Consider the following 72089-nt stretch of genomic DNA (forward strand, 5'->3'; position numbering starts at 1 on the left):
TTTTTATTGTAATAAATCCAGAAAAATTTGACCAAAACTACTCTTCTAAGAAGCTTTCACTCTGAACATTCATGCAGGAGCATTCATGCAAGAGAAAAACCATTGTAATTAAGTAGACATATGGGGTCATGTGGCTTTAGAGAAGTAGTTTCCTAAGTCTCAAGCTAATGCAATATTTAGGCCTTTAAGTGTGAATTAATTAGATAATGGGGGAAGTTGTTAAAGCTCTCAAATAAATGAGAACTGAGTGATGAATAAATGACAAGATTCAGAAGTCAAATAGGACTCTTAAATAGTTGCATGATTCGAGGAACTAAGGAGAGACTTTAGGACTTAATTGAATGTAGAAGTGGACATAGAGGATCGAGAGGATTTAGGATTCGGTTCAGTAGATATAAGAGTCAAACCAGGACAGTTCAATAGAACTCCTGGCATATATGTAACCCTACGGGCAGAGTCAAAGGGGAGAGGCCACTGATAGTTGAAAATCAGGCCTGTGCGAGACTGAGGAGTCTCGAATGTAATCTTTGCTTTTACATTAATATATGTAGAGTTTGTTCCTGATTGTGTCAATGCATTGGGGAGTATTTCATGAATGGTTTACTATGAATTTGTAGGCTCTGTAATAGGTTGCAGGGAAAATTCTGAAGGACGCAGAGGAACGGAGTGATTCAGAGGTATCACAATGGAACATTGAATCTAATTGAAGAAGCGGAGTAAAACTCTGGAGAGAAATAGCGAAGGGAGATTTCACATAAAAGCAAGCTTTGAGGAAGTTGAGCAGTGGAAGCAGACAACAGCATTCTGAAGAACTATACAGAGCAGAAGAACGAGACAGAGGGTTATAATGGATCTTTGAATCCATTCAAAGGAACAAGTAAAGTCCAAAAGGATAGTGATCAAAGGAGTACATAGAGTTAAGCTCAAATGAGAATGAATTGAGCAGCAAAAGAGCATAAGGCGGAACCTTGTGAAAAACCCAAAAACCACAGGAAACATTGAAAATGGCAAAAAAATTCTAAGTAAAAGGAATGAGCGGAGGAGCGAAAATTGATGCTCAGGAACCATTAGATCTCTTAAGATCAATGGTCTAGATCGTATCGCATTGGTGGAAACCATTGCAACGAGGACTGGAATGGGCCTTTGTAATAGAGCGATTGCGATTGTGCGATTAATCGTCAACCGTCACATTGTGAATCTGATCAACGGTCACGATTAAATTGGCCATCGCATATCGGGGAAGCAGATATCAGAGATATCGGGTGATCGGAGGTCGGGCCTTAATATAGTGCAGCACTATGGAGTGACAGAAGGAAGCGGACCCAATGATAAATATAGTCGCGGCTTATAAATTTGAAGTCCGCCTTATATGGTTGGGGGTGGAAGTTAATGTATCTCCTTTGTATTATGTTAAAGAGTTGCAGCAAGTCTTTTAAGGCTTAAGCGGTGTTTAACGATTCCGATAGTCATATATCGGAATCAGAGGGGTGATGAGGCACATGTGTAATGTGGCCTGTGAAAGTTCCGATAGCCGATAGCGATTGCGATGGAGGTAGCCTCAGGGTCTGTGCAGAGACCGTATAAAGTTGTAAAAGGTATGGTTTGTGTGTATTTTCCTTTGTAAGGGAAAATGCCGATAGAGCATTTTATGTGATAAACATATGTTAGCCAAGGTGTAAAAGGAGAAGGCTGTATACATGTGGCCTAAGAGCTTAAGCTAAGTATTTTGGGAGTAAATGAGTCCCGATAGGAGATTTGGTGGGGTGATTGGGTTCCGATATAAAGGAACCAAGATAAAAGGGCCTTAACCATTCATGGTTTGTAGTTTTAACTCCATTGGAGAGTTAAACACCTGGGACAGAAGTGTGGATGCATATTTATGCATACTGTGGGTATGTGCGAGTTTTACCCTGCACCAAAAATTCCTTCTACTATATTCAAATTAAATAAATAACAGAATTTTCATATTAATATACGATATATAATATTAAAAATATCAAAATGTTTATATATATATATATATATATATTCATTTTTCCAATTTAATTTGAAAAACATAAATGAAAAATATTGATAACTTAATTAACTATATATATAGTTTTAAAAATTATATATATATTCAAAGATAGATAGCTTAGCCTTAAATAAAATGGAAATGAAAGAGTTAAATCTTAAATTCGTTGTATCTCCATTTTAGTTATTTGCTCGTTGGGTCATGTTATGTATATTTAGTGATTTATCGAAAAACACTTGATATATAATAGGACAAATTATATATACTTATAGGAATGAATTTTGATGATAATATATAGGAGTAGTCTACCGAGGCAAAAGAATGGCCCGGTTTCCGGCGCTGCCCGGAAAAACTTCCGGCTCCGGCCACCGCCAATTCTTCCGCCCAGCTCCGCCACCCTCGTCGACCTCCGCCCAGCGCCGCCGCGAGCTCCGCCCAGCTCGATTCTGTGAACTTCCAAAGATTAAGGAAACAAGGATCCGTGGCGTAATGGTAGCGCGTCTGCTTCCAGCTCCGAAGGTTGCATGTTCGATTCACCACGTCGGGTTAATTTTGCGAGTTCGTTCGTTTATTTTGCGTGTTCGATTCAACAGTGTTGAAGCATAGAGAAACCGGGCCATTCTCCTTTCTTACCTTCTCAAAATTCTAATGCAATCAATCTTCGTCTTGCAACTCCCGTCTCTGCTTCTGCTCACTGAAATATATTCTATATTCTACGTAAATAGTTTTAGTTCAGTTAATATACCGTTTGTTTATATAAAAATATTTGATAGGCCTCGAACATCAGCCATGGCTACGGCCTGTAGGAATATCCAACATCTGCTGGAAATATGATAACAATTCCGAAGATTGATCCTTGTCTCCAAGACGGGAGTTGCAAGACGAAGATTGAGTGGAGACAAGGATACGGGAGTTGCAAGACGAAGATTGATTGCATTAGAATTTTTGAGAAGGATCCGTGGCGGAGCTCGCGGCGGCGCTGGGCGGAGGTCGACGAGGGTGGCGGAGCTGAGCGGAAGAATTGGCGGTGGCCGGAGCCGGAAGTTTTTCCGGGCAGCGCCGGAAACCGGGCCATTCTTTTGCCTCGGTAGACTACTCCTAATATATATATATATATATATATTAATGAAACTTATTATGTTAGTTTTGTTTTTGATTGGATATTAGTTTGTCTTTGACAAAAAAATTATGATTTTTATCCTTAGTTTAACATTAGGAATTCAATTTTTGTTATATTTTATTATTATTTAAATTTATTTATTTGTAAGGTGATTGGTTGAGATCTTATTATGAGTTGTTTAGTAACTTTTATTTCTATTAGTTACTATTTTTTGTTTTATGTTTTATTTCCATTTTATTTAACTTTTTTGTTTTTGTTTTTTGTTTTTTCTATTATTTCTATTTTCATGAAATATAATTTTTTCACAATATTTTCAATTTAAGGTGACTTATTATTATATTAAAGACATATTTTAATAAATTCAATTATAGACAATTATATATTAATAAAAATAAAATACACACATAGATATTTGTATCTTAATATAAACAATATTATTTAATTATACTTCTTAATTTTTGGTGATACATTCAACAACATGATATTTTATTAGTTATTTTATTTTTGTGATGAAATATTTGTCTTTGTTATTTTTTTGTTTCATTAAACTATATTTAAACCAAGCCACATATACTAGCAACAATATAGCCCTTATTATATTTTTTTTATCATTATTTTGTCAAATATAAATATATTCTTTATAATTTAAAATAAAATTTACTTAAAACTAATAAATTATTATTAATTTATAAACAAAAAATCATTTTTATCTCCATTATATAAAATTAAATAATAAAAATTTAAAAATAAATAATATCAATATAAATATTAAAAAAATTGATATAATAATAATAATAATTTGAAACAACTAAAGATAAAGATAAAGTAAAATTATTATGGATTAAAAACTCCAATGCTGTCACTGCTTGTGAAAAAATAAGACGAGTAATGCACTGATAGGTTGCTTTTTCTGCGCAAAAAACTGTGCATCACCTTTCACTCGGCGCGCTTACATACCTTCTTCGGGTTTCACCTTCCGAACTGTGTCCCTCCATTCACCCAGATTACCATCCGCCCTGTCTTTTGTGTACGTCGAAAAATACGCAGTGAGTATTTGATATTGTGTCAAATAACAATTTCAAATTTGCCATTTAATTAGTTAATAATATCTGTGATTTTTATATTCTATTAAGTTGTTTATTTGTGTAGTTTAGTTTAGTACGAAAGATATGTGGTATTGTAATGTTTTTGATTTTAATTTAATTAAAATAATATAAAATTAAAAGAAATAAATGAAAAATATATATATAATTTATAGATATTTTAATGTGTTGGGTTAAAATTAAAATAATTTAATAATTATAATTAAATAAAATTAATAATTAAATTATTTTAATTCATTTTAATTTTTATCTATGAAGCATTGAGAGGGATCAAATTTGTTGAGATGCAAACTTTTTTAAATGATAAGAGATTTGATCTGTTATGTTTAGTAGATCTACAGTTAAAAAAATGTAAGTTATAAGTTTAAACCAATATTATAATTATTATATAGTAGTTTAGATATAGTTCTTAAAAATAAAATAGTTGTAGTTGAGCATGGGGAGCATTGTTTATCTAGCTGTTAATATTAAAAAATAAACCTTTATATAAGCTCTATTATTGAACTACTTTTTGTTTTAGTTGAATGAGAAGGATAACTAAGTTAGATATAGACAATTTATTAATATTAAATATTAGTAAATGATTTTATTTGTTATATATCAAAATTTTATGTTTAAATACTTTATTGTTGATAAAGTTGAAATATTCTACATAAAATAGAAGAACTATATAAAATTGCCAAAAAAACACCACCTCCATCCAATCAATCAATTACACAACCATGAATAATTTTCAAACTAATAATAATAATAATAATATTAAATTATGTAAAATTGTATTATGATATATAAAATATTTAATTAAAGCACTAACTATTGCAAAAACAAAAACAAAGGGATTAAACATATTTTTAAAACTAATATAATATAATATAATAAATAAAATTTATATTTATATTTATATTTATCAAATATTAAAATTATAATTTTTATAATTATAATTATATTTATTAGTGTATATTTATATATTTACTATTGTTAATATAAATGTATTATGAAATGGTTATTTTTTATTATTTAAAATAATCTATTTTTTAATTTAAAATTGAGTAAAAATAATTTTAGATCAATCAACCTGTAAATATAAAAACTAATATTCTATAATATTATTTCAAATTCATTTAAAAATAAAAATTAAATTTATAATTTTTATAAAATTATTTAAGAAATACTAAGATATAAAATTGTTTAATTTTTTTGGATAATAAACTAATATATATTTAAAAGTTATGTGTATTATTTGATATGAAATTAACAAAAATTTATATCTAATTTGGGATAGTGAAGATTGAGAACTTAACACTTCAATGTTAAAGATAATTTTGACAATTATAAACAAGTATTTAAAATTATTCCTGGTCATTAATAAAAATAGAATAAGTTAACTATATTTTAAATGTTCATGCTGATCAAATAAATTGAATAAGTAAGAAAAAAAATTATGATATAAAAAAATAATTACATGAGAAAATCTATATCACTCTTTATAAATTAATTTATAATTTGTTATATTATTATAATTTTGGTCTTTTTAATTATAATTAATCATGAAAATTAATTATGAGTAATCACATCCAACATTATCTTATAACTTAAATTATTTTATAATTTAAATAATCATAATAAAAATTGATTCATCAAAATTAATCCTATTGGACTAGATTTTCAGAATCTACGTATTATGATAGGCTTTCCTATTTAGATTTTGAAAACCTAAACACACTGGAGTAGAATCAGTAAAAACTTTTCGGCGACAATTTTGATTTGAAGTGCATAAACAAAGATTCCCCGAGTTATTTTAGGACTTCTCATGCACCGATCCTTCATTCCGAAACGACTACAGCGATCATATCTTGCTATTAGAATTCCAAAGTAAAAACAAATATTTTAGGATTCCAATGTTAAAGACAGGGAAATGGTGAAGAGAAATTATTAAAATAACCTGAACAAAGGCACGCTAAGGGATGCGGCATTAACCTAACATGGGATTATTGAGTTGCTAGCTGCCCATTTGTTTCTTTTTGGGATTTGCTGAACTTCCGGCAGCTAAGTGATCGAAGAATGATTTAATAGGAACAAAATCCATGGAATTTGCAGTGGAGAAACCTTTGCAAGTCGTCAACGCCCCATCGATCACCAGATTCTGGCCGCTGCTGATGTAGCGGGCGTCATTGCTGCACAGAAAGAGGGCGGAGTTGGCAACGTCAATGGCTTCCAGAGTGACACCCTTAAGCTCCATCGTCTTCTCCAGCATATCTTCCGCGGATCGTTTGTCGAAAGAGGGGAAACTTTTCTTCATGGCGTCGATCAACATGGGTGTTGGCACGCCCGCCGGAGAAACGCAGTTCACCCGGATACCGTGCTGCGCCAGATCGATGGCCGCCGACTTCATAATCCCCAACACGGCGTGCTTAGACGCCGTGTAAGAAGGCCCGTTGGGTATCGCCATCACCGACGCCATGCTGCATGTCATAACCACGGAGCCTCTCGTTTTGGCGCCGATCATCGCCCGAGCCGCGTGCTTTGTGCACAGATACGCCCCCCTAACGTTCACCGACATGACCCTCTCAAAATCGAAGAGTCACGTCTGCCATGAACGAGAATAGCCCTCACGGGATTCCGAGGTCCTGAATGTCTGCAATTACTCCAAGAATAACTTGGCGCTTTCAAAGTTGAAATCGCCATAAAAGTTAATGGTTTTTATTTTGATGGTTCATTCAAAGTTGTTTAATGTAACATCCCAAAATAACTCAAGGTAAAATAAATTAGTTACGTATCGTAATTTCAAGAGTTACATATCAGTTACAAAACTGATTCTTGATATGTGTAAAAACTCGAGCAATGGAGGGAAGCCTCTAACAACTTATTCCTCCAACTACCGCACCTTTCAATAAAATGTATAACTATGCTTCGGGGTATACGTTACACCACATTAATGACTGCGAAGTTTTGGGAAAGATGGCAACAAGAAAGCTTTCTGCTAGATGTATTTGTTGTCATCTGGCAACTTTGGATGCCTGAGCATGCATTTCAAAGATCAGGCGCTGAGTTTGTGTTGGCGGCCATAAAGAAATCTCTGATGGAAGATGGAAGGAGGTTTTGCGTGGGAATGAACCATACACCAGGCGTTGGGTGGATTGTTCTTGGTAACTTGGTTTATTTAGAGATTACGCACAGAATTGCAATTCTCTGTTGATTATATTGATATGCGCAGACTTCTCTCGATTCTATGAATACGCTTCTATTCTAGACTTATTCAGTATAGATTGTCTAGATTTCGTTTTGCCGTAAAATTCTGTGTTCTGGTAAGCAAGTGAATCGTTCGTTCATGATATTGAGTTCACTATTTTAAAGGTTAATTTTCCTTTCTACGGTTGGGTTTATAAGTTAATAAGAAATTAGCATTTCACCTATTAGTGCTCGGATTTATATAGCGAGCAGATTTATTTAGCAAGCTTAATGGATTGGGTCCATGTTAGAGTTTCCCTCCCCAAGGGAGGTTATTTTTCCGTGTTGCAAGTGATGGAAGCATGCAGTGGAAGCATGGAGAGAGCCACTAATGAGATAAGTATTTATGACAATCTTGGAAAATATAAGAGTTTATGTTAGTACGTGAAATGAGTATATGTTATTTTGCTTATAGAAATAGCTATTTTGGGTAAGAAAAACACATATTCAAACAATAGCTATTGCATTTTTGGCATATTAAAAAAAAATAATAATAAAAGTAAATATTGCATTCTTGGAGAAGAGAATGCGTATTAAAGAAATAGAAGTAAATATTGCATTTTTGGAAAAGAGAATGCATATTAAAGAAATAGAAGTTAATATTGCATTTATGGAAAGAAAGAATGCATATAAAAGAAGTAGAAGTTAAGTTGGATTTTATTGGAAGGGATATATGCTTTATTGCATTGGGATACTAGTTAATTTAGAAGTTTCTTGTGAGAAATTTATGCATTGCATGCATGATAGAAATTGCGATATGATATGCTTTCTTGGCACATCGATAATCATTCTAACCTGCTTAAAGAAGAATGTATGTTTTATATACACAAATATAGTGTCTTTTTAGGAAAAGAGAGCATTCTTCATGCACGGAAATAATAACTTTATAAGAGACCTTTTGAAAAACAAAGATAGAGATTCTTTCCTTAAAAGACACACATGAATAGTGTCCATGCAAGAACCAGAATCCATACTTGTTTCATGACAAGAACATGGGTGGTGTGCTTAAGCATGGAAACAATTGTCGATTACATGTATGAAGATATAATGAATGTGTTATACATGTTAGTAGAACCAATGAGTTAGAACTCCTAAAGGGAATTATGCATTAATGTAAATAAACATTGTGGAGGTCAAGCAATATTTACTTGGGTGCATGTACTAGTTAAATAGTATGTCATGCGTGCTCATGCATATGAGTAGATGTTAAAAGATCTCTTTTAGAAGTTGCTTATTGATTGATTAATATGACATCTAATCTTGTTGCCAAGCTTGTTGACAACTACATTGACAGGAAACGATGGCAGATGATGGTGCCAAAGGAAAGTGATGTTTAACATTATGGCAGGAAAAGGATTATTGGTCCATGCAGATGAGTTCGAGTTGCAGGAACATACATTGTTAGAACAATCATGCCACAAGGATTATTGTATGTGGCGGTATGTAAGTGAAAGATTTACATGGAAATTGTATTAGCTTTTAGCTAGTTATGTGATAACTTAATGATAACTTATTGTAATGATTTTATAACAATGGTTAAGGGATGGAATCCCTTATAAGCCATTGAGTGAGGGGTGAAATCCCTCACGAGCGTTTAATAATAAGATTAAACGTTTGCTGGTTTTCACCCTACGGGGTTTCCAGGGTAAATTGGTGTTCAAATGGTGTGATTGCCTTTTGTGTCCATTGATAATGATGAGTCCTTGATGATGATGGTTCTTTATTTGATGTGACAACTATAATGTCTTAGTACATGATTATCTAATATGTTTAAGGATATCAAGAAATGGATGCAAGGATTCATGAGACAGTTTATGTTATTACAGTGGTGGCGAAAGGTTATGCAATGGTTATGAAACTTACTGTCTTTGATGGCAATTTACTTGATGTAATAATGAATAGTATATCTACGGTTAATGATGATTTGTGGAGTGTGAGTTGATTAATTACTTGTGGTAATTGTATAAAAACTTCTAACTCCCTACTTTTACATGCGAGGTTATCGGGGTATATGACATTTAAACATTAATTATGGTTTTGTTTGATGTTAATATAAGAATTTCTAAATTAGTTGGTTATTAGTATTTCTTACTTAGTAATGGAAGTGTTTTTGTGATACCCCAGAACTTCATGTTACTTTTACTTGTATGTTTTTACTTTACAATAAGGAAATAACTCTTGTTTTTACTTTTGGGAAATGGACAGTGATAATAATAGTTTTATTAAATAAATAAATAATTATTGCAGATGTGGTATTCTATGGGAGTTCTAAAAAAAAAGAATCACTGATGAACTTTAATAACTCTTTTCCACCCAACATTTATCAGTTATCAGTTATCAGTTAAGAGAAAACAAAGTGATAAAAGGAACCAGAATAAAAGCATATTAGAATTCTTCATTGTATTAATAGAAAAACTTTACAAAACAGTTAATAACAATGGTTCGCTTAAAATGATTACAAACCAGAATCTAGGGATAAAATTACATTTATGTGCCATGCAATCCCAAGAACAAGGAGCTGTCACCATTCAAAAAACAAAGGCCGTGTATAGCACAGCTCATAATTTAATCAGAAACCAAAACTAGGAAACCCTGTTTAGAGAAAAACCCTCATACAAGGTAAGAGGAGCCAGCAACAATCAAGGAAGACAAAACCCGTATACCCGGAGGCCCCGTGTTGGTTGGCCCATGACTATGAGTAGGTCTGGATGCCCTACACTAGAATCTCATGGTTAATACCTTTTACAGTCATCTAACCACCAAAGCTATGTAAACAAGACCTGCACCAATAATGCATGCAAAACCCTCATCACTTACCCGAAACCGCGAAGGTGAAGCAAGGGCGTTTCAACAACAGAGACTCCAGACACCATGTTGGAGGCGACACCTGTAGGAATTGAAACCTCATTGGCTTGACACCATAATAGGGTTAAATAACCAGTGAAAACAAGACTGAATTTAGAAACCGTGAACAGAATTCAAACCCGGATTCAAACTGTTAACTTGGTCTTACCTGATTCAAGTGGCAACATACAACTTCTATACAAGCTTGTCTATAGGTAGGTATTCCCGATGAACCCTCTTCCATGTACAACAGGAAGAAATTAATGAGTTGCAAAGAAAAAGTCATGAAAGGAGCCAGAACACAACCCCCGGAGCCATGCCCAGCATATGAATAAGGAAACCATGTGAACGTTGGGTCGAAAGGGTTTACCCTCGAAGCTTGACACAGCCTCAAATCCATCGCCAATCCCGCGTTGTGCACCAGCCCATAGATGGTAAGCGATTAGGACGAGTTCTAGCAGCTAGCAGCCATCCACCCAAGGGCTGCTCGGATGAGTCAGGGAAAGTCAACACAAGCCATGATGTGAGATACGGAGAATCGCTCGTAATTAATCAAATATGTACATACCATCAGGTCAGATTTAATAACTGTATGATTGCAGCAGTTAAGTAAGGTTGATCCAAGCTACATCGAAGTTTGGATACGTTAATGCCAAGCGTTATTGTAGGGTAACAATAGTTTAGGATTTTTATTAAATTTTGTATTTTAATTTTATTACGTATATCTATGTGTTTTATGTTATAGATGGATGTGGGTGTTACAATTGGTATCAGAGCCTCAAGTTACTACACCGAGGACAGGTTGAATGATTTGGAAAATAACAAAATGATTTTGATGCACATAGGAGCACTGGACGTAACCTAGAAGTATGGGTTCAATTGGGAGAAAACAAATGTTGGCACCAATGCTGCCTGACTTGAACTAGTTCAGCAGCTAAGAACATAAATGTAAAACCTACGAGCGGACAATGAGAGACTCCGTTTGAAACAAGTGAAAATCATGAAAAGTTTATTAGATAGATATAACCAGAGAAATCCAGACCCTAGTCAAGGAGAAGAAAATGGAACAGAAACACACCGACAACAAGAACAACATCAGGAATCAGAAGGGGGACAAACTAGTAACGAGGAGGAATCAGATAATGGTTCCAGCAAAAAGGGATTAAAAAGACAAAAAACAAAACTTCAAGGAGAATTCAAGAAGATCAAGCCACCAAACTATAACAGTGAAACAAAGGAAGCAACAAAGGCATGGCTTATTAACATGAACAAATATTTTCAAATATATGAATATGATGAAAATTTGAGAGCAAGGCTAAAAATTTATCAGTTGCAAGGCAAGGCCACCTTGTGGTGGGAGGAGATTAAAACAGTCAAGGAGATCAATGAGCCAGAGGTTACCTGGGAGCAATTCCAAAAGCATTTTAAGGATAGATATCTGACGGAGCGATTTTATGACGACAAAGAAAAAGAGTTTCATGATTTAAAACTAGGGCAGCAAACAATGGATGAATTTATAACAAAATTCACATCACTACTAAGATACGTCCCTTATATCCGAGAAGAAAAGGCTAAAGTCCAACGTTTTGTTAACAGCTTGCCTGCTTTCATGAAGGAAAGACTGGAATTTGACAATCCGAAAACAATGGATGAAGCAGTCCGAAAAGCTCGGATCTGTTATCAGCAAATGAGACAGAAAGGTGAAGTGCAGAAGAGTTGGCCAAGTAAGAAGGGACAGAAAAACTTTACAAATAACAAGAATATGAGGAACCTAGGAACCAAATTCTCAGGACGTAAAGCACCAAATGGACTTGTTAATCGAAATCAACAAAAGTATAGACCCCCAAGTGATGTAAGACAATGTGAGGCATCAAGTAAATTGGAAACCAGTCAGGTGCCCTGACCGCCGTTACAGTGCTGGGTTGCGAGGAACCCCATTGCTACAAGAACTGTCCTCATAGAGGGAGAGTAAAACCTGTTGCAACTATTCATGAAGATTCTATTGTGGGTGATGTAGCACAAAACGTACCTCAAATCAATGCAGATCTGGAAGATCGTTAGGCGGATTATCAACCTTCAATGGTGGAACTTGAAGGTAAAATATCCGATCATCTTGTTTCCATTTTAAAAGATCCAGGTGCTAGTTTGAGCTATGTTAGTCCCAGAATAGTAGATGAATGTCATCTAAAAAGTTCAAAATTTAAGAACACTTGGTTGGTTCAATTAGCTACCGGTGCAAAGAGAAAAGTTTGTGCAAAAGTTGAAGGTTGTGAAATAAAATTAGCAGAACATAAAATTAGCACAGATTTAAATATATTACCATTAGGCTCTTACGATGTCTTGATAGGCATGGACTGGCTGGAGCGGCAGTGGGCCTTAGTAAACTGTAAAGATAAGACCATTAATTTTCTGTCTGAAAATGGTGCTAGGGTAGAGGTTTAGGGGGTTAAGAGAGAAGTGAAGTTGTGATCTGTTACAACCCATCAACTGGCTAGATGTATGTGTAAGGGTTGTCAGATCTATGCAGTTCAAGTAGGATTTACAAACTCCAAATATAAAGTGTCAGCTCTAGAGGAAATTCCTGTAGTACAAGAGTTTAAGGATGTATTTCCAGAGGATATTCCCGGACTACCACCCAAGAGAAGTCTCGACTTTACCATAGAACTGGTCCCTGGAGCCACCCTAGTATCAAAGGCACCATACAGAATGAGTATTCCTAAGCTAACTGAATTAAAAATCCAGCTGCAAGAGCTGTTGGATAAAGGATATATCCGACCCAGTGTATCTCCTTGGGGAGCTCCAGTTCTGTTCATAAGGAAGAAGGATGGTACCCTGTGGCTGTGTATAGATTTCAGACAATTGAACAAGTTGACCATGAAAAATAAGTACCCCTTACCCCAGATCGATGACCTCTTCGATCAGGTTAAGGGAGCAGTGGTGTTTTCAAAGATTGATTTAAGATCTGGATATCACCAAATTCAGATTAAAGACATAGATATCTTTAAGACTTCTTTTAGAACACGCTATGGCCACTATCAGTTTGTAGGCTTGCCATTTGGTCTTACTAATGCTCCAACAACCTTCATGAGCATGATGAATGGGGTTTTCCATTCTTATCTGGATAAATTCATCCTTATATTCATTGATGACATTCTCATATACTCTAGAAGCATCGATGAGCATAAAGAGCACCTTCGCATAGTACTGCAAACCTTAAGGGAAAATCAGCTTTATGCTAAATTCAGCAAGTGTGATTTCTATAAAGATCAGATTCAGTACCTAGGACACATCATATCTTCTGAGGGTATAGTGGTCGATCCAGAGAAAATAAAAACCATTATGAATTGGCCTATTCTAGCCAATGTGACGGATGTACGCTCTTTCATGGGACTTGTTGGTTATTATAGAAGATTCATAAGGGGATTCTCCAAGGTTGCTTATCCAATTACTTCCCTACAAAAGAAAGGGACAACCTTCAAATGGTCAAAAGACTGTCAAGAAAGTTTTGATAGGTTGAAACAATTGCTCACAACAGCTCCGGTGTTAAAAATTGCAGATCCTGAAGAGGATTTTATAGTTTGTACAAACACATGCAAGGAGGGTGTGGGTGGCATTTTAATGTAGAATGACATGGTCATCGCTTACGAATCCTGTAAACTCAAGGAGCATGAACATAAATATTCTGCTTACGATTTGGAGCTAACTGTAGTAGTGCATGCCTTAAAAGTATGGCGGCACTATTTATTGGGGAAAATATTTCTGCTTAAAACAGACCACAACAGCTTAACCAGTTTTTTTAATCAGCCTACCTTAAACACATGCCAAGCTCGATGGACTACATTTTTAAGTGAATTTGACTTTGAAATTAAACACTTAAAGGGAAGAGAGAATAGGGTGGCAGATGTGTTAAGTAGAAAGCTGCACCACCTCTACGAAATCTCTTTTAGTCAAATTGAACTTAATTTTGTGGATCAATTAAAGGAGGCAGCCAAGAAGGATCCTGAATATAGCTATCTATGGCAACAAGTCAAGCTCGATGGACTACATTTTTAAGTGAATTTAACTTTGAAATTAAACACTTAAAGGGAAGAGAGAATTGGGTGGCAGTTGTGTTAAGTAGAAAGCTGCACCACCTCTACGAAATCTCTTTTAGTCAAATTGAACTTAATTTTGTGGATCAATTAAAGGAGGCAGCCAAGAAGGATCCTGAATATAGCTATCTATGGCAACAAGTAAAATTTGCGCAAGGTTCGGCGAAGCAAGGGGAGTATAGTACCTAACCAATTGTCTCTGAAACAAAGTATGTTAGATGAATTTCATAGAAGCCCCTATGTTGCTCACCTGGGCTATCAAAAACTTTTGATGGCTGTCAGGAAAGCCTACTACTGGCCTGGAATGAGGAAAGATATTGCCGAGTACCTAGCTAAATGTCTAGAGTGTCAGCAAGTCAAGACAGAACACCAACACCCTGCTGGATTATTGTAGCCGCTACCTATCCTAAATGGAAATGGGATACTATAACTTTAGATTTTATAACGGGGTTGCCATGGTCTAAAAGGCAGAATGACTCAATTATGGTAGTAGTAGATAAGTTGAGCAAGACAGCTCATTTCACACCTGTCAAATCCACATACCAAACATCCCAGATAGCTGATGTATTCACGAGGGAAATTTTCAGGCTACATGGTATGCCGAAAGTCATAATATCTGATAGGGATTTTAAGTTCACTTCTGCCTTTTGGAAAGTGTTGTTCACCGAGTTAGGTACACAGGTCCACTTCAGCACTGCCTATCACCCCCAGACTGATGGACAAACCGAGCGAGTGAATCAAGTGGTAGAGGATATGTTGTTCATGTATGTGATGTAGCAACCCAAGAAATGGGAAGAATATCTACATCTGGTAGAATTCGTGTATAATAACGGTTATCATGAGTCACTTAAGATGAGTCCCTTTGAGGTACTTTATGGAAGGAAATGCACCATACCTACAAACTAGAATAGTCCGGAGGATAAAGTGATATTAGGACCAGATATGCTGGAGGAAATGGATAAAACTGTGAAGAGGGTTCAGCAAAATTTGAAGGCTACCCAAGACCGATAGAAAATGTATGCTAACAAAAAGAGAACTTACCGAGAATTTCAGGTGGGAGATCATGTGTATGTGCGGATTAAACCAAAGCGGAGTATGTTGAAGTGGGGGAAGTGCGCTAAGTTGGCCCTCAGTTCTGTGGCCCATTCCAAATTTTGGACAAAATCAGGTCGGTGGCCTACCAACTAGCCTTGCCCAGCCACATTTGGGTCCATAATGTGTTCCATGTTTCCCTTTTAAAGAAGTATGTATATGACCCCAGACATATCATAAATTGGCAAGAGCTTCAGGTAAAAGATATTATATATAAATACATGAATGTACATACATGAGAATACATATATATATATATATATATATATATATATATATATATATATATATATATATATATTATATATATATATATATATATATATAACTCAAAAGTTACTTACTTTAGAGTGTGGTGATTATGTACACATCAATTATATAACAATGATATTTGTGGCAGGTCAACCGGAAGGAGAATTTCTTTTCAAACCCCTACAAATACTCGATCAAAGAGAAGTAACATTGCAGAAATGAGCTATCATCCAAGTTAAAGTGCAGTGGAAGCACTTTAGCCCGGAGGAAGCCACTTGGGAAGATAAAATTTTTATGCAGGAGGCATATCCAAAATTATTCAGGAAATAGCTAGAAAGATGAACACCGAGGACGGTGTTCCGCTAAGAGGGGGAAAATGTGACACCCCAGAACTTCAAGTTACTTTTACTTGTATGTTTTTTCTTTACAGTAAGGAAACAAACTCTTGTTTTTACTTTTGGGAAATGGACATTAAATAGATTCAGTAATAATAATAGTTTTATTAAATAAATAAATAATTATGGCAGATGTGGTATTCTATGGGAATTCTAAAAAGAAAGAATCACTAATGAACCTTAGTAACTCTTTTTCACCCAACAGTTATCAGTTATCAGTTATTAGTTAAAGAAACAATTACCCTCCCTCTACTCTTCCCTTACAAAAGGAGGAGAGAAGGAGGGAGGGGGCTTTTCTTTCTAGAAAAGAAATTCCTTGAGCTGAAGGAGGATTCAATGGGAATGAGTTTTAAAAAAAAAATTCCCTGGAGGAAGTAAGAGTGATTGTTGGTTGGACTTAGAGTCTTGAGGCCAAGCAACAGAAATTGCTACATGCAAATAACTGATTTATTGGGTAAAAGAGGAGCTTGGGGGGAGAACCCTGGACGTGATTGCCAGGTTCTCATAGGAAGGGTGGAAAAAGGTTCATTGATTATGGTTTGGCCTCGCCATGGCAGATAAGTACAATCTGGATAAGTATGTCTTGCTTAATTAATGTGTAAAAGTTTAGGATATAAATATTTTGGAGTTGGATTTATACTATTTTGTTAATCCTGTTTCAAATTGAAAAGTAGTGCTATGAATTAGGGGTAAATTAACTTAGATGTAAGTTAAATTAGATGCAAGTTAATTAAAATGTGCAGATAACAAACTGTTGAAAATGTGCATGTTATAGTACAGATAGAACGAATGCACAGGACCTATATCTTAAACTTGAATGCATTAACCTGTATGCCAAATTTAGCAATCTGGGTAAGATTGTGCAACCCAACCCGAGCATAGAATGATTCTAAGAAAAGAAAAATAAACTTGAACATATAACAGAATGCCCAGAGTTAGCCAAGCATCACTAAAAGAACGAAACTATATGAATCGAGGTGGGTATTCCAACTTATGTTTATGAAAGAAAGAATACATGAAATTACATTCAGATAAGAGTGATATGGGCTAGAAACTGACCAAACTTGTCTATGTGACTGCAATTGTAACCATGACAGATAACCTAGCGTAACAAAACCTTAGGAACAAGATACATTAAACAAATACCCATACAAGAGATAAATAAGTATTTACAGTATTTATACTTTCGTGATTTTAGTTGATGGACCTCTCGCGAGGAATCATGATAGTAAGCGAAAATTCATTACCATAATTTTGTTCCAATGTGATAAGCAGTTAAAAACACAGTGCCTTATACAGAGATAGGAGATCCGGGAAACATGGTTTCCTTTGTAAAAATAATAACATTGTTTTAACAGTCTCGGTCCTTCAGATTTGTTCCGAGGGCAACCTAAGAGGATGCCCTGGAATGACGTTCTGAGGACAAAACAAACTAATGATTCACCAAATCAACGATACAAATTTCAGAGAGCAAACTCAGCGATAAAAGGAACCGGAATAAAAGCATATCATAATTCTTCATTGTATTAATAGAAAAACATTACAAAATAGTTAATAACAATGGTTCCCTTAAAATGATTAGAAACTAGAATCCAGGGATAAAATACCATTTATGTGCCATGCAATCCCAAGAACAAGGAGCCGTCACCATTCAGAAAACAGAGGCCGTGTATAGCACAACTCATAATTTAATCAAAAACCAAAAATGGGAAACCCCGTTCAGAGCAAAACCCTCATACAAGGTAAGAGGAGCCAGCAACAATCAAGGAATACAAAACCACATACCTGGAGGCCCCGTGCTGGTTGGCACATGACTGTGAGTAGGTCTGGATGCCGCACCCACTTTCCATTTGGGCGAACCCTACACCAGAATCCTCTAACCACCCAAGCTATGTAAACAAGACCTGCACCAATGATGCATGCAAAACCCTCATCACTTACCCAAAACCGCGAAGGTGAAGCAAGGGCATTTCAGCGACAAAGACTCCAGACATGATGTTGGAGGTGACACCTGCAAGAATTGAAACCTCATTGGCTTGACACTATAATAGGGTTAAATAAGCAGTGAAAACAAGGCTGAATTTAGAAACCGTGAACAGAATTCAAACCCGGATTCAAACTGTTAACTTGGTCTTACCTGATTCAAGCAGCAGCATACAACTTCTATACAAGCTTGTCTATAGGTAGGTATGCCCAGTGAACCCTCTTCCATGCACAGTAGGTAGAAATCAATGAGTTGCAGAGGAAAGTCATGGAAGGAACTAGAACACAACCCCCAGAGCCATGCCCAGCAAATGAACAAGGAAACCACGTGAACGCCGGGTCGAAAGGGTTTACCCTCGAAGCTTGACACAACCTTGAATCCATCGCCAATCCCGCGTTGTGCACCGGACCACAGGTGGCAAGCGATTAGGATGAGTTCTGGCAGCTGGCAGCCATCCAGCCAAGGGTCGCCCGGATGAGCCAGGGAAAGTCAACACAAGCCATGATGTGAGATACGGAGAATCGCTCATAATTAATCAAATGTGTACATACCATTGGGTCAGATTTAATAACCGTATGATAGCAGGAGTTAAGTAAGGTTGATCCAAGCTACATCGAAGCTTGGATACGTCAATGCCAAGCGTTGTTGTATTGCAGTAGGGTAACAATAGTTTAGGATTTTTATTAAATTTTGTATTTTAATTTTATTACATATATCTATGTGTTTTATGTTATACATGGATGTGGGTGTTACAGTTTTTAAAGTTTTGCGACAGTTAATAATAGTGAATTTTCAATTATAATTTTATTTTTTAATAATGTAAAATATATCATAACTTAAATATTTTGATATTTACTAAAAATTTAATTTAAATATAATAATACTAATTTTTTATATTCATATAACTACCTCTCAGTTGGATTTGTCATGTCATCAAGGAATATCTCCAACTAGTTATATAAAAGGGAGTGGCATTAATAATGCTTCTAGTTCCAATTGTTGAAGGACGTGAATTTCTTTGCCTTGGTGGTTGTATTCATTGCATGTTGGGTTATGGTTAACAACTTGTTCAAACTATTTTAAACATATTAAATTTTATATATATATATATATATATATATATTCAAAGAAGAGAAACATATTAAATTATATATAGTTATTACTTTTATTGAATTGAAAATAAAAGTTTAAAAAATACACAATATATATTTTGAAAAAATATTGAAATAACAAGTTCCACATAACAATGAACTAATTATAACTAACAACTCGTTCAAACTACTTTAAACATATTAAATTAACTAATTAATTAATTATATATATATAGCTATTACTTTTATTGAACTGAAAGTAAAAATTTAAAAAATACACCATATATATTTTAAAAAACAAATTGAAATAGTAAGTTCCACTTGCTAGTGAACTGACCTCAGTGATAATTGCATAATAAAACTAAAACAAAATTAACCAATTAAATTTTAAATAAATAAAATTTAAATATTTTTAAAAATAAAGAAATTTTGTTTTATAAAATTAAACTTATACATTGCTATTTAAATTTGTATTCAAACTTTAATTAGTTAAAAGTCCACGCATTAACACATTGGCATGATAAATAATAAAAAAAACCTAAATTAATTAGAGAGAAAAGTTAAATTAATTTTTTAGTGAAAATAAATTTGATATTTTATAATTGGTAGATTCCGAGTTAAAATAGATTTAGACTATAATTTTAGACTAATATTATAAGTGTTGTATAATAATTTATATATGGTTCTTAAAAATAAAACAATAGTTGCAGAATCCCTGCTTATTTAGCTCTCAATTGAGTAGGAAGGAAATATTCAAAAATAAGTCTTGATATAGATGGTATCATTGAATAGCTTTATGTTTTAGTTGAATACTGATAACTAAATTGGAAATAGAAAAATTGTTAAAAAGTAATTAAATTAGAAAGAGAATTTTTTTTAATATTAAATATAGACAAATGATTGTATTAGTCATATATTAAAATTTTATTTTTAAATATTTTATTGATAAATAGAATCGAAATTTACTTAAAAAAATTACAGTTAGAAAATAGAAAAAATACATAAAAAAACAATTATTTAAATTTGTGTTATAAATATTAATTAAAACACAAACTAATGCAAAAATAAAGACCAACTCATTACCATATCTTGTTAAAACTAATATAATATAATAAATAAAATATATATTCATATTCATCAAATATTAAAATTATATTTCTTGATGATGATGATGATGATGGTTAACGTCCGCTGAGACCAAATAATGATCTATCAGACCTAAAAAGACAAATTATTTATTTTGATTTAAGATTTTATTCCTATGCTCAAAAAGCTTGGAGAGAAGCCTCCAAGCTTTTATAGTTATAAGAAGAGCTTCGGCGTAGATCACATATAGAAAGACCTTTGTCGACGCAGAGACTCCAACGGCTAAATCGAACAACGGCTACTTTTGACCTTAGGACCCAGGTCAAATTATTATTCATTAATTTAATATTATTATTATTTTTAATATTAATACAAAAAATATTTTTAATGGTTAGTTTTTTAAAAAAAATTAATTAATAATTATATATATATATATATATATATATAGATATATATATATATATATATAATAAATAAATAAATAAAAATAATAAATAAATAAATAAAATGCTTTTAGAGGTTAGTTTAAGAAGATAATTTACTTATTTATTTAAATTATTATATAATAATATGTTGTTAAGGACAAGAATAATTTCAAGTAATTTATTAATTAATTTATTTATATATATATAAAGTTAGGGTTAAAAAATATAAATAAATAATTTAAATGGTTAGTTAGAAAAGGTAATTAATTTAATTTAATTTAATTATTTATTATTATATATTAATAATATAGTCTTAATATAGGTAAATTTTTTAATTAAATTATTTATTAAATATAATTAATATTATATTGGTAATATAGTCTTGATATTAATATATTAATAATATTAATAGTCAAATTATTATTTATTAGTTTAATATTATTATTATTATTCTTATTTATGGAAATAAGTTAAATTAGGTAGAAATATATAGGTAAATAAAATAATTTTAATGGTTAGTTTTAAAAACTATAATTTAGTTTATATATATATATATTATATATATATATATATATATATATATATATTTATTTATTTATTTATTTATTTATTTATTAAAGATATAATATTAGGTTATTAAGATAAAAGTTAGGTGGGAATTAGTTAAATTGAGGACCTAACTTTTTTACAAACAAGGTAAATGAAAGAGGTTAGTTAAATCAAATAAATAATAATAATATATCTTCGTTAATAGGAAAGGAAAAAAATAAAAATAAAAATAAAAATAAAAAATAAAAATAAAAATAAAAATAAATAAATAATAATAATAATAATAAGTAAAAGAAATTATTATTTATGATAATAAATACCAATATCAATCAGGGAAAACGGAGCGACACAAAATACACAGGAGAAGGATTGAAAAGAGTCCAGAGCAAGAAGGATGAACCATAGGAGGTAGGAAGGCTCCAGGGGAACGACGAAAGCGAAAAAGATGAAAAGGGGGGGGGGGGGGGGGGGGGGAGACTAAGATGAAAGGGCAGGGATCCAACATCTACTGATCTTCCAGCCGTCATCTCTATTGAGATTGTTAGGCCTTCTTTCGATCTCAATAGCTTCCCTGAGTTTACGATGATGGAACATGGCAACTTTGGCAACAACCTTAGCCTCCTCAATACTAACGTGATGCTTGGTCTTATCCACATGCTCTGCTAGCGCTGAAGACTTGGTTCTCCCATGTCTTAGGTCAGCTGCATGTTCGCTAATCCTCTGATGGATGGAGCGCCCTGTTTCCCCGATGTAGGGGGTCCCACACGAACAAGGGATCAAGTAGACACCCTTCATGTCCTTGGGGTTAACGGGATCTTTAACCGATCGGAGGGAATTACGAATAGTTTTGAGGGGTCTAAATGAAGAGGGAATATCATACCTCTTAAGGATCCGGGCAATCTTGTCCGTGGTTCCTTGGACATATGGAAGGTGGACACCTAGTCGGCGCTCTTTAGGCTCCTTCCTAATAACTGCATTTCTAGATGCTTTAAGGAAAGCCTTCTGACCTAGCCGCCTACTATATCCATTTTCCACAAAGACATCAAGGAGATGGGATTTCTCCTTATCAAAGCTCTCATTATCAGAAATCCTGAGGGCACGAGTAGCGAGGGTGTTAAGGACACCCATCTTCTGAGCAGGGAAATGATGGGAATCAACATGAAGATACTACTCAGTATGCGTTTTCTTCCGGAACACAGAGTGGGAGAGATAGCCGTCCTTATTCCTAGAAATAAGAATATCTAGGAAAGGGAGGCAACCATTGACCTCTTTCTCCATGGTGAACTTAATGGTAGAGGACTGATTGTTGAGGTGATTGAAGAAGTGATCCAACTCCTCTTGGCCATGGGACCAGATGACGTTAGTGTCATCCACATACCTTTTCCAAAGCTTCGGAAGGAGACGAGCCGAGGCTAAAGCTTTGGCTTCGAAATCTTCCATAAAAAGATTCGCAACAATCGGGGAAAGGGGGAGCCCATGGCAACACCACAAGTCTGTTCAAAGAATTCACCCTCGAAACAGAAGAAAGTGGAAGTGAGACAGATCTCAACCAGATGCGCGGTATCGGGATCTGTTAGGCGATAGATCACTTCCAAGGCCTCCTTTATAGGGATGCAAGTATAAGGAGAGACCTAATCAAAGCTGACAAGAATGTCCTCAGGGTCCAGCCTAATATCCTTAAGCTCTTTAATGAAGGAAGCAGAGTCTTTAATGAAGGACTCAGTGCGGCCGACAAGGGGCTTAAGTTTGAGAGCGAGTAACTTAGCAAGAAGGTAGGTTGGACCACCAATGGTGTTGACGATAGGCCTCAGAGGGGCCCCTTCCTTGTGGATCTTAGGTAACCCATAGATCCTAGGAGCAATGGGACTGCTCTCAATGAGTTTGTGGCACAGGGAACTCACCGAGCTACTAGACTTGATGGCGAGAGCCACTGTCCTAGAAATCTTCTTCAGAGGGTTCTTGGGCAGTTTTTTATAACTGCCACTATTGTGAAGATGATCTAACATCTTCTTACGGTAATCATCCTTGTTAAGGATAACCGTAGCTCCTCGTTTATCAGCCTTTAGAATGACAATATCTTCGTTCTGATTTAAGGATTTTAGGGCAGAGAATTCCTCATTGCTGAGGTTCTTCCGAGGGGGCTTAGCCTTTCTAAGGACGACAGCACAATCCTGCCTAATAGTGTCCTTGATATTATCCAGAAGATCCCTAATCCCGTATTCTACGTCGCAAATAATGTCATCCACCGGGATGCTTCTAGGGGCAAGGGAAAAATTTAAACCCTTGCTTAAAAGGCTAAAAACAGAAGGGGAGAAAGAAAAACTAGAAAGGTTAACAACCTTATTATTCCGAGAAGAAGGGGGAGAAATAACCGAGCCCTCATCCTTGATATTGTTAAGAAAATCTTTATCATCATGGAATAAAATATTATTATTATAATCACTAAAACTGTTATTTCTTATATTTATAATTATGTTCATTATGATATAGCATTGTTAATAAAAATGTATTATGAAGTGGTTAGATTTAAATTATTATTTAAAATAATAAGACTTTTTAATTTAAAATTGAGTATAAATATAATATTTATTATATATATATTTCAAATTTATTAAAAAAAATTATCAAATTTAAATTTATTATTTTTGTAAAAATATTTAATAAATTCTAAAATATAGAATTGTTTAATTTTTTGGATAGTAAATTATTATATATTTAAAAATTGAACGTATCATTTAATATAAAAGTAACAAAAGTTTATATATAGTTTGGGATAGTGAGAATAAAGAATTGAAGTCTTCAATGTTAAAGATAGTTTTGATAATTACAAAATAATATTTAAAATTATTGCTAGTTATGAATAAAGGTAAAATAAGCTAAATATGATATTACTGCTTATAATAATAAAATACATTAGGTAAGTAAAATCTTCTTTGATACATGAGCAAATTTGTATCACTGCTTATATATTGATTTATGATTTGTGATATTATTGTAATATTGGATATATTTTTAGTTATAATTAATCAGAATTAATTATATTCCAGCCAAATTAATTATGAGTAATTACATTAATATTATTTTATAATCTAAATAAATATAATAAAAAATAACTTGTCAAAATTAATAATATTAGGCTCTAGATTTTCGGAGCCTATCTTATTTGCCCATAATATTTGTCCTGATATAGCATTTGATAAATTTCAATTTAAAATAAATCTACACAAACTTATAATATTTTAGTTATACATTATATTTACATATAATTATTAACGATGATAATGATAATAATTTCTTTCGCATAAAATTAGTTAAATAAAATAAATAAAAATACTATATTTTATATATATATATATATATATGAAAAATGTAAATCTACTATTATGTATATATGTATGAGAAAGACTTTACATCTGCATAATATGATAGGGTTTCCTATTTTAGATTTGAAGTGCAGATTCCCCGAGTAATTTTAGGACTTGTGATGCACCGATCCTTCATTTGCGAAAAGACTCCACCGATCATATCTTGCTATTAGAATTCCAAAGTAAAAACAAATATTTTAGGATTCCAATGTTAAAGACAGGGAAATGGTGAAGAGCAATTATTAAAATAACCTGAACAAAGGCACGCTAAGGGATACGGCATTAACCTAACATGGGATTATTAAGTTGCTAGCTGCCCATTTCTTTCTTTTTGGGATTTGCTGCAACTTCCGGCAGCTAAGTGATCGAAAAATGATTTAATAGGAACAAAATCCATGGAATTTGCAGTGGAGAAACCTTTGCAAGTGGTGAACGCCCCATCGATGACCAGATTCTGGCCGCTGATGTAGCGGGCGTCATCGCTGCACTGAAAGAGGGCGGAGTTGGCAACGTCAATGGCTTCCAGAGTGACACCCTTCAGCTCCATCGTCTTCTCCAGCATATCTTCCGCGGATCGTTTGTCGAAAGAGGGGAAACTTTTCTTCATGGCGTCGATCAACATGGGCGACGGGACGCCCGCCGGAGAAACACAGTTCACCCGGATGCCGTGCTGCGCCAGATCGATGGCCGCCGACTTCATAATCCCCAACACCGCGTGCTTCGACGCCGTGTAAGAAGGCCCGTTAGGCATCGCCATCACCGACGCCATGCTGCATGTCATAACCACGGAGCCTCTCGTTTTGGCGCCTATCATCGCCCGAGCCGCGTGCTTCGTGCACAGATACGCCCCCCGCACGTTCACCGACATGACCCTCTCAAAATCCTCGAGAGTCACGTCTGCCATGGACGAGAACAGCCCGCCCGGGATCCCGGCGTTGCTGAACATTGTGTCGAGACGCCCGTGCTTCTCCAGCGCGTAGTCCACCAGGGCCGATACATCCGTTTCCTTTGACACATCGCAGTGGAAATAGCAGGCATTCGGAGCGAGGGATTTAGCCAAACGAGTTCCGAGGTCGTCCTGAACGTCTGCAATTACTACTTTTGCTCCATTCTCCACGAATAACTTGGCGCTTTCCTCTCCTATGCCGCTAGCTCCTCCTGTGATCACAGCGACCTTGCCCTCCAGCCTGAAATATCAAATCCAACAAAAGCAGCCATCAGAGTTATTCTTTGTTACCAATAAATAAATATCGCCATGAAATTTCAGTGAAGAATTACCTCATATTGTCTACTGCCTGTGCAAAGCGCAACGGTGGATATACAGAATTTGGACGGGGCAAACAACAAATTTGTAGTGCCTTCATCGCCGTGGCATGCCCATGAGTCTCCCACCAACCCACCTTACTTTTCTGGCTTCTGTAGTAGATAATACCTACTTTACTGTTCTGACGATCTATGAGAAACTTCACGCACTACTTCTGCACTAGGCATTATAAAAGTCTTATAGTGCATGTATGTAAGTCTCAACATTAAAAAATTCTTGAGCAGTGGGCCTTGATAAAAGCTTCATTTCTTTTGAGGTGGACAGGAGTCCTTATTTTAACAGTTTATTTCGTTTTAGGTGCGCGACACGATGTGACTGAAGTATAGTTTGTGGAAGTATATATCACATTGTAGTACAACACATCATATTTTTAATTAAAGAATAGCATAATGTTCTTCCAGCACAAAAATAAAATGAACATATACCTTCATATTGAATTCAACTATTTGGATTATATATTTTTCGCTTTGGAGCCTATTTAAGCAATATAATCCATCATATTCTTTAGTCAAGACGTCAGAATGATATGGTTTTTTTTAAAACGGGTACTAGATGGAGGAGCGGTTGGAAAGTTATGGAAATTCCAATTATATTTAGAGAAAATCCGGAAGGATTTTTGTAAATCCAAGTTATAATTGTTAAATTTCAAAATTTTAGGTGTCTTAGAAGTTTTTGATGGTGATGAATTTATTTCCACCATCAAAAACACAATTCAAACACAGCGTCTACAAGATTTTTTTGCTCGGAATCCGGTCGTCAGGCAATCCTCAGCTTCGTTAGACAACTCCTTTTTTAAAATATAGATTTAGATAGAGAAGTAATTTTTAATGTGAAATTAAATTATTTGATTTATGTTGAAATCATTTGAAAATATTTCTTTGAGTTGTAATTATTTTTGGCTTAGAACTTTTTTTTTGGTAGAAGTCTCTTTTAAAGGAAATATTCTCTTCCACCAATTAAATATCATCATGTTTATCCAAAAAGTTTGGATATGCTAATCTACCAACTAATATAAATAAAAAATAGCAAACTAAAATAATATCCTATATTTTTATATACCATTTATTATAATAAAATAAAAACTATATCGGTGAAATTCTTTATTATTGAGAGATTGGTCCATGGGTTCCTTTTGCCCCTATAAGGTTTTAGGCTATCTTTAAGGATGATGGAATTTGCTTTTGTTCCTTCTAAGCCACATGAATTCTTCGTATGATACTTGATCTCAACGTTCTTAGTCACTTGAGAAACCATTATATGTATCCCAAAAATTGTAAATTGTTCCAAACTTTCCTTCAATGATCCTAATTGTATGGACGATTTCTTCACGTTGATCCTCCTTATTTTTTAGAGCTTGAACAGTTTGAGTTTTGACCAACCAACATGTTTCTTCTATTCTAAAGAACTTCACCTCTGAGGTTCTAGAGTATACTAGGCCTTTAACCCATCCATCCAATTCATCCAAGATTCGATTTCAACTTAAAGTTTTCCTTTTCTCCTTAACCCTCCTTTCCAATTCATCAATTTTTTATTTATCCAACTTATGGATCCATTCATGGATGAGCCTTATAACCTCCATGGCATCTTTAATGACCCTAGACATATGCCTCAAATTCACAAAGCTCAGTGCACTTAAGGAGAAAATCTACGGTTATTTTCCTTTCCCATTCGTGGATTTACCCACATTTATTTTCATTTTGAATAAAATGGATAAGTGCCAAGGGAACTTAACCCCCTTGTAGTCGATGCCATGAAATTAACCCATTGTGATAGGAAACCCAACAAGGACATTGCAATTAGGAACCTTGAAATTGAGGGCCTCCAAATGAATGTAATGAAACCACCTAATCCCTATAGAGTGGAGAAAATCCCACCCTCCTCACTTTGACTAAGATATTAGACACAAACCAAGCATAGATGCAAAAGAAAATAAGAAAATTACAGAAGACCTCATGCCACCAATTCTCCAAAGAGGTTGTAGACCACTTGTACAGTAGGGAGGCCATTTGTTTCCTTCTTGATACTTCTTAAATCATCTAAGTGATTTCCTCCACCATTAAATATGTAACACCCCCTCCTCCCAAGTCCACCCAAGCAACCGACCATCCAGGGTAAACATGTGACCAGAAAGGTCACTATAATGGATTCAACTTCCTTGGTGACCTTAAGGAAATGGAATTGATGGAACATATCAAACAAACCCATCTACATCAGCAACAACACCCTGAGGAGACATGTCAGCGACTCAGACATCTTTTCCCTTAGTCCCACTAATGTTTTAAGCCTTTTAACCCTTTGTCGCTCTCATGCTATAGTCATGAAAGCATCCAGAAGCTAAAGTCGCTCTCACATGCCTATGTGTCAGCATCCCTAAACTCTTTTTAGCAGACCTGTGCCAACGTCCCGGAGATTTGAGCCACTTCTCTAGCCCAGAATCTCACCCTCTGCCCAGAACTTGTTACAACTTCCAGAATCCATCAAAGACATGATAACAAGATAAAAAAATCAAAATTCAACCTCAGGAATAGGTCTGAGCATCCCCAACCAGGACTGGCATTATTTCAAATACTTGACATCAATGCAACCTACAGGTCTAGGATACAAGATAGAGCATTAATGGATGAAAGAAATTATGAAACATAACCAGAAGGATCACCACCTTCTCCATTGAATTGTTATAACATCAATTAGGTCTTTCATCCACCCATTTAACAATTACAAGTAAATACATGAAATAACCATGACATGAACCAGTCATATAACCATGCTTATAACTAGCATAAAACCATATAAATATCAAAGTTGTGACAACCATTAAATCCACATATAAACTAGTCCAAAAGCAAGAGAACTTAGCTTTTATTAATCATAGGAAAGTCCGACCAGGTTCGGGACTTCCACGTACCACCCGACCATAGACATGGTTGAACCAAATCTCTCTTTCAATCAATCACCCCTGTGTCATATTCCAAGCATGAATGTGGGATCTCTTAGTACAACCAAACTAAGAACAACCAAGGGAATCCAGAGGTTAAACCACCTCCACCCTCATCAAACAGTGATCACACCAAACTCGGTGCTCTGATCAAAATTGAACCGAACTTCGAATGCCATCCGGAATCCATCACTATCCTTGAGGAATTTTCCATCTCCTTTTCTCAAAGACTTTGTCGCAATCCAATCATGGATCACTAGGCCCTAAACCGAGACCAGTCTCTTGGGATTTACGCAATCCAAGGCGCATCACTAGGCCCTAAACCAAGACTCCTCCCTTAGGCTTTATTGTGTATCCCAACTAAATAGGTCAAGGGATTTGTAGGCCTTTGGGAATGATACTTAAGACCGCCTTTGCCCCAGATTCCAAAATCCATCTAGCAAACCAAAGCCCAAAACCAAGATAAACATCCCAACATGCCATGGCATCCGGGAAAAGGCAAGGCTAGGCTGGAAACCACTGTCATAATCTGGAAAAACCATGCACCAAGAGTAAGAGAACCATGCAAAAACATGCAAACCCATGCATGTCCAAACCAGTTAGGAAATCACACATGAAAGAGGTTACCTGCAAGTATTCCTATTGAAGCTACTTAATCCTGCTTTTCTTCTTTGTTCCTTGCTTCCCTTTCATTTCCTTTGCTTGCTTTTCCTTCCTTGCTCCAAATGCTAAAGTGCTCCAAGAAAACTCTAAGTGACCAAGAGTGAGAGAGAGTAATGAGAGAGCTCCAAACTTGAGCTGAGAAAATGTTACCAATTGATCCTCAAAAGCCTTTTTATTAATGAGGCCTCTATTTTCTTCATTTTCCATTATTTTTCTTAAATTTTCTCCTCACATGCAACCTGTGACCTTTCACCTTACTTTTCTCCTATTTTCCTTTATTGCCATAAATAAATGTGCCAAAAATGCCATTTTTTCCTTTTAATGTCTTTGCCTTAGCCTTTTCCATTTTTCCTTAGTCAAAACACACATCCAATTATGCCCACTAAGATATCTTTGCCCAACATTCAGCTTGGAATAAGTATCCCTTAACCGTGGTCTTATTTTTCCTTTATTAACTTTTATTACATGGAATTTTCATCGGGGCTATTACAAAATAACCATTCATCCAATCTTGTTAGAGGAATCTTCATTTTTAACTACAATTTATTTTCCTCACCACAATTTCATCATGAGAGCACGCTGTGGCGCCACTCCATAAATCATTGCACCTTCCACTTGACAAAATGCACATGAAATATATTTACAGCCTCACCTCCTTGATACAATTATTAATTAGCATCATTTAGGAGGGGGTTCATACTCCCTCCTATAACCTCACTCATCCTTACATTCTCATCCATGAGAACTAGCTAATGGATGAGATGCCAGGTGTTAATGCAAGGAAAAGTGGTAATTAATCAACATGCAAAGCTGGTCATCTCCCAACTTATTGACACCCCATAAGAAGGTCATGTTGCAATCATATTCGTTAAGTTTATGAGATATAATATACATATATCCTTCCAAGTTAAGCACACAATAATTGTGATTACCATCACTTAATAAACATTAATCTACCAAACTTTTGTGAGGTTCTTTCACTATTATTCATGAAGATATTCCCATCACATAAACTATGATGATAACTTTATACTTATGATGGTGATAACTAGATATCTATGATGATAATGGAGTATAACACATTTCATTTTTAAACAACAAATTAATGTAGATCCATTTCAAGTCTAGATCTATCATGCTAGGGGGATGGGTTGTGTTAGGTCCCTAAAATACTAGTGTATTCCCTTATTATTATTGTCATTGTAGCCCTTATTGTTATTGTTGTGCCCATGTTGTCCCCATATTGTTATTATTGTGCCCCATAGAAGCCCACTATTGTTATTTTTGTGCCCTTACATTATTATTGTTATGTTGACTCTAATTATATTGTGATCCCTTAGACTCCTATACATAGAAAGGAGGTCTTGTCATTTGTATCATCCAAGAATTGTTCATTTGTGTAATGTAAAGGAGGTTTCCCCCTCATAGAGGCTACATTTTAAGTTGTTGATCTATCTCTTTCCTCTATTTTGTGAGTTGGTTGCATAACAATTGGTTTCAGAGGTTTGCATTCTAGGGTTTCGCTGCTTCAAACAAGTCATCGTGGATTTTTTGCTATAACGTTTTTTATACAAATCTTCAAAAGCTTAAATTAAAACCCATTTGAGATGAAATCATGATGAACCACATGACAAAATTTCAGATATTTCTTCAATATATTTTCGGAGATATGAACTAAAGAAATTAGGGTTTTTGGAGGCTCCCGAATTGGATCTCAAATAGGTCACCTTGGGAAAATCATCATAACTTTATCTCTGAGCATCTTATTCAAATTTCGTAAAAAGTAGCAGAAATAAGATGAACATTAGTTTTTGGGTATCATTTTTATAAGCTATGGTCAAAACAGTGACAGAGGCATGTCGTACAAGTTTGTTGTACTGAACTAGTCTATAATTAGGTCATCACGGAAGATTGGGAATAAATATTTCTTCGAGAATCCAATTGCGATCAAACTTGTGGGGTTGGAAAGAAGACGCATAGCGATATCACAGGCCAAAATTTTAGAACTTGGAGATACGAAACTACAGAGTTCTAGGCATTTCAAGATCGAACTCACAAAAAAAAACTTGTTTGAGAAAGTAGTTTGAAGTGATTCAAAGGGTATTTTGAAGCTTAATTATTATTCATTGATGACTTGAAGAAAGAAAATGGAAACACCTAGTAAGCAACCTAAAATCTCGACTATGACACATGAAGAAGAGGAAGAAATGCAACATGATATATCAAAATTACGAGACCATGTGCAACAAATTTCGCTTTCACAAAAAGTAATTAAAGCGAAGTTGGATGGTTTGAAGAGTGGAATGGAAGCTAATACCAATGGCATGGAAGTTAATATGGATGGTATAGAAGCAAAACTTAAAGGCAACGTGGAAGATTTGAAGACAAATTTGAAACGTTGCTACAAGAAATGCTTACTAATGGCGAAAGGGTAGTAAAGGAAACTCGTGATGAGAACAAAAGAAATGTTAGTCATGATTCCATAGACTCTAACATTTGATTGAAGACACACCATGTTCCAAAGATCGATATGAGGAAGTTTGATGGCAAGGATCTTATAACATGGATACTACAGATGGAGTAATATTTCAATATCCATAATGTGCAAGGCACACAAAAGGTGCGCATTGCAACTTTATATTTGGAACTCAATCAGTTTGTATGGTATCAATGGCTTTTCTCTCATAAACAAATTGTCATTTGGGAGATTTTTATGGAAGAAATGATAGCACATTATGAGGATACAAAAACTAACACCTTTTTCAGCCAATTGATAAATCTCAAACATGTTAGATGGTCCAAAAATAAAATATTATGATAGGTTATAAGTTAGAATAAAATAATTATTAATTTAATATTTTAAATTATTAATTATTAATCTAGAATATTTAATTATTAAACGTAGACATTTAGAATTAGAATATTGTTGTAAAAGATATGACTCTACAAATGTGTCATATCTTAGGCTCTAATTTAGGAGAATTGTTAGTAAGTTTTTTAAATAGCTTTTATTGTAAATGGACACTTGTTATTCTATAAGTGATCCATAATTAGAGGTAGTTAGAACATTGAGCTTATAAATAACTCATTCCAAGAGTGTTTTGTTGTTCGAGTGTAAACTCTTGCAAAAGTCTCGATGTAATTTATTTTCTTATTAATAAAATTACATGTCTGAGGACACTTCTGCCATTATTGTGGTATCAGAGCTCCAGTAATGCTGCAGTTGATATGAGGAGGAGATTCCAGCTCTACAGGCACATGGAAAACTCCATTAATTGGTCAGTTAATATTTGGTATTTAATTTTTTGGTTTTTTTTTTTGGAAAAGAAATTTAATTATATCATTGATTTTAGATTGAGTTGAAATCAATGGATTGCCTATCACAGTAGGCATTCATAAGTTTGAGCAATTGAGTGTTATGCTTAATCTGAAAAAAAATATATATATCTCTGCATTCATTTGGGCACTGTAAAGTACCACTTTTCTTTTCAACTGGAGCCCCATTTTTTTCTTGCAGCTGTGCTTGAATACCTAGCAGCTGAGGTTTCAAACGTTTTTTGCATTTGACATCCATCATGGTGCTTGAAGTGGCAAGGCGTTCTACTTGGCTATGGAACAGATGTTCTAGGCAATATCAGTGCCCTGATATTATTTTTAGTCCCCATGAGGAAATCGATGGAAGCCTCCTCAGATATATCTCTTGCAGTGCTTGAAACCTTCTTTGTATTCTAAACAGGCCACCAGAAATCCCAAATGAAGTAGAAATCTTCAGAGAAGGCCAAACTTGGTTTGAGATGTGAAGGAACTACCTACATGCTAGTGATACGGATCTCCAATGACCTGGTTGCGTAAGATGCTTGAACATGGTCTCCCAACATTCCTCTGGTAGTTCTTTGGATTTCCCTTCCATGTTGATATATAAAGTCTACCAGCTCGAACCAGAGTTTAGACAATCACCAAATATGACCCAATCGAATGCTCAGGCCCCTTTTCCTTCCCTACTCAATCAAAGAATCTAACTGCCAAATCAACATCACTAAGCAAATGTTGCAATACACCAGTAATAAGGCAGACATTCAATTGGGCTGTAAACTGCTGAAGAGAGTCCCAACGGCTTTGCATTATGCAGAACAGACATTGTGGATGAATCCCTCTTCTTCTATGGTTAATGGTGGAATGCGAATGTAAGGCAATAAAGAAGATCTTGTAATGTACTGATTGCTAAATGCGGGACGTAAAGAGTCTGGGCATGTACTGTATTTGCTCCAATTCCAATGGGGTTTCTGACTGTAACACAGTTGGTAGTGAATGCAATGGCAATTGGGATTCAGAAGGTTTTCTGTTAAAGCACAGTTTCTTGAGATTCTGGAAATTGAGAGAGTTGGATAACATCCAGATGATGAAGCAGCTGAAACTTGATATCTATGATCCCATGTTAATGTTCATCCATTGCTTGTGGTAAATGATGGTTTTTTTTTGTAATGGAGAAATAAGGTGGGTTGGGTAATTTCTCAAAGTGATTTTTTATTTAGAATCTATAAATTTGGATTCAATCGCATTGTAACTCAGTAATTTTACTTTGAGAGGGGGTGACATATTTTTTTACCAAGATTTGCAAGAGCAGTTTAAAAGTCAAATCTCGAAAGTTAATTTGTAAATATTTGAGAAATTGACTAGAGTCAAGTGCAAAGCTCAGTCATTTTTCTCCCCCAATGACTATACGAGGGTCAAGGCCAAGCCCCAATAGATCATTTTTTTTGTGTGTAGTGTGTTGCATGTTGTGTTGCCCATCTTGATATTTTTTTTTAGTCTGATTCTTGGTGTGAAGCTTCAACACTACAATGTCAAAGTTGATTAATTTGTTTTCTGGTTCCAATAAACTTGAAGGCACAAAATATTACAGAATATGGAAATGCCTCATCGAAAGAACTCTCATTTATAATGAACTTTGACATGATATATGTGATGGTGATATTAAGCCAAGTAAACCCACAGATGCAGCTGCACTAGCAAAATGGGAAGTCAAGAATGCCAAAGCATTAGCTCTCATTAAATATTCTGTTAAAGATGAAATGTATGTCCATATAGAAAATGCTACAGATGCATGGTCTGCTTTGCGAATATTTAAAGACTTCTTTGATACTCAGCCTGAATCAAAGAAAGTTGATCTACAATTAAAATAGTTGTAACAAAAATTGACAGGAGGAGGTGATGTCCTTGAATACATCTCCAGACTTAAGAATATTAAGTAGGAAATCATTAATGCTGGTTTTCAAGTAGTAGATGATAGTTTTATGGTCACAATTTTAATTGCTGTACTTCCTTCTTCCTACACAGATTTTTTGGAAACTCTACAATTAACTCGAAAGTTAGACAAGCTAAAGTTTAATAAGCTCTACGAAATTTTGACCCAACATGATAAAACCCTTGGGAAGAAAACGAAAGTTGGTGAAGATGTCTTTTTCACAGAGGCCAACACTATTAAATCATCAACTAACACTTCTAGAAGCAGAGGCAGAGGGAATTTCAATTAGAATCAAGCAGCACATAATGTACAAAGTCGTGGTCGAAGACAAAGCAGAGGAAACAACTTTAACAGTGGCAACAGTTCAGGCCAGAGTAATTTTCAAGGTAGAGGAAATAGTCAAGTAAGAGGAAATAATCAACGTAGAGGACAACCTCAAAACCAAAGTCAAAGCAGAGGCAGAGGACAGTCTCCAAGAAGGGGAAGAGACTTAAGTAAAATTATGTGTCAAAGATGTAACAACGCTGGACATTATGCTGAAGATTGTCAAACTTCTATTGATAAAATCTCCAAGTTTCATCAACACTCAGCACAATTTGCAAAAGATCAAGATGATGATGGTTCAGAATATGTCTTTACTTCTATGCCGGCATTACAAATTTCTACCTACCTTAAAAGTTATTATGAAGATGCTTGGATATTGGATTCAAGAGAAACTCAGCACATGACTTATCGACATGACTTCTCTTGGAATTTTCAAGATTGCCATCTTTATTCCATCTTTCTTGCAGATGATACAAAACATACTCCTTATGGAAAAGGTGCAGTTAAAGTTTCTCTCCTTGGCATTGGAGAAAAACTAATTTCAAAGGTATGGTATGTACCAACCATTAAGAAGAATTTGTTATCTTTAGTCACGATTCGACAAGACGGACATCACATAATTATGGAAGATGGCTTAGTTAAGATTAATTTAGTCAAACAGAGCTTGCAAATTGTGATGACAGGTTATGAAGATGGAAAAATATTAAGGATGAAAGGGACAGTTATTCCAAGGCATTCTGACTTTGTTGGGGCAATGACTACAGGAATTTCACCTATAATATTATGGCATGTAAGATATGGACATTTAGATTTTGATAGTCTTTCTCAATTGCAAAAACAAGGGATGGTGAAGGGAATTCCAACTTTCAAAAAGGAAAATGCAAAATGTGAAGCTTGCATTTATGGAAAACAAAGTTGAGAAAGTTTTCCAATAAGTTCATGGCATGCAAACAGGCTACTACAACTAGTTCATAGTGATGTTTGTGGACCACTACAAACTTCATTCAGTGCTTGCAAATATTTCTTACTTTTCATTGATGATTTCAGTAGAACGACTTGGGTTTATTTCTTAAAGCAAAAGTCAGAAGCATTTGAAAAGTTAAAATTTTTTCACCAACTTGTTGAAAATGAAGTCAAAGAAAATATAGGAACTCTTAGGACAGATAATGGGGGAGAGCTCACTTCAAATGAATTCAAATCTTATTGTAGCAATAATGGCATAAGAAGACATCTTAAAAATTTTTACACTCCACAACAAAATGGAGTAGTAGAAAGAATGAATGACACCTTGTTAGGAATGGTGAGATCAATGTTAACTTTCAAAAATTTAAGTCCAACATATTGGGTAGAAGCAATTCATACAGCTGTCTACTTAGGAAACAGATCTCCAACTACTTCTTTAGACGGAATCACACCTTATGAAACTTGGTTTGGTTTCAAACCTCGAGTTAAATATCTTAGAGATTTCGGATCAATATGTTATGCCTTTGTTCCGAAAGAAAAAAGAAATAAGCTTGACTCAAGAAGTTTGAAATTCACAATGATTAGATATTCTGATGAGAAGAAAGGGTAGCGTGTTTTGACCAATGAAAAATTTATTGTGAGCAAGGATGTAATTTCTTATGAAACAGAGAGTAAGAGTGTTGAAGAAATCAAAATTGTTCTTCAAAAGTTAGAAACTAAAGGCAATCAAAGAAAAGGAAATATGCAAAGTCAACCAAATTCACCAAATTGGTATGAACTTAATTTTCCTTCACCTGAAGATGATTCATCCAGTCTATCTACTTCAACAACACCATCTGGATCTTCTAGCAGTTCATCAGCATCTCCAACTAGTAGTAGTTCTTCAGACAATGATTCTCCATCTCCAGAATCTTCAACTGATCGACGAACATCAATTTACAATAATCCTCTTTACAATGATGGTGATTTTTCACAATCTCAAACAAGTGAGCATCAACTACCAAAATGGGTAGTTCAAATTTTGAAAGATGTACAGCCTGATAAGTAGAATAAAACAGTTACAAGGAAGTCACACAGAAGTGAAGGCAATTTTGCCTTGCTAGCAAATGATTTTACTAAACCTTCTGCATAAAAAGAAGCAGTAAAACATAAAGAATGGAAACAGGCTATGATTGAAGAATATCGAGCAGTAATTGATAACAACACTTGGAAACTTGTTGATTGTCCTCAAAATGTTAAACCCATAGGATGCAAATGGGTTTATAGAATTAAGTACAACCAAAATGGAGAACTTGAAAAGTATAAAGCAAGACTTGTGGCTAAAGGTTTTGTGCAACAGGAAGGCATTGATTATGAGGAAACTTTTGCTCCTACAGCTAAATGGAGCACCATCTAATTAACACTTGCATTGGCCGCTCAGAAAGGATGGAAAGTTCATCAAATGGATGTAAAAAGTGCTTTTCTCAATGGGGATTTACAGGAAGAAGTGTATATGACACAACCACCAGGTTTTGAAATTGAAGGGCAGGAACATAAAGTCTGCAAATTGATCAAGGCTTTATATGGGTTAAAACAAGCTCCCTGAGCTTGGTATGCAAAAATGGATGAATACCTTAGGAAAGTTGGTTTTCAATGAAGTGAATCTAATGATACTTTGTATGTGTGACAATAGGGTAAATATCTAGTGATTCTTGTTATGTATGTAGATGATTTGATCATTACTGGAAATAATGATGATCATATTGCATAGGTGAAAACAAAGTTACACGCAGGTTTTAAGATGACAGATTTGAGATTACTTCACTACTATCTTGGAGTTGAAGTCTTCCAATGTCCACATCATATTTTCATTTCTCAGAGTAAGTATGCAGCAGAGGTTTTTCAGCGATTTGGAATGTAGGATTGCAAGCCCGTACTTACCCCCATGGAGCAAAACTTGAAACTTTTAAAATTTGAAGGGGGGGAAATGGTGGACAGCATTACTTATAGACAGTTGATTGGGAGCTTGATTTATGTGACAAACACTCACCCTGATCTATCTTATGCAGTTAACATTCTTTCATGTTTTATGCAGGAACCATGAGATAGCCACTGGAAGGCTGCCAAAAGAGTTCTTCGATATATCCAAGGAACAAAAGATTTTGGTCTTCTTTACACAAAGACTAAAAACTTTGTACTTGGTGGATTTTCAGATGCCGACTTTGCTGGAATTATTTATGATCGAGCATCAACATCATGTTATTTAATGAGCATGGGGTTAGCAGCAGTGTCTTGGAGTTGTAAGAAACAAGCTACAGTGGCCACTTCTTCAGCAGAAGCCAAGTACATTTCAGCATGGGAAGCAGCATGTGAAATTGTTTGGTTGCACAAAATTTTGCAAGACTTGGGCATTTCTTAGGCAAAAGCTATGTCATTATTCATTGGCAGCCAGTCAGCCATTAAGCTTGCCTAGAACCTAGTTTTTCATTCAAAGACAAAGCATGTGGACACCAAGTATCATCATATCAGATCTCTCATTGCCAAGGATGTCCTTGAGCAGTAATTGATAACAACACTTCGAAACTTGTTGATTGTCCTCAAAATGTTAAACCCATAGGATGAAAATGGGTGTTGGGTTGTGTTATATTCTTTCCACGACTAACCCACATAGTGATTTGGGGGTTAGAAGGGGGGCGGAGCCCCCCCTTTGTTGCGCCGATTGCACAATGGGGGGGTCACATGGGGGCAGCAGCCCCCCCTGTCTGGGGGGTTCGAGGGGCGGGGTAGCCCTCCTCTACGGGGTTCGGGGCAACACCCCGGGAATTTTTGGAACCTATATTAGGTTGGGCAAACCTACCTATGGTTTTCGATCCATGGTATTGGAAGCTTTGGCATGTATAAATATGTATTGTAAGATTGAAAGGAATATAATGAAAAATCAAGCTGGTAGTCCGGTTTTGGGATCCAAGGGAAATCTCTGTGTATATGTGTTTTATGTGTTATGCTCTCGCATTGTTTATTTTTCTGTGATTTAGAATTTGTATGAAGGTAATTTCTATACAGGGTTAAAACCTACATTTGGTATCAGAGCAGTTTTGGCTTAAAGGTGACGCCTTTGTTGCTGAGGGGTTTCACTCGGGCCTGTGGTAGACCCTGTTCAGTGGGAGATTTGCGAGATAAATTCTGGTGGTGAAAGAAGATGGTGAGCAGCGGAAAGATAGAGATCGAGAAGTTCAATGGTCAGAGTTTTGAGTTGTGGAAACTCAAGATGGAGGATCTGTTGGTGGATAAAGACCAGTGGATCGCGGTAGATCTAGGTACTAAACCAACGAGAGTGACCGATGAAGAATGGAAGAAGTTGGATCGGAAGGCAAAGAGCACAATACGATTGTGTGTCTCAGATTCAGTATTGCTAAATGTATCAGGGGAAGCTACGGCGAAGGCTTTGTGGGACAAGTTAGGGACTTTGTACCAATCTAAGTCTCTGGTGAATAAACTGTTCCTGCGGAAAAAGCTGTATAACCCGAGGATGAAAGATGGAGACTCGATGACAGAGCATCTGAACGCATTTAATACTGTGGTAAGTTAGTTAGCGTCTGTTCATATTAAAATTTCAGATGAAGATAAGTGCATCAGTTTGTTGTGTTCTCTACCAGATTCGTGGGATAGTCTAGTTATTGAAATAGGTAGCAATGCAACTGCTTTGCAGTTTGATGAAATAGTCTCAGCCTTGCTGACGAAGGAGATGAGACGGAAAAATATGGAGAGCCAGAATGGTGATGCCTTGTCTGTATGAGGATGGTCCCAGAATAGAAACAAAAATAAGTCATCGAGTGGGAGATCTAAATCTAGAGGGAGATCTAAATCTCCAGGAAAACTTGTAAAGGTGGTATTCTGGGAATGCGGAAAGGAAGGGAACTTCAAAAGGGACTGTAAATCTAAAGCTCCTAATAAAGGAAAGGGATCTGATGATGCTCCTTCTGCAGAGGCGAAAACCACCTCAGATGAAGGTGGGGATGTGTACTTGGCTTCTTCAAGTACACATGTAGATCATGAGGCATGGTTGATTGACTCAGGTGCATCCTTTCACTTCACTCCCCATAGAGAGTGGTTCTGTGAGTATGAGAAATATGATGGTGGTGATTTCTTCCTAAGAGATGATAGGAAGGCTAGAATCATTGGTCGCAGAAAAGTAAAGTTGAAGTTGCAAGGTGGAAGGGTTATAACACTTCCGGGTGTTCTACATATTCCTGCACTGGCCAAAAATCTGATTTCTATAAGCAAGTTGGATGATGCAGGTGTAAAAACAGTGTTCGAGAAGGATACCTGCAAGATGGTTCCAGGAGCACTGGTATTGATGCGGGGAGTTCGGACTAGAACTCTGTACAAGCTGCAAGGTAGCACTGTTGTTGATGGGTGCAACAGTTCTGTGGTTCCTAAAAGTGCAGCTGAAAATCTAGTGGTCTCTGGAGAGAAGACCATGTTGTGGCATCAAAGGCTTGGACATATTGGAGAGAAGGGCCTTCGAATACTTCATGCTAAAGGTATGGTAGAAGGTATGAGTAATAGCTCTCTAGATCTTGATTTCTGTGAAAATTGTGTATATGGGAAGCAAAATCGGGTGAGTTTCCCCTCTGGTGCTAAGAGGGCGAAACAGATATTAGAGCTTGTGCACAGTGATGTGTTTGGACCTGTGAAGGTTCCATCACTGGGTAAGTCTGTGTACTATGCATCATTTATAGATGACTTCTCAAGGAATACATGGATATATTTTCTTAAGAAGAAATCTGAAGTCTTTGACAGGTTTAAAGGATTTAAGGCTCTGGTGGAAAATAAAATAGAGAAGAAGATAAAGGTGCCGAGGACAGATAATGGTGGAGAGTTTTGTAGCAAGGAATTTGAAGAATTCTGTAAGAAGTGTGGTATAGCACGGCAGAAGACTACTCCATATACACCTCAGCAAAATGGAGTTGCAGAAAGAATGAACAAGAAGTTGATGGAAAGGGCACGAAGCATGCTCAGTAGTGCCGGGTTCGAACAAGAATTCTGGGCAGAGGCGGTGGATACTGCATGTTACTTGGTCAACAGGTCACCTTCATCAGCGTTGGAGGATAAGACTCCACAAGAATGGACTGGTAAGAAACCCTCTCTTTCACATCTGAGGGTATTTGGATGTGATGCATATGTACATGTTCCAAAGGAGAAACGAACCAAGTTGGATAGTAAATCTGAAAAGTGTGTCTTTATTGGGTATAAGGATGGTTTAAAGGGTTATAAGATTTGGAACCCAGTCACACGGAAGGTTGTGTACAACCGAGATGTGGTGTTCAGAGAGGTAAAAATGTTATTAAACATGAAGTCCAACCAAAGGAACCTGAGAAGATAGAGTTTGAGCTAAAGGAGGAAGAATCAGACTTTGCAGCAGAGGAGGAATCAGAAGATGAAGAGCCACAAACTCCGGCTGTGAGAAGATCAGTTCGAGAAAGAAGGCAGCCAGAAAGGTATAGTCCTTCTATTTTCTGTTCAAATTTTGCTTTGTCTATTACTGATGATGATCCCAGAACTGTGAAGGAAGCAGTAGATTCAGAGGATGGAAAACTCTAGAAAGAGGCCATGGTTGATGAAATCGCATCTTTGCACAAAAATGAGGCTTGGGATCTGGTGGATTTGCCGACTGGAAGGAAACCCATTGGCAGCAAATGGGTGTTCAAAAAGAAGGCAAATGCAGAAGGGAAGGTGGAGAAACACAAAGCTTGGTTGGTAGCAAAAGGTTATTCCCAGGTGCCAGGAATTGATTTTGGTGATATTTTTTCTCCTGTTGCCAAGGTAACTTCTATTAGGTTACTTTTATCTGTTGCTAATACTTTTGATTTTGAGGTAGAACAGATGGATGTGAAGACAACATTTCTTCATGGGGATTTGGAAGAGGAAATCTACATGAAGCAACCTGAAGGCTTTGTGGTGAAGGGTAAGAAAGAACTAGTATGCAAGTAAAAGAAGTCTCTGTATGGGTTAAAACAGTCACCAAGGATGTGGTATCAGAAATTTGATACATTTATACGGGGACTTGGCTTCACCAGAAGCAAAGTAGATCACTGTGTGTATTTTAAATTAATTGGTGACCATGTTATTTATCTGGTCTTGTATGTGGATGATATGTTGTTGGTTGGAAATGACAAAGAAATTATCCAGGATTTGAAGATCTAATTGTCCTCCAAATTCGACATGAAAGATCTTGGTGTTGAAAACTATATTTTGGGCATGGAAATTAAAAGAGATCGGGCAAAGAGGAAGCTCTGGTTAAACCAGAGGAAGTATGTCGAGATAATACTGCAGAGGTTTAATATGCAGGATAGTAAACCGGTGAAGGTTCCTATTCCTGTAGGTGTGAGGTTATCTGCTGAACAGTGTCCCAAGACACAAGAAGAGGAAGAGGATATGTCCCATGTTCCATATGCGAGTGCAGTCAGTAGCCTGATGTATGCAATGGTCTGTACTAGACCAAACATTGCACATGCAGTGGGAGTATTGAGCAGGTTTATGTTAAAACCAGGGAATGAGCACTAGACAGCATTGAAGCGAGTTTTTAGGTATTTGCGTGGCACTAGTGATTATGGTTTGTGCTACCAAGGAAGACCAGGATTGGACAGAGTGTTGGATATTCGTGGCTTTGTTGATGCAAACTGGGCTGGAGATCTGGATCAGAGAAGATCTACAATTGGGTATGTGTTTAACCTATTTGGAGGTGCAATTAGTTCGATGAGTAAGAAATGATCTGTAGTGGCACTATCAACTACAGAGGCAGAATACACGGCAGCCACTCATGCAAGCAAGGAAGCAGTTTGGTTGCAGAGATTGTGTTCAAGTATGGGGTTAGTACAGGGAGCTATAAGAATAGACTGTGACAGCCAGAGTGCAATTTTCTTGGCAAAGAACCCTGCTTATCATTCAAAGACAAAGCACATTGATGTTCAGTATCACTTTGTGAGGGATATGATAGAAGACAAAAAGGTGTTGCTGGTAAAGGTGGACACTTTGAAGAATATTGCAGATGCATTGACAAAATATGTTTGCTCTGAGAAGTTCTCTTGGTGTAGAGAAACAATGGGCATTTCAGGGCTGGAAAAATGACTAAGCTCTCCTGTGGCCCCGTGTGGAAAGAAAACAACAAGTGGAGATTGTTGGGCTATGTTATATTCTTTCCACGACTAACCCACGTAGTGAACCAGGGGGTTAGAGGGGGGGTGGAGCCCCCCCCCTTCGTTGCACTGATTGCGCAGCGAGGGGGTCACGGGGGGGACGACAGCCCCCCCTGTCTGGGTGGTTTGAAGGGGGGTGGGTAGCCCCCCTCTACGGACCCTATATTAGGTTGGGCGAACCTACCTATGGTTTTCGGTCCATGGTTTTGGATGCGATGGTTTTCGGTCCATGGTATTGGATGCTTCGGCATGTATAAATATGTATTGTAACATTGAAAGGAATATAATGAAAAATCAAGTTGGTAGTCCTGGTTTTGGGATCCAGAGGAAAATCTCTGTGTATATGTTTTTTATGTGTTATGCACTCGCATTGTTTATTTTTCTATGATTTAGAATTCATATGCAGGTAATTTCTATACGGGGTTAAACCTACAATGGGTTTATAGAATTAAGTACAACCAAAAGGGCGAAGTTGAAAAGTATAAAGTAGGACTTGTCACTAAAGGTTTTGCGTAGTAGGAAGGCATTGATTATGAGGAAACTTTTGCTCCTATAGCTAAATGGAACACCATCTGATTAACACTTGCATTGGCCGCTCAGAAAGGATGGAAAGTTCATCAAATGGATGTGAAAAGTGCTTTTCTCAATGGGGATTTACAGGAAGATGTGTATATGACACAACCACCAGGTTTTGAAATTGAAGGGCAAGAACATAAAGTCTGCAAATTGATCAAGGCTTTATATGGGTTAAAACAAGCTCCTCGAGCTTGGTATGCAAAAATGGATGAATACCTTAGGAAAGTTGGTTTTCAATGAAGTGAATCTGATGATACTTTGTATGTGCGACAACAGGGAAATATCTGGTGATTCTTGTTATGTATGTAGATGATTTTATTATTACTGGAAATAATGATGATCATATTGCACAGGTGAAAAAGGAGTTACATGCAGCTTTTAAGATGACAGATTTGGGATTACTTCACTACTATCTTGGAGTTGAAGTCTTCCAATGTCCACATCATATTTTCATTTCTCAAAGTAAGTATGCAACAGAGGTTTTTCAACGATTTGGAATGCAGGATTGCAAGCCTGTACTTACCCCCATGGAGCAAAAGTTGAAACTTTCAAAATTTGAAGGGGTGGGAATGGTGGACAGCATTACTTATAGATAGTTGATTGGTAGCTTGATTTATTTGACAAACACTCACCCTGATCTATCTTATGTAGTTAACATTCTTTCATGTTTTATGCAAGAACCATGAGATAGCCACTGGAATGATGCCAAAAGAGTTCTTCAATATATCCAAGGAACAGAAGATTTTGATCTTCTTTACACAAAGACTAAAAACTTTGTACTTGGTGGGTTTTCAGATGCCGAATTTACTGGAATTATTGATGATCGAGCATCAACATCATGTTATTTAATGAGCATGGGGTCAGCAGCAATGTCTTGGAGTTGTAAGAAACAAGCTACAGTGGCCACTTCTTCAGCAGAAGCCGAGTACATTTCAGTATGGGAAGTAGCATGTGAAATTGTTTGGTTGCGCAGAATTTTGCAGGACTCGGGAATTTCTCAGGTAAAAGCTATGTCATTATTCATTGGTAGCTAGTCAGCTATTAAGCTTGCCAAGAACCCAGTTTTTCATTCAAAGACAAAGCATGTGGACACCAAGTATCATCATATCAGATCTCCCGTTGCCAAGGATGTCCTCAAGCCAATTTATTGTCCTTTAGAAGATGAGATCTCCGACATTTTCACGAAACCCCTTGGCAGAATAAAATTTACTAAGTTCAGGGGTGAACTTGGTATCTATTGTAATGTATCTCTAGATCATAGGGGGGAATGTTAGATGATCCAAAAATAAAATATTATCATAGGTTATAAAGTTAGAATAAAATATTTATTAATTTAATATTTTAAACTAATAATTATTGATCTAGAATATTTAATTATTAAATGTAGACATTTAGAATTAGAATAATGTTGTAAAAAGATATGAATCTACAAATGTGTCATGTCTTAGGCTCTAATTTAGGAGAATTGTTAGTAAGTTGTTTAAATAGATTTTATTGTAAATGGACACTTGTTATTTTATAAGTGATCCATAATTAGAGGTAGTTAGGACATTGAGCTTATAAATAGCTCATTGCAATAGTGCTTTGTTGTTTGGGTGTAAACTCTTGCAAAATTCCCGATGCAATTTATTTTCTTATTAATAAAATTACATGTCTAAGGACACTTCTGCCATTAAAACAAAAGGGTTCAATGGTGGACCACATTGATGACTTCCAAAAATTGAATATAAGGGTAAAAGATATTCGAGACGAGCATAGGATTGATGTGTTCATAGGGAATTTAAAGGATAACATCCAACATGAGGTTCTCCTTTGGGAACCTAATTCATTGGATAAGGCATTCAGGTTGGCAAGAAAAATTGAAAGTAAAATTATGACAACAAGGAATCCTACCACTCACAACTATAAAGATGGAAGTGTTGTTGCACCTATCCTTCCACAACCTACAAGGTTGACACCACAACAATTGGAAGAAAAAAGAGAAAAAGGGCTTTGTTACAATTGTGATAACAAATACACTAAAGGTCATAAGTGTGCTGAGAAGAAATTATTTTACATATATTGTGAAGAGGAGGAAGAAAAGGAACAAGAAACATACAAATAATAGGGTACACACCAGGAACAAACCCTAGAGAAAGAAGAAATGAATCCGACCATATCTTGTAATGCATTGGCCAAAGTTACCACTCCTTAAACTATCAAGATAGAAGGACATATCAAGAAGAAAAAGGTAATAATGTTGATTGATTCAGGCAGTACCCATAATTTTATTCATTGTAGGATAGCTGAGGAATTGAATTCATTATTATATCTAGCACCAGAGGGTCAAGTGATGGTTGCAAATGGAGGAACCATAAATTGCTCTGGAAAGTGCCATAATATCAATCTATCCATGGGAGAATATGTGTTGAATAGTCCAATTATTTCCATTCGAATGGGTGGTGCTGATGTTGTACTAGGAGTCCAATGGCTACAATCTTTGGGTATGATAACTTTTAATTTTCAAGAACTTTTCTTGAAATTTGTTTCAGAAGGAAAGGAGTTTGAATTAAGGGGTATCATAGGGAAACCGAGAAAGATAATCATCTCTAACAGCATGACAAAGCTTCTAAAGAAATAACAACGAGTCGTAATTTCACAATTATGTTTGCTAGAGGTTCCCACATTGGAATCGTCTATTTCTCCAGATCTCCAAAAAGTCTTGGACAATCATTCCAGGGTATTTGAGACTCCCAAATGTCTCCCACCTATTCGTGATCATGATCATGCTATTCATTTGATTGTAGGAAGTGCTACTCCAAACATCAGGCCTTACAGATATCCCTATGCCCAAAAGAGTGAAATTGAACGTATGGTTTCAGAAATGCTAGAGGATGGCATAATTCAACCTAGTCAAAATTCTTTCTCTACTCCAGTATTATTGGTGCACAAGAAGGATGGAGCATGGTGCATGTGTCTAGATTATAGGGAGCTCAACAAGCTCACTATTAAAGATAAATTCCCCATTCTTGTCATTGATGAATTATTGGGTGAATTGCATGGAGCAATTTACTTCAACAAGTTAGACCTTTGTTTAGGATATCATCAAATCAGAGTGAAGACTGAGGACATTCCAAAAACAACAAACTCATGAGGGTCATTATGAATTTTTGGTCATGAATTTTAGCCTTACCAATGCACCTTCTACATTTCAAGGTTTGATGAATTACATTTTCAAAATCTTCCTTAGAAAATTTGTGTTAGTATTTTTTGATGATATACTAATCTACAACAATTCTTGGAAGGATCATGTTCAACATGTTGACAGAGTGCTCAAAATGGAGGAGAAACAATTATATGAAAAAACCTCCAAATGTTTCTCTAGAGTACAAGAGGTGGAATATTTGGGCCATATTATATATCACGAAGGTGTTAAGGTAGACCCTAGCAAAATTAAAGCCATTAAGGAATGGAAAATCCCCACCTCCATAAATCATCTGCGAGGATTTCTTGAGTTGACAGGGTATTATTGTAAGTTTGTTAAGAATTATGGGAGAATAGTGACACCTCTAACAACATTACTGAGGAAAGATGAATTTTCTTGGACTCCAAAAGCAACGAAGGCCTTTGAACATCTTAAAGAGGCAATGTGCCAAGCACCGGTCTTAGTTACGCCAAACTTCACAAAAACCTTTATTGTGGAATGTGATGCCTCAGGAAATGCAATTAGTGTTGTTTTAATGCAATAAGAAAGACCCATTGCTTTCGAAAGTCATCCAATCAAAGGAAAATATTTACACAAAGCTATTTATGAGAAGGAAATGTTGGCAATATTAAATGAACTTAGGAAATGGCTACCTTACATAATGGGAAGACACTTCAAGGTAAAAACAGATCATGATAGTCTTAAATACTTTTTATAAGAAAGATTATCTTCAGAAGAGCCGAAAAAATGGGTCGCAAGGATGTTGGGTTATGAATTTGAAATCATCTACAAAAAAGGTAGCAAAATGTTGTTGTAGATGCACACTCAAGAAAGGATGAGGATGTGGAAGCATTGTTTTGGGCCATTTCTATTATCCAACCATATTGGATAAACAAAGCAAGGGATGAATGGAAGAATGACAAAGAAGTGTGGGCACTCATTCAAAAGTTGTAGCAAGATCCTAGTACATCCGATACATTTAGCTGAAAAATGATTTGTTATGGTACAAATATTTCTTATACCTCTATAAGAATTCCCAAATCAAACAAAAGATTGCTAGGGAATTGCACGCATCTCCCTTAGGAGGGAATTTAGGATTTTTTAAAAATTACCACAGGGTTAAGCAAGAATTTTTTGGGGATGGCCTTAAATCTTATATTCAAAAGTTTGTGGCGGAATGTTTGTTTTGCCAACAAAATAATTTTGAGACAATTAAGACCTCAGGTCTATTACAACCTTTATCCATTCTAAGTCAATGTTGGGAGGAGGTTTCAGTTTACCCAAGTTTGAAGGAAAGAGTGTCATCATGCTGGTAGTTGATAGACTTACCAAGTATGCACACTTTTTTGCATTATATCATCCATTTAAAGCCAGTATAGTTGCTACTGCATTTATGGAAACAATTCAAAAGCTACATGGAAACCCAAAGATTATTGTAAGTGACAGAGATCCTATTTTCACTAGAAATGTTTGGACAAAATTATTTTCTTGTTTGGGTACTGAGTTAGATCATAGCTCATCTTATCATACTCAATATGATGGGAAAACTAAGATAGTGAACAAATGTTTGGAAGGATATCTATGTTTCTTTGTATCTGATAAACAGACACAATGGGTCACATGGTTACCTCTCGTTGAATGGTGGTATAACACTTCCTTCCATACTGCAACAAAAATGACCCCATTTATGGTGCTTTATGGATATCATCCACCATCCATCACATCATATTTAAGAGAAAATTATAAGGTTCAAGCAATGGAAGATCACATCGATCATCAACAAAAAGTTCTCCAACTCTTAAAGGATAACCTCACTTTGGCATAGAATAGAATGAAACAACAGGCAGATCAACATCGTAGCAAAAGAATTTTTGATGTAGGTGACTGGATATTTCTATGGCTACAACCATACAAACAAATGTCCCTCAAGCAAGCTAAGAAGGATAATAAATTATCACTAAATTATTCTGGTCTGTAAAAGGTTTTGCAAAAGATTGGTGCTATGCTATACAAATTAGAACTCACTGCATGTTCCCAAGTGCACCTAGTTTTCCATGTTTAATGCTTAAAGAAGGTTATATGTGACACGCTCCTAGTTCAAATAATATTTCCAAAGCTTGAAGAGGAAGGTAAAATCATATTGGAACCTGAAGCAGTCACAGAAACTAGAACTCAACAACTGTGAAATCGATCAATTTCATAGTATCTCATTAAGTGGAAGAACTTACCCACTAGATATTCTTCATGGGAGGATGAGAATTTTATACAGAATCATCCAAAACTACTCAAGCATTGAGGACAACACCTTTTTGAACAAGAGTAGCATGTTAGGTCCCTATAATACTAGTGTATTCCCTTATTATTATTGTCACTGTACCCCTTATTGTTATTGTTGTGCCCATGTTGTCCCCATATTGTTATTATTGTTCCCCATAGAAGCCCAATATTGTTATTGTGTTGCCCTTACATTGTTATTGTTATGTCAGCTCTGATTATATTGTGACCCCTTAGACTCCTATATATAGAAAGGAGGTCTTGTCACCTGTATCATCCAAGAATTGTTCATTTGTGTAATGTAAAGGAGGTTTCCCCCTTGTAGAGGCTACATTTTAAGTTGTTGATCTATTTTGTGAGCTGGTTGCATAACAGGTTGATGGTGCTGGAAACCACCAACATATAGGGGATATCCACAATATAAGGTCCCAATTATGCCTTACATTGCTTGGTGTAGGAGTCCCATCTGGAATACACCCCCACTATTGTTTACTTAAAGATACACATTGGCTTTAGTTGTTGGCACGAAAGAGAAGTGTAAACATCCTTTTGAATGAGCTAGCTAGTGCACCTTATGGATGTTCAATTGCATATTTTTCAAGGTTCTCTTACCGTGGAGGGGAAAATGAAGTGAGCCTCTAAGAGAGAAGTAATAGAACTACACTAATCGAGACACACGTAAAAGAGAAAGGTTTGTCTAATATCAAGCAAAATCGTTCACAAGGATGCGATGATCATTATAAACATAATAACACATTTCAACAAGAAGCACTAAAGTCACTGAAATAATTCAATTGCTCCAATACTAATGAAAGAAAAAATGAACAATAAACATTAAAAGAATAGTCTTAGAAACATTCACAATCCATGCATGAAAATGTGTTGGCCTCAAAGGCTTCAATATTGAACAAAAGTCCCAATATACATAAATGCAATGAACACCATTATCTCCAATAGTGGAGCATCAGAGCCACTACTTACTCCCAAAAATTACTAACTCTATCTCTCTAATGCCTCGTGGAAGAATCCAAGGTTAAATTTATTTTACATGAGGAATGGGGATGCATTTATAACTTGAGGAATGACCTTTCACATCCTCGTGGCTATTGACTTTCTTACTTCTAATGACCTTTAGACTTCTACAACCTTTGGAATTCCAAATTAATTTTGGAATTACATATGAATTTTGGTATTACTTGTCTTTTGGAGTTCCATGACACTTTAGCTCATACATGACTCCTGGTTTTCCACTTATTTGTCTTTTAAATGATTGCAAAAATACATCATGACTTCCACATCATCATATGATGAGACTTGACATGTCACTATCTTGGATGGTTGGGCCTATTAGTGACTGACGACATGGACTTCCTCTAGTGGTGACATGGTTGCCAACTGTATCTTGATTCTTCATTCAGCTTCAATTGTTGATGTCCTATATACTCCAAAGGGTCTCTAATCAACTGGAGCCTTCAAGGTTCTTTGATCATCAATATTCAAGCATTTTCTTCATTCTTTCTCAACTTCCTTTGGTTTTTATTCTTTCCTGATCTTCCTCATGTCTTCTTTCCATGTTATTTTTGGAATACCTTCATTTGCAATCACTCATGACAAGTAATGATTAGCCTGAAAAATCTCATATTCTACCATGTTACATGCATATTTTTTGTTCATGCCTTTCTAGTGCACTCAAGATGGACATAAGGGACTTCAGGGCACATGGGTGCACTTTGAAAGGATGAAGGGTTGAAGGGGGAAGGATTTGGGGCTTTGGCATGCACTCATGTGATCAAGAGAGGGAGTCAGTTAAGGCAGGGTGCATGGTGCAAGTCCGAAGGACAAAGGGGGAGGCCTCAAGCTTCCCAGGTGCATTATGCTCTCAAGGGAGAGATGGAGGGCAAAGGAACACTCCTGAAGGCTAAAGGATGAAGGCTACAGGCCTTTAGGGTGCACTCATGTGCTCAAGAGGCCCAGGAGGGCACAGGCTACGCTCCTGAAGGTTGAAGGTTAAGGCTTCGTGCCTTCAAAGTATGCTCATGCAATCAAAGGGTCCAAGAAGGTACATAGAACATTGGGGAAGGCTGAAGGGAGGAGCTTAAGGCCTTAAGGGTGTGCCTATGCACTCAAGGAGGGCATACTTCTTCGAGTTGAAGGAGTGCGCTCAAGGGAGATTTAGTCTCTAGGAGGGTACAATTCGGAGTAAGGAAGGGGGAAGAGGGTTAGGGAGTGCGCCTTGTGCCCCTGGAGGGTGCATGGAACACTTATCAATAACGAAGGATTCCCCATCAATGCTTCAAAGTACATTCATGTGCTCTTGGCCTCAATAACTTTGATTTGAAACCAAATATTTGTGTAAGTCTAGAATATGAGGTGAGGGATGAATATGATGAGCTTAGACCTATAACCATGTGTAACACATACCAACTCATCAAGGAAACTTAGGAAAGCTTGAGAAATGATGAATATATGTCAAAACCCCACTTTATACACATTCCCCAAGTGTAACGAGTGTAGTGTGTGCGACTATGATCCAAAAGTGTTGTTTTGCGACAAAAAATATGTTATGACCATGAAATGCACTAAAAGATTTCATGATCAATCCAAAAACACTTGGGACCATTCAAAGGACTTTGAAACACATAGAATAACATGAAACAATAATTGGTGATTAAAGCAGCTCTATATTTGACAGTGATAGTAGGCTCCAAAATTCAAATGTAGCAAAGTTTTGGAGGGTGTTGTAGCAAAATCAACACTTGGAGACACATTGGGTAGAATTTAGCTTCTCATTCTGGGAATAGCTTTCGGTTAAGGGTTAGACCTTTAGGAAGTATTGATTTCCTTAATTTCACTTTTTCGACCCAATTTTACACATAACATCTCACTTTTCTCAACTTGGTTGAAACACACAAAAGACACACCATATCACAATTGTTTCGATACAGGAAAGGGTAATGTGAGTAATGAGTTTATGATATTCAGAGTATGAGTTTTTATGTCTGGTGTTTCTCCACTTCCTAAAGGACTAGTTAGTACTTCAGCGAAGTCACTTCAAGAGAACAAACATTGCTTCACTACCAGCGAGCCTTGACATTACCTTAGCGATGTTTCTTGCTTCAACTCCCTATGCATGAAGCCTTTCACTTATTTCACTCTTTATTTATTTATTTTAATAGAAATGTTCATTGAAAATTATTATTTTCAACAACCAAAAGAGGGATCCTAACTTATTGAGAGTAGATGAGGTTTCCCCTTCAGAGAAGTATTTTAAAACCTCTGATATTGGTTTTCTTTCTTTAGATTTCCCCCTTATCCCTTCTCTACTAGATTCGACATGTGTTAACACAAAAGTAGATTTACATGAAGCTGAGTAGTTTAGATACCGGCATAAGCACGAATCTAATAGGTTCCCTCAAGGTTCTCTTATTGGACAAATCCTATTTTCCATCTGGCCTTAGCTCAATGTATGACATTTTCCCAGAAAAAGAAAGAGAACAACAAAAATCCAAGCATTGTGGTTGTCAAACTCCTCTTTTATTACACTGCAAAGCCTTTTGAGCCATGCACTTTACATAAAGGTCTCATTTATGTACATTGACCAACCAACAAGACATGAGAAGACACGACTTACATAACAAATGAACAACAAACACAAGAAAAAGAAAGAGAAACAAAATAATTGTAGAGGAAGTGCACCTTGTAGCTTCTATTGAAAGTAATTCTTTAGATCCTGATCGCTTAAGGGAAGGGAGTCAATCCTCCTATCGAATGATTTTAGTTTGAAAGAGTTGTGGCCAAGATTTTCATTAACAATAAATGGCCCAATCCACAAAGGTTGGAACTTTTTGTGTTTCCCCTTTTCTGTGTTCGGTTCATCCCACTTCAGGACTAGGTCACCCACATCAAAGATCTTTTCTCCTGTGGACTTCTTATCAAAACAATGCTTTACATAGTTCTAATGTACAACAAGTCAGTCTTTGGCCTTGCGCCTTTCTTCCTTTAGTTTAACTAGAATATCTATCCTAATTTGAACCAGGAGGCAAGGTTTACCTTACGACTCTTGAGAGAGTTGCAAGGCTAGAAGATACAATTTTAGAATCAAGATAGCTTCTTTACTATAAACAAGGAACTATGGTGAGGTTCTTAGGGAAGGTTTTGGAGTTAAATAGTCACCCCAAAGAGTATTGGTCAATCTTTATGCTAGTTCCTTTGTTCAGAGAAGATGGTTTTCTTGATTATATGGATAAACTTCTTATTCATGAATTCAGCCAAACCATTTCCCCACATATAGTAATTAGATGCATGTTTGAATACAATTCCATTTTCTAATGTAAATTCATAAAGTTTTACTGATGAAAAATATGTCGCATTATCAAAGACAAGTGATGTAAGAATGCCAAACCTGTTCATAATATTATGTTACAAGAAGTGGATGACTTCTTGGTCATTTACTTGTCTAAGAGGAACTGCTTTTGACCATTGAGTGAATTAATCTATCATTACTAGGATATATCAGTGTTTCTTTGATGAATGAGGGAAAATTTCTCCAATAACATCAATACAACACTAATTGGAACAGTTCTTCATCTGCTACTGGTAGTAGTGAGGCGGTTGACCTATGATTGTGGTCGGTGCATCTCTAACATGCTTGGCACTTGCGGACATAAGCATGACCATATTTAAATAGAGTGGGTCAATAATATTTGCCCCTCATAACATTATTTCTTGTAGTGTCGCATGCATAGTGGCCACATGTCAGTCCATCATGTAAATCTTTCAGGACCTTCTTTGTATCCTCTATCTTAAGGCACCTTAGCAAGACTCCATTATCGTGCTTTTGGAAAAGCACTCCATGAACCAATTTGTAAGATAGGGCTTTTATTCAGATTTCCATTTTTTGATTGTTTAATAAGTGCGTGGGGAAGGTTCCATGCTTCAATAATTGTCATAGATTAACATACCGTGGCACTATAGACGTGTACTAAGGATCATGTTCAATCTTATACATTTCGATCTCCTGCTCCCAACCTAAAGATCTTGTTTAGGAGCATCTCTTGCTTTGACGAATAGTTTACATAGGCCATGACCCTTTATGGCATGAACTAGTTTGCACTCTAGGTCATATTCTTAAAGACAGGTCATCTAGTTATCCCTCTTCTTACCTATCTCTCATTTCATGAACAATGTTCTTACTATTGGATAAGGTACACATATGGTTGTGTGATATTTTAATATGTAGGGCCTAAAGTACTAAACTACCTTGTATACTGCATACACTTACTTTTCAATGGAGGGATAACTTAATTCGGGCCCTTGTAGAATATATAGGTCTCTTATTTCCTTTAATAATTTTCTGAGTCAACATGACCGCAATTGACAAATCTGAAGCAAACGTATAGAGCAGGAAATCATTTCCATAATCTAGACTGAAGAATGTGGGTGCATCGAAAATATCCTGCTTAATCACAACAAAAGCGTCCTCTTCCCATTTATCCCATTTATATACTACATATTTCTTGATCACATCCTGTATGGGTTTGACTATTTCAGCATAATCGGAGATGAATTTTCTCAGGAAAATATTTTTTCCTAAGAAACACTACATGGATTTCTTATTCACCAAGAATGGGATCTGGGTGATAGCTTTGACCCTCTGAGGATCAATATTGATTCTACTCTTTTCTAATGTGTGTCCTAGTAGAATTCCTTTGAACACACCGAATATGCTCTTCTTGGGGTAAAGAGAAATCAAGTACTTTCAACACCGCTCAAAAATCTATTTTAGATGATGTATGTGATCTAATATTTTCTTGGAGAACACAACAAAATCATCCAAATAAAAAACAATGCTCTGACCTATCAGGCCATGAAAGGCGATGTCCATTTCTCTTTGCAAAGTCTCACCTATGTTTATAAGTCCAAATGGCATCCTCTTGAAAGTGTATGTCCCTCATTTGGTCCGGAACATATTTTTCAGTCGGTTGTGTTCTACTAATAGCACTTGATTATAACTTGGGAAGCCATCTAGTAGTGAAAACATTTCAAACGTAGATATTGTATGGAATGTCTGCTCCATGGACAGAACAAGATAGTTATCTCTATCAAAACCCCGAATAAGGTTGCAGAAATACACACATAATCTTATCTCTCTAGACTCTTTTCTGACGGGGACCTGAATGGAAACCCACTTGGAATGTATGAATTTAAATATGATCTGAGCATCCAAAAACTTACTCAATTCCTTTTGTATAAAGGGCTCATGTGTTTGATGAACTTTCCATAGCTTTTGTTGGAACAGTTTCAATCCTTGTTTTATAAGGATGACGTGCTGGATAATAGGAGTGTAAAAATTCTTTAAATCATTCTATGTCCATGCGAACACATCACAATAATTTTTTAATAAGAAAATAAATTCTTGTCATTCTTGTGGAGAAAAACAAGTATCAAGGTTCACATACTTTGGATCTTTAGGAGTTCCCAAATTGACTTGTTCAGATGTTAACTTTTAACTCTGAGTCTTTGTGTTGATTGGCCTTCTGAATCCATTTTGCAGGTCATATAATTTCTCCAGTGACACAACACCCTTAGGCATAGTGTTTCCTTTCATCACATTAGACACATCATTCTCATCCTCCTCTATGAAAACATCTTTGAATATGCTAGCATTAGCCATAAAATGCAATATCTGTCGATCATCATTGAAAACATGTAAGTTAGTGACATTGTCTGGCACAGATGGTTTATATACAATTTCAATAGAAAACCCATTTTTCAATGGTGACATCCTAGCAGATGCATTTGCTAATGCATCCGTTGTAGCATCTATAACTCTAGGAACAAAAATGATATTGAAAGATTTAAAAAGATTGATCAAACACCATACCTCCTTCTGGTAGTTTTTAAGATACAGTGAAACATAATGTATAGTATCTTGTACTTGATGAGTAACCACCTCTGAGTCACCAATTACGTTCAGAATTTCTACCTTTGAGTCAATAGGTTTCTTTAATCTGAGTACGATCACTTCATATTCAACAATATTATTGGTATACTCGAACTCTAGATGGAATGAAAGGATATGATTCTTGTTGTGTGAGTCTATAAGAACAAAACTAGCTCCTAAACCGTCTTGCATATTTGAACCATCAAAATGTAAAGTCCAAATATGGTGAGGTACTAAGCTACATCGTATACTACTATTATGTACATATATATTACATGTTTCATTTTCACCAACTAGAGAAAAAGGAAGGAGCTCCAAATATGTATCTAATGGAATGAGTGATGGTTGTGCCTGATAACACCTGAGGTTTGCCTCAAGGAAGAAATTCCAAAAAATCAGATTAGCAAAAGCAAGTGGCTCATTGTGGCCCTCAAGTGGTGTCACGGTGTGTTTTATGTATGTCTCACTGTTCACTCGAATATGGTTATTCCTGCCCTTATATGGAAGCTACAAATGTGACTAGTTCATTACAAAATACCCTTGCAATTTGCTAGACCAATCTCTACTAAGAAAAATGACATAGGCTTTTAGTATGTCCACAATTATAATATTTATATATTGGTGAAATCGATCATATTTTGATAATATGATAAGCCCATTCTTAAGCTCACTTATCAATGGCCTGGACAAGAGACTTGTTCAACTAAATAATTTGTGCATCACTTTTCTCACATTCTTCATATATTTTATTTGCTATAGATAATGGAAATACATTTACATATGCACCAAATCGACTAAACAATTATGGAAATTGCAATTGAAAATTTCAATCGTTAATAAAAATAGAGGGTAGAGAGTGTTAGGTTATGTTGTTAAAGCATTCACTACATGTTCAAGGTAGCTGGAAGAGTTACTTGACACCTTTTGAGAAGAGGAAGCTTTATCACCTATCGAAGGTTATGTAAAGTTCTGGACAATAAGTTCATGTTGGGTTACAATCTTTGTGAGAGCATAGATAGAAATATTGGCTTGCATCTTCTTCATATCTTCCAGTATGTTATATTCAATTCTTTCACCAATAACAGGCAATGGTAAAGTGTTTGAAGGAGTGGCTTTATTCGACAGTTCTGGAGTGTTGGACTTACCCTTACTATTTGAGGAAGTGTTCTTGGATGCAGTTGCATCTCCAGACCTACTTTGTGCATTCTAAGCAGGAATTATGGGTGGTGAGATTCTTCTTAGCAACTACTCTTTCAACTTCCGTCTTATCAATTATTATTCAGAGATGGGCCCTTTCCTCCTTAAAATGTATCGACCATTTTTCTTTTAAGGGGGGCCTCATGGTATTTATTCATCAATTTTATTTTCATCATTATAGATACAATGATATGCATTCACTACATGTCCAACACTTTTACCTTCTTCAGTTGTCGTAGGTTCTTGTGTTTCTTCTGTTTGTTATGTTTTCTCATCTTCTAATAGAGTATCTACAATGTGTGCAGAAAAAGCGTTCATGTTGTGATTCCACTAAGGGCATGTATTTTATAAATGATATTTTTGATGGAAAGAATAGTAATTATCCATGCCAATACTTTCTATATTCATCACAACATTTGAGCTCTATGTAGACTTGGTGGGTTGATTGTTGTCATTACTATTATTCCTTCCAAAAGGAGAGGACTTGGGAAGCTTGCTTCTAGTGGAAGTCTCACTTGACCTTTTCTTCACCATCCTGGTGAGTTTCTTCACCATCCTGGTCAAGCTTTCGATGTCTGATGACTCCTTTTCTTTAGCATTACTATAAGAAGGTTGTGACTTCCTACTAGTTTCTTTGGAGTCCTTTGATTCTTCGTCATTTGCAATAGCTCCAATCACGTGCAACTCCTTCTCAATGGTAATCGCTTCTATGAAATTTAATGCCAATGTCACCTTTGTGGCTATTTTCAAAAATTGGGAAATGTTGGTGGGCAAGGAAGTTGTGTAATAATCAACGGTAATCAAATCATATGGTTATGTGCATAGGGGAAACTTATTCAATATACGATTGAATTTTTTATTAAAATATTTCACTTTCTCTTTCTCCCTCATCTTAATGTTTCTAATCTCCTTGAGTAACATGGCAGGAGCCTTGTTGTTAGCAAACTTCTCAAGAAATAAATTTGTAAACTCCCTCATAGTGTGGATTGAATTGACAGGTAGGTTGTAGTACCATGTTGTTGCTTTGCCTTCTAATGTATAAGGGAACAATTTGTAGGAAACATCATCATACCTCACCTCCAACATTCGTAGATGCATGTAAAAATCATTGAGGTGATATTCTGCCTTCGTCTTCTTATGTAGATCATACTTTGAAAGAAAAAATCTTGGATGTCTTGGCATCTTATGTAAATTGTCCAGAAGAGAAAGAGGCCCTTGGGCCATCTAATCCAAATATTGGTCTGTCATGTCCTCGTCTCTATGTTCTTCCTCCTTATCAAAATCTAAGGAATCTTAACCATCTAATTTGTCAAAAAGATTGTCAGAAAGAAAAACTGTATCGTCCTCATATCCTTCGTTAATGGGTGGAAGACGATCTTGATGTTCTATATTGTCTACAGATTTTTCCAACTCCTCAAGAGTGGAAAAGACCGAATACTCTACTATAGAAACCAAGATACCGATACCAGTTGTCTCTTTCTTCTTTAGAAATGTGGAAGATTCTACGCTCTAGGAATTAATCTGATAACCTTTGCGAACCGGTGGATTATAGGTCAAATTGCCCAGATTTTCTTCTAATTAATCTCATAAGTTGGTTCCTTGCTAGACTGCGAATATCCTGTTGCTTCAGGAATCAAAATCGTGCTCATAATTTCACTACCTTTTACAAAGGAATAATCATTTTGGTGTGTGGAGTTATCAACCATAAAAAACCAGTATCCCTCCTTCTAGCACCAAAATGTTGATGACGCTGGAAACCGCCAACATACAGGGGATCTCCCAGATATAAGGTACTAATTAGGCCTTACATTATTTGGTGTAGGATTCCCATCTAGAATATGGCCTTGCTATCATTTACTTAAAGATATCTCTTGGATTTAGTTGTTGGAACGAGAGAGAAGTGAAAATGTCTTTCTGAATAAGACAGCTAATTAGCCTTGTGGATGTTCAATTGTAGATGTATCAAGGTTCTCTTAATGTGGATGGGAAAATGATGTGAACCTCTAAGAGAGAATTAATAGTACTAAACTAATTGAGACATGCGTAAAATATAAGGTTTGCCTAACATCAAGCGAAATAGTTCACTAGGATGCAACGATCATTATAAACATAACAACACATTTTTAACAAGAAGCATTGAAGTTACCAAAATAGTTCAATTAATCTAGTAATGTTGAAAGAAAACATGAACCATAAAAATTTAAATAATAGTCTTAGAAACATTCACAATCCATGTGTGAAAACGTGTTGGTTTGGAAGGCTTCAATATTAAGAAAAATTCCCAACATACATAAATACAATGAACACCACTAGCTCCAGTAATGGAGAGTTAGAGCCATTTCTTACTCTCAAAAAGTACTAACTCTATCTCTCTAATGCCTCGTGGGAGAAGCCAAGGTTAAAATTCCTTTACATGGGGAATGAGGATCTATTTATAACTGAGGAATGACCTTTCACATCCTCATGACTCTTGACTTTATAACTTCTAATGACCTTTGGACTTCTACAACCTTTGGAATTACATATGACTTTTGGTATTACATGTCTTTTTGAGTTCCATGACACTTTATTTCATACATGACTCTTCGTTTTCCACTTATTTGTATTTCCAATGATTACAACAATACATCATGACTTCCACATCATCATATGATGAGACTTGACATGCCACTATCTTGGATGACTGAGACTAATAGTGACTAATTACATGGAATTTCTCCAACGGTGACATGGATGCCAACTATATCTTCATTTTTTAGGAAACTTCAATCGTTTATGTTCACTACCCTCCAAAGGGTGTTTGATCAAATTGAGTCTCCGACATGCTTTGATAATCAAGATTCAAGTGTGTTCTTCATTCTTTTCGAACTTCCTTTGTTTGTTCTTCTTTCCCGATCTTCCTCATGTGTGCTTTCCATGTTGTTTCTGGAATACCTGCATCTGTAATCACTCATGACAAGCAACTACCAACCTAAAAATATCCTATTTTACCATGGTACATACGTATTTTATGTTCATGCCTTTTTGGTGTGCTCAGTAGGGACAAAAAGGGCTTCAGGGTGCATGGGCACACTTTGAAAGGCCGAAGGGCTGAAGGGGGGAGGTTTTGGAGTTTCGACATGTGCTCATGCACTCAAGAGAGGGACGCAGTCAAGGCAGGGCACATGATGCAAGTCTGAAGGATGAAGGAGGAGGATTCATACTTCCCAAGTGTGATTTGCACTCAAGAGACCGATGGAGGGTGTAGGGTACACTCCTGAAGGTTTAAGGATGAAGGCTTCAAGCCTTCAGGGTGTGCTCATGCACTCGAAAGCTAAAGGTGGAGGATTTGTGCCTTCGGAGTGTGCTCATGTGATCAAAGGATCCAGGAAGGTGCATGTCACATTATAGAATTTTTAAGGGAGGATATTAGGGACTTCATGGTGCACCTTTGCACTCAGGGAGGACATACTTATTTGAGTCAAAGGAGTGCACTAAAGGAATACTTAGTCTCTAGGAGGGAAGAGTTCAGAGTGAGGAAGGGGGGAGAGGGTTAATAAGTGTACCTTGTAGCCTTGGAGGGTGCATGCCACACTTCTAAACAATGAAGGATTCCCCATGAAGGATTCAAAGTGTGCTCATGCGCTCTAGCCTTAATGAGTTCACCTTGAAACCAAAGATTTGTCTAAGTATGGAATATGAAGCGAGGGCCGAACAGGATGAGTTTAGAAATAGAACTACGTGTGACACATACGAACTCATCAAGAAAGCTTATACAAAATTGATAAATGATGAATATACTTCAAAAGTCCACTTTATACACATTCCCCAATTGTAACGAGTGTAGTGTGTGTGACTGTGACCCAAAAAGTGTCATTTTGCGACAAAAAAGATGTTATGACCACGAAATGCATTAAAAGTTGTCATGATCAATGAAATGACACTTGAGACCATTCAAAGGCATTTGAAACACATAGAATAACATGAAATGACAATTGGTGATCAAATAAAATCTATATTCGACAATGATGGTAGGTTCCAAAATTCAAATGTAGCAAAATTTTGGAGGGTCTTGTAGCAATGATAAGTACAGGATGAAATCCTTTGAGATTTTCACATTTTCTCAAAAAAAATCAATTTCAAAAAGCTTCAACCTTGAGGGACTTATCCCTCTTTGGGAATGGTATATTTTTTGTTTCAATATGGATCTACATTGGTTATGTATATATGTATGTATGTATGTATGTTATCATTAAAACATTCCAATGGTCTACTGCTCGATATGAGGGATATGTGAAAATTCCTTCTATGCTTAAGATGAAACTGACACATGGTAATATATATATATATATATATATATATATATATATATATATATATATATATATATATATATATATATATATATAATCCATGTGCCAATTCCATGTTAAGCATGGAAGGAATTACACATCTCCCTCATACTCGGAGGATTACTATTAAAATGTTTGAAGCATGGGAGAGTTCTTACTTCATATATATATATATATATATATATATATATATATATATATATATATATATATATATATATATATATATATATATATATATATATATATATATATATATATATAGATACACGTATGTACATATGTAGACACACACACACACATGAAGTTGATGGTTGAAAACATAGTAACAGGATTCTTGAGAACAAAAACACATAGAAACATATCCACATTCATACTAGGATGGCTTTGGTGATCGTCAAGCTACCATGCACTCTTTACAACCTAGAATTTTTAGAAAGTATGTGCATGTTTTAGAATGTGCATGTGATCCTAAGTAGGAGAATGTGTGTTATCTAGAACTTTCATGTGTTCCTAAGTAAGAGTGTGAACATGCTTCACTATGCACATGCTCTATAATGCACATATATTTCTAAGTATGTGAATGCATGCATTCTACAATGTTTGTGCATTCCTAAAGCACGCACATACATCAAGTGCATACATGTTCTTATTACAATAGCTGAAAATCTAGATAACCTACCATATTTTCACCTAAGGTTCATGCATCTTCCCTTGATCATCTTTATCACCTCGAGACCCATACATACTAAAATATGATAATGGTACCTATATACCTATTTAGAGGCAAAGGATTCCCTTGAAAGGTTATTTATGGGGGTTCAAAGTCTCATTCTAAGTGCTAAAATCCTAGAAGCTTCCTTTAAGACATAATACCCAAGCTTCCTCTCTCAATCATGTCCAAGGACCCAAGATCCATAACCCCTATTCAAAATATCCCAATGATTATCATATTTACACTTATAAGCCAAATATCCTCTTAAGAGGTCATCTATGGTCTTTTGAGGTATCATATATGACTATTGATCCCTAAAAGAATGTTAAAATCTTAAGAGATCAAGTGTAGTGGTTTGAGGCATCATTTTGGCCTTGGATGGGTACAAGATTTTTACATTGGTTAATGCTTGGGTTCCCCCCTTGGCTATATCAAGGTCATGAGACCCATACTTAATGACAAAAACCTTGTGATGGCCTAAAACTCCTTTCTTAGAGCCCAAGGATACCATCTAAAGGTCATTTGTGGTGCTTCAAGGTATTTATCATTGCTCTAAATTCCTCAATTATTTATTTAGGTCCTAAGGAATTTGACTTCTTCCCTAGATTGTATCCTTGACCTTAGGTAACATTCCTACTATTTAAAACAACCTAGATTGACTAACATTCCAAACCATAGGCTAAGATATTCTTAGGATACCATGTGTGGTTTTTCAAGGCATCCTAAGTAACCTTGCATGGATATAAGCTTCCTTTAGGGCATAAGATTCATGTTTCATCACTTGACCATGCTTAGGGTCTCAATATCCATACCTAGTGTTCAAAATGGTAGTGGTACCTACATACTGAGTTACATTCAATGGATGTCATTGAGAGGTCATTTTTTTTTGTTTAAGGGACATCATTCTTAGCTTAAAATTTTAGAAGCTTTCTTTATGAATTAAATCTTAGGTTTCTTCCCTTAAACATATTTAAGGTATAGGGCCTCTTACTTAATGTTCAAAACCTTATAATGCTTACTATCCATTTGGAGAGCTAGAATTCCCTTAAATGTTGAGAAGATTCCTTCTATAACTAAGGCCTAGGCTTCCTCACTAGATCATGTACAAGGACATAATATCAATAGTTATTTCTTAGAATTACATAATGATTCCCATATACGAACTTGAAGGCAAAAAATCCCCTTCAAATATCATCTATGGTGTTTTCAGGTGTTATTCATGATCTTTGAGCTTTAGAAGTTGCCTAAAACATTGAGAGGTTAGGTGTAGTGGTTTGAGGTGTCATGTTTGGCCCTGGACGCATATAATCCTTTTAATTTATCTAAGTCTTGGGAATTAACATGATAATGCTCAAAACCTTGTGAGGGCATTAACATGCCTTTTTAGAGGCCAAGGATACCTTCTAGAAGTCAAATGTGGTAATTTGAGGCATTTTTCATGCCTCTAGATTCCTCAAATATTTATTTAAGAAATAAAGCATCTCCTTCTTCTTTAGATTGTTTATAGTGACTCAAGACACATATTTATTGCTCAAAACCACCTATTTATACTAACATCCCAAATCATAAACCCATAATGTCGTCATGAGGTCATGTGCATTTGTTTAAGGCATATTTCTTGGCCTTGAATTACTAAAGGCTTCCTCTAGAGCCTAAGTTTCATGTTTTATCCCTTCACCACATTTGGGGCCCTAATACTCATACCCAATTCTAAAAAATGGAAATGGTACTTATATGCCTAGTTATATACAAAGTCTACCCTTAAGGGGTAATTTGCAGTGGTTTAAGGTGTCATTTTGGGCTGTAAAAATCTATAAGTGTCACTGCACCTCCACATGGTGTATAAATAAGATTATTTTCTTTGATGATATAGAATAAATAAACCATATCATTTAAAATTACTAAAATAATTATCAAATGTTTGATATTTTTTATCCTTGTTGCCCCAACATTCATCAGAATTATAACTCAGTCTTATGTTTTTCATACTACCAATGCACATTTAATGAATGGTTGGGGACACATGTCACCCTCTTGTGACCCACAAATGCCCCATCATGAGCCACATGTATCCCATGATCTACCGCGATGGTCCAATATGTGGTACTACCATGTCAACAAAGTATTCATCACATTGGTGGGTTTTTTCATCTTGAAGCTTAATTATGCCTACTAATTCAATGATTGATTTACCTCCTTTTATTCTTGTCCATTCAAAATTACATTATTTTCATCCAATTGATAGGATAGAAAAGTAGTAATATTTTTTGTAGGTACAAGTTGCCTTGCATGACATAGAAAGAGCGAGGAACGGATGGACAACAAAGATGTGAAGCATAGACATATAAGACACAAAATACATAGATAGATAAGATAAGATAAGATGGTTATACATTAATGTCAATACAAAATGTGAGCGCTTAAGTGGATTGTATAAGAATAAAATGTAGAAAGTGAGAACGTGAAGGTAACCTATAGCATGAGGAAAAAAATTCCAACTTCCATAATTGGGGTCACTCTCAAGGGAATATATACAATATAGGAAGATCCAAGGAATGTAAATTGCAAATAGGTAGTGAGTTACAATATATTGGATATCAATCAGTATTGTCTCCTAGCATCAAATACATATTGAAAACAATGATCATGGTGTACTAATATTATGTTTTGGCCTAACAATATCTCTAGTACCAAATTAGTTACACAACAACCCAAGTGATATGATTGTTAGTTCTTACTACTGCCACCTAGAGTTACCGGCTTGTCTAGATCAAGGTATGAATTCCATGGAATTATAAGAGTACATTAATCCCCCACTACATGAACTTATTTAAGTGAGATTAGTTGGTATAAATGAGAATTGATAGGGTTTTATCCAAATATAGGATATATATCATGATAGTTTTCTTGCATGACAATTGATGATGATTATATACCTTCTTTCATTAACTCTACTCATCACAACTTAATCCTCTACCCCAAGCACTTATTCTACAACACATCATCAACCATTCACCATGATCTAGCTGGAGATTGATGACCACCCACATCTTCAAGTGTCTCAATGGTTCTTTATCTTCTTGGCAGATTTCTATGATTTTTGGATCCCAATCTTCCAAGGCCATTTTGAGGCCCTAAATGATGTTTTTTGGAAACTTAGAGGGCCAAGGATTGTCATGGAATTCCTTGGGCCTAGTCAAAAGTTGTAATCTTCATATAGTTTTGTTAACAAGATTTTGTGACCCAAACGAATATTGTATGCAAAATTTGTGCCACTGGGAAGTTGATGTACCAACTAACCACCTCGAGACCAACAAACCTTTTGGTGTTTCATCTTCTAGGGTTAGATTTATGAAACTTTAAGTTTATTTATTTATGTTAAAATTCCATTATTTTAGCCTCTTCTAATATCTTTTGTGAATGTGAGTAGCCTCCATCTCTCTATGTTCAAGGATAACTATTACCATTCTAGCCAGTTTGTGTTCTATAATATCTTCTATATCATTTATTAATAGAAGTTTTGTATTCAATATATCACTAAGATTTTTATTTTATTTCATTGTTTATGTTTCACTTACTTTTCTACCTTTAATTTCCCTCCTTTTACAACCCAAATTAGTGGTATGAGAGAAATATGCTCGTTGTTATTTCTTGGTGCATGTCTTCAATAATGTCATGGTACAGAGATTTTGGTCTTAATGTAGTTTCACTTGGGAACAATCACTCTTGCTAACCCAAGTAGCATAGCATGGGGTAAGAAAATATATATGATAGAGTGGGAGATCCTATCAATTTTTTGCTTGGGGAAGCACTCATACAACAAAGGAATGAGATGGTGAACATTTTTTCCTAGATCCTTTGACAACTTCGAACAATAGCGAAGTCCCCTTAAAGAAATTATTTTTTGGAGGAGAAGCACTATTCAAGGTACAAGTTAACTTTGATATCCCAATACTTGAAGGCTAAATATATGTAAATATTTTAGAGAAATGGTTAAATCTATTCGAGGACTATTATTCTATCCAAAAATATTTTAACAATAAAAATAATCCTTTTTAAACTCTTAAAATCCCTTCCCCATGTCAAATATTGGTGGGAAGTTTACTATGAGAGTCAAAGTGAAGATGAATCTACAATATTTAAGGCATGACCCACTCAGAAAATTTTGTTGGTGCCCTTGAAGAGGAATTCTACTTTATAGGGAACTATGATGAATATTACATGATAGGGACAACTCTATGATAGGAGAGAGACCAAATGGTGCCAGATTACACTAATATTCTCCATACCTTGTGTTGAAAGCTAGGTATCAGAGACTTTGAGTGGCACCTAGTTTTGAAATACCAGAGTGGTATACATAGGTACAGCCAAACAGAGATGGAATTCTTTAGCATCTCCTCACTAGGAGTTTCTTATTTATATGCTATGCAATTTGAGTAGAAATTGAGTTAGAGAAATAAGCAAGAGTTTGAATCTGAAAATACACTACAACAAAATCCTGAAAAGGATGTCCCAAACTCACAAAACAAAGCATAGAGAAAGGAGAGCCAACCCCAAGATAACCATCCTGCGTAATAGATAAATAATCATAATGGGAAGTTGAAAAAGGACACTAGAAAGTGGTTTGAGTTCCAAAAAATCCCCTGTAGCAACACTAATGATTGTCACTCATAATCATTGCTAGTAGATATTAAAGGAAACGAAATATAATTTAGCTCTTATTTTGATTTATATTAGCATACAAGAAATTAGATCATTGTTGCATAACTCAGTGTTACCATCACAACCATAAAGATCCAACCGAAAGAGCCAGAGGATCCTCAAGTGGGGAAGTGCCTCTTACATTCCCAAATGTGGATGAAGGGGACCCCACTACATTTAATTATTGATAATATGAGCCAAAAGAACCTGATATCAATTGATGTCATTAATATATTGAATTTTCTTATAGTGCCACATACCCAACTATACACCATTGGTTGGTTGAGCCATGGATGAGTCATATGTGTCGGCCAACAATGCTTCATATCCCATGGCATCAAGACCTTCAAAGATGAGGTTCTATGTGATGTTTCTCCGCTTGAATTTTGTGAAATTCTTTTGGGACAACCTTATATGTGGAAACATCATGTTATTTATGAGTCTCATCCCTACAGTATCATTGCTACTATTAGAGATGAACTGTACATGGAACCAAAGGTAGTTCCAACTACTGTAATATTATATATCTCAGTAAAAAAATTCCAAAAGGTAATCTATTAGGCTACACATTTTGTCTTCTTTGTTTGTTTGTTAGAAAGTGGAAGGAAGGTTACTGTGACCACTACAACCTCGGCATGATGTCTCCCTACATAACAAAATTAGGTGGACACGATTGTAGAGACATATAGAGATATCTTCACTCCACATGTGGGAGTGCCCCTGCATTGCCATGTTTACCACTTTATTAGATTGATACATAGTTCTCATTTACCCGATGGCCCAATATATAAATTCTCCCACTTGGAGAATGAAGAAATAAAATTTCATATTCATGAGCTCCTCTAAAAGCGACACATTTGACTGAGCTCCTCACCTTGTGGGAGTCTAGTCATGTTCGTTCATATGAAGGATGGGACATGGAGACTCTATATTTTTTATAGAGCCTTGAACAAAATCACTATCAAGAACATATACCCAATCCCTAGGATTGACAATCTCCTTAACTAGCTTAAAGGTGTTAAGTTATTTAATAAGATTGATCTAAATTTAAGTACCATTAGGTTCCAATTGAAAAAACTAATGTATCAAAGACAACCTTCAATGTAAAGAAGTCCTTTTGAGTTGTTTTCCATGACCTTTGGCTTAGCTATTGTTCCAACAATGTTGACGAGGATGATGGATGATATCCTACAACCATTCGTAAACTCTTTTGGATGACATCCTCATCTTTAATAGAATCTAGGTGGAAAATTTGTAGCACATTCAATACATCTTGAGCACCTTGCAACAACTGAAATTAAATTCCAATCTAGGTAAATGCTCATTTGGCATGCATAGAACTCAATATTTAGGATACGTTGTGGATGAAAATGGGATGCATGTGGACCCAGCCTAGATTTGATTCATTTTGGATTAACTATCTATGTCAACTCTAACAGAGATTTGTAGCTTCTTATGCCTTGCTAACTTATAGTAAATGTTCATATTAGGGTTCTCTAATATAGCTTGGTCATTAACTCAAGTGACTTAGGGCGGAGGAAAAAAAAATATTTCATAGTCAGAGTCATAACAAAAAGAATTCAAGGATTTAAAACACTACCTTTACTCATCACCAGTCCTCAACCTGCTAGACCTACAACAACCATTTGATATTGAGACAAAGGAATCTAACTATGTTATCACTATAATCATCATTCAACAAGGAAATCTGGTGGCTTATCAGAGTGAAACAATCTTTGATACTATCCATAGATACCCCACCTTTGATCTACTCCATCATGTAGGCATTCCAATAATGGAAGCATTATATTTTTGGGAACGAGACAATCATCTAAGCTAATGATAGGCCTCTTGTAGGTTTTAACCCCGTACAGAAATTACCTGCATACGAATTCTAAAACACAAAAAATAAACAATGTGAGAGCATAACACATAAAACACATATACACAGAGATTTTCCCCTGGATCCCAAAACCGGGACTACCAGCTTGATTTTTCATTATGTTCCTTTCAATGTTATAATACATATTTATACATGCCGAAGCATCCAATACCATGGACCAAAAAACCATCGCGTCCAAAAACATGGACCGAAAACCATCGCGTCCAAAAAAACATGTGCGAAAATCATGCACAAAACCATAGGTGGGTCCGCCCAACCTAACATAGGGTCCAAAACCAAAATTTTCTCGGGTGCTACCCCGAACCCCATAAAGTGGGGTTACGAGTACACCTCAAACCCCCTGTGACCCCCCCCTCGCTACACAATCGGCGCAATGAAGGGGGTGCTCTGCCCCACCTCTAACCCCCGGTTAACTACGTGGACTGGTCGTGGAAAGAATATAACACAACCCAACATTCTCCCACTTGTTTTCTTTCGATAGGGGGCCACAAGAGAGCTTAGTCATTTTTCTAGCCTTGAAATGCCCATTGTCTCTCTACACCAAGAGAACTTCTCAGAGCTCACAGATTTTGTCAATGCATCTGCAGCATTCTTCAAAGTGTCCACCTTTACCAGCAATACCTTTTTGTCTTCTACCATATGCCTCACAAAATGATACTAAACATCAATGTGATGTGTCTTTGAATGATATGCAGGGTTCTTTGGCAAGAAAATTTCACTTTGGCTGTCACTGTCTACCCTTATAGCTTATTGTACTAACCCCATACTTGAACACAATCTCTGCAACCAAACTGCTTCCTTGCTTGCATGAGTGGCTACCATGTATTCTGCCTCTATAGTTGATAGTGCCACTATAGATTGTTTCTTACTCATCCAAATAACTGCACCTCCAAATAGGTTAAACACATACCCACTTGTAGATCTTCTCTGATCCAGATCTCCTGCCCAGTCTGCATTAACAAAGCCATGAATATCCAACACTCTGTCCAATCCTGGTCTTCCTTGGTAGCACAAACCATAATCACTAGTGCCACGCAAATACCTGAAAACCTGCTTCACTGTTGTCCAATGCTCCTTCCCTGGTTTTGACATAAACCTGCTCAATACTCCCACTGCATGTGCAATGTGTGGTCTTGTGCCTTGGGACACTGTTCAGCAGATAACCTCGCATCTACAAGAATAGGAACCTTCACTGGTTTACTATCCTGCATATTAAACCTCTGTAGTATTGTCTCGGCATACGTCCTCTGGTTTAACCAGAGCTTCCTCTTTGTATGATCTCTTTTAATTTCCATGCCCAAAATATAGTTTGCAACAGGGAACATTTTAAGAACCCCCCCTAAATTTATAAATATAATAAATGGGCGAATCTCCATGGTATATAGGAAAAATGGAAGGCGATTTTATCAATAATATAATATGTATATATAATTTTTTGGCAAATCTCTCACCAGGCATGGTGAATATTTTACTCAATTATAAAATCTTGTAAGATCTTGGCGAGTCTTTCACTAAATAATAAAACTTTGTAAAGTCCTAGTGAATCTTAGCATAGGCTACATGCTGGTTTAATTCCCCCATTTAAATAGGCTACATTCCAGGTGAATACCATGGGTCAATACCATGTGCCATTTTGGTGAATACCATGGGTCAATACCATGTGCCATTTTTATTTTTATTAATTCTAATATTAGGGTTAATAATGGTTTTTTGCATGGTATTAATAACAATCTAGTCCATGGTATTTGTCCCATAGTATTTTGGCCATAGGTTTCACCTAAATATAACCCATTTTTTGAGTGTTCGTAAATATAAGGTGACTTATGGAGTAAATATAAAAAAATGTTTTATTTGTTTACCATACCTCTCGTTTATTTATATTTTTATTAATTTACCATACCTCTTTTACAAATATGGTATTTGGCCCATAGGATTCACTTAAATAAAACCTCTTTCTTGAGCCTTCATAAATAGAACGAGGGTTATGGACTAAATATAGAAAGAGGTTTTATTTATTTACGATACGTCTAGTTTATTTTTATTTTATTTATTTACCATACCGTTTGAGTAAGTATAAAAAGACGTTTTATTTATTTACCATACCTCCACTTTACTTATATTTTTATTTGTTTACACCGTTACATATATATAAGGTGACTTATGGAGTAAATATAAAAAATGTTTTATTTATTTACCATACCTCTCATTTATTTATATTTTTATTAATTTACCATACCTCTTTTATAAATATGGTATTTGGCCCATAGGATTCACTTAAATAAAACCTATTCTTGAAAATGGGCGAATGGATTCACTTAAATAAAACCTATTCTTGAAAATGGGCGAATGGAAAGTTGTAAGTCCTAATTTCAAGGGCTAAATTTACCTTTTTTACCCTCTCCCTTAAAATAAGGTGGGCTATTTGAGGTGATTTGTAAAAATGTACTATGATACAAAATATTTGCCCACTAAAAATTTAAAACCCCTTAATTTCGCCAAAGGGCGAATATTCGCCCCTAAAATTATCCTTGGTTTGCAGCACCAAGATCTTTCATGTCGAATTTGGAGGACAATTGGGTCTTCAAATCTTGGATAATTTCTTTGTCATTTCCAACCAACAACATATCATCCACATACAAGACCAGATAAATAACACGGTCACCAATTAACTTAAAATACAAACAGTGATCTACTTTGCTTCTAGTGAAGCCAAGTCCCCGTATAAATGTATCAAATTTCTGATACCACATCCTTGGTGAGTGTTTTAACCCATACAGAGACTTCTTTAACTTGCATACCAGTTCTTTCTTACCCTTCACCGCAAAGCCTTCAACTTGCTTCATGAAGATTTCCTCTTCCAGATCCCCGTGAAGAAATGTTGTCTTCACATCCATCTGTTCTACCTCAAAATAAAAAACAACAGCAACAGATAAAAGTAATCTAATAGAAGTTACCTTGGCAACAGGAGAAAAAATATCACCAAAATCAATTCGT

The 72089-nt window shown here is 35.8% G+C and overlaps 1 protein-coding gene and 1 pseudogene across 1 annotated transcript; both read right to left on the minus strand.

Moving 5' to 3' along the window:
- Window positions 1-6225: 6225 nt before the first annotated feature.
- Window positions 6226-10709, minus strand: LOC149220775 (short chain aldehyde dehydrogenase 1-like; annotated as a pseudogene).
- Window positions 10710-24780: 14071 nt separating this feature from the next.
- LOC149220776 (momilactone A synthase-like) lies at window positions 24781-26048 on the minus strand. Its single transcript, XM_089382855.1, has 2 exons — window positions 25918-26048; window positions 24781-25826 (listed from the first exon to the last, which is right to left on the minus strand). Exons 1-2 carry the CDS (start codon window positions 26001-26003, stop codon window positions 24941-24943), a joined length of 972 nt encoding a protein of 323 aa, XP_089238981.1. The 5' UTR covers window positions 26004-26048; the 3' UTR covers window positions 24781-24940.
- Window positions 26049-72089: the final 46041 nt, after the last annotated feature.

The sequence above is a fragment of the Pinus tabuliformis genome, chromosome Q (assembly GCF_031772625.1).
Source record: "Pinus tabuliformis cultivar Carrire ecotype Pingquan chromosome Q, CPIR1, whole genome shotgun sequence".
In the NCBI taxonomy this organism is placed as follows: domain Eukaryota; kingdom Viridiplantae; phylum Streptophyta; class Pinopsida; order Pinales; family Pinaceae; genus Pinus; species Pinus tabuliformis.

Bases quoted from the DNA above. Each gene is read 5' to 3' on its own strand.
- LOC149220776 (XM_089382855.1), bottom strand. From the start codon at position 26,003: ATGAAGGCACTACAAATTTGTTGTTTGCCCCGTCCAAATTCTGTATAT. The intron at 25,827-25,917 runs GTAATTCTTCAC...TTGATATTTCAG, and splicing joins CAGGCAGTAGACAATATGAG to GCTGGAGGGCAAGGTCGCTG.